Source organism: Nicotiana attenuata, unplaced genomic scaffold (genome assembly GCF_001879085.1).
Source record: "Nicotiana attenuata strain UT unplaced genomic scaffold, NIATTr2, whole genome shotgun sequence".
Lineage (NCBI taxonomy): Eukaryota > Viridiplantae > Streptophyta > Magnoliopsida > Solanales > Solanaceae > Nicotiana > Nicotiana attenuata.
The window spans coordinates 1-72089 of NW_017674029.1; the positions used below are offsets into that span (position 1 = coordinate 1).

The 72089-nt window shown below is 38.4% G+C and overlaps 2 protein-coding genes across 2 annotated transcripts; both read right to left on the reverse strand.

Annotated features, from left to right (window-relative positions):
- Nucleotides 1–10456: 10456 nt before the first annotated feature.
- LOC109217853 (probable carboxylesterase 18) lies at nt 10457–17558 on the reverse strand. Its single transcript, XM_019382136.1, has 2 exons — nt 16801–17558; nt 10457–11201 (listed from the first exon to the last, which is right to left on the reverse strand). The coding sequence occupies exons 1-2, from the start codon at nt 17431–17433 to the stop codon at nt 10776–10778; spliced, it is 1059 nt and encodes a 352-aa protein (XP_019237681.1). The 5' UTR covers nt 17434–17558; the 3' UTR covers nt 10457–10775.
- A 25651-nt stretch (nt 17559–43209) lies between these two features.
- On the reverse strand, nt 43210–46502 carry LOC109217852. The gene is made up of 6 exons (XM_019382135.1): nt 46405–46502; nt 44724–45047; nt 44320–44464; nt 44032–44238; nt 43845–43917; nt 43210–43736 (listed from the first exon to the last, which is right to left on the reverse strand). The coding sequence occupies exons 1-6, from the start codon at nt 46500–46502 to the stop codon at nt 43210–43212; spliced, it is 1374 nt and encodes a 457-aa protein (XP_019237680.1).
- Nucleotides 46503–72089: the final 25587 nt, after the last annotated feature.

The window sequence follows — 72089 nt, forward strand, 5'->3', positions numbered from 1 at the left end:
GGGGAGCGGTTCTCAAGTTGAGGCCAGTGAGCACGGAGTCAGGACCTAGGGCTTGAGTTTACTGAAGGATAAATGCATATCAACCATTGCATGAATCATGTTTAATGGAGGAGGACCCCAGCCCCGGTGTTATTGCTTTGCCAGCCAGCCAAAGGCTGAAGTCTTCAGATGTTGTTTAATTACCAGAGGTACATTACTATTCTGGTCTGTGATAGGGATGCTTCAGTGCTATTTGACCCTGGGTCTACGTATTCATATGTGTCGTCCTATTTTGCACCCCACCTGGCTATGCCTAGTGATGCTTTGGGTATTCCTGTTTATGTATCTACACCAGTGGGTGATTCTATAGTGATCGACCGAGTTCATCGTTCCTGTGTGGTAGTGTTTGAGGGTCTTGAGACCCGTGTTATTTAATAATCTTAGACATGGTGGATTTCGATGTAATATTAGGGTTGGATTGGTTGTCCCCGTATCATGCTATCTTGGCTTGTCACGCCAAGACCGTGACCTTGGCTTTACCAGATTTGCCCCGTTTGGAGTGGTGAGGGACCCCAGGTCATGCCACTCGCAGTGTTATTTCATTTGTGAAGGCTTGACGCATGGTCGAGAAGGGGTGTTTAGCTTATCTGGCGTATGTTCGCGATTCCAGCGCAGAGGTTCCTTCTATTGATTCTGTTCCTATTGTTCGGGAGTTCCCCGAGGTTTTCCCTTCAGACCTGCCGGGTATGCCGCCCGACAGGGATATTGATTTTTGTATTGACCTGGCTCCGGGCACTCAGCCCATTTCCATTTTGCCGTATCGCATGGTCCCGCTAGAGTTGAAGGAGTTACAGGATCAGTTGCAGGATTTGCTTGAGAAGGGATTTATCAGGCCTAGTGTTTCTCCTTGGGGTGCGCCGGTGTTATTTGTGAAGAAAAAGGATGGTTCGATGAGGATGTGCATTGATTACCGGCAATTGAACAAAGTGACGATAAAGAACAAGTATCCACTGCCGAGGATTGATGATTTGTTTGACCAGCTTCAGGGTGCAAAGGTGTTTTCAAAGGTAGACTTGAGATCTGGCTACCATCAGCTAAGGATTAGGGCATCTGATGTCCCTAAGATAGCATTCCGCACTCGGTATGGGCATTATGAGTTCTTGGTCATGTCGTTTGGGTTGACCAATGCCCCAGCCGCATTTATGGAGTTGATGAACCGAGTGTTCAGACCTTATTTGGACCTGTTCGTGATAGTCTTTATTGATGATATTTTGGTGTACTCCCGTAGCCAGGAGGAGCACGAGCAGCACCTCAGAGTGGTTCTTCAGACTCTGAAGGATAGTCACTTATATGCTAAGTTCTCGAAGTGCGAGTTCTGGTTGAGTTCGGTTGCATTTCTGGGTCATGTTGTATCAGCAGAGGGTATTCAGGTGGACCGGAAGAAGATTGAGGCAGTCACGAACTGGCCTCGACCGGCATCAGCTACTGAGATTCGGAGTTTCTTGGGGTTAGCAGGTTATTACCGTCGGTTCGTGGAGGGATTTTCATCTATAGCAGCCCCGATGACCAGATTGACCCAGAAGGGTGCCCAGTTCTGATGGTCAGATGAGTGTGAGGCGAGCTTTCAGAAGCTCAAGACAGCTCTGACTACGGCACCGATATTGGTTTTGCCCACAGGCTCAGGGCCTTATACAGTTTATTGTGATGCTTCCCGTATTGGGCTTGGTGGAGTATTGATGCAGGATGGCAGAGTCATTGCTTATGCTTCGAGGCAGTTGAAGATCCACGAGAAGAATTATCCGTTTCATGATCTAGAGTTGGCGGCCATTGTTCGTGCTCTGAAGATTTGGAGGCATTACCTATATGGTGTGACGTGTGAGGTGTACACTGATCACAAGAGTCTGCAGTACTTGTTCAAGCAAAAGGAGTTGAACTTGAGGCAGAGGAGGTGGTTGAAGCTATTGAAGGATTATGATGTTACTATTTTGTATCACCCGGGGAGAGCCAATGTGGTGGCCGATGCATTGAGTAGGAAGTCCGCCAGCATGGGTAGTCTTGCTTATGTTCCGGTCAGCCAGAGACCGCTTGCTTTGGATATTCAGGCCTTGGCCAATCGGTTTGTGAGGTTGGACATTTCTGAGCCTAGAAGAGTGTTAGCTTGCACGGTCGCTTGTTCTTCATTATTGGAGCGTATCCGTGATCAGCAGTTTGATGATCCCCATTTGTGTGTCCTGAGAGACATGGTGCAGCGTGGAGGTGCCTCGAAGGTGGCTTTAGATGATGATGGTGTTTTGAGATTGCAGGGGCGAGTTTGTGTGCCCAATGTCGATGGGATTCGAGAGTTGATCTTAGCAGAGGCCCATAGTTCTCGGTATTCTATTCACCCGGGCGCCGCGAAGATGTACCAGGACTTGCGGCAGCATTATTGGTGGCGTAGGATGAAGAAAGATATCGTTGCATATGTGGCTCGGTGTTTGAACTGTCAGCAGGTCAAGTATGAGCATCAGAGGCCTGGTGGTTTGTTTCAGAGGATTGAGCTTCCCGAGTGGAAGTGGGAGAGGATTGCCATGGATTTCGTTACTGGACTTCCGATGACTCGGAAGAAGTTTGATGCTATTTGGATCATTGTTGATAGGCTGACCAAGTCGGCGCATTTCATTCCTGTAGCAGTCTCTTATTCATCGGAGAGGTTAGCTGAGATCTACATCCGAGAGATTGTTCGCCTTCATGGGGTGCCGGTATCTATCATTTCGGACCGGGGTACGCAGTTTACCTCGCGTTTCTGGAGAGCAGTTCAGCAGGAGTTGGGCACCCAGGTTCAGTTGAGCACAGCGTTCCACCCTCAGACGGACGGCGAGTCCGAGAGGACTATTCAGATATTGGAGGATATGCTCCGAGCCTATGCCATCGATTTTGGAGGCTCGTGGGACCAGTTTTTGCCCTTAGCAGAGTTCGCCTACAACAACAGCTACCAGTCCAGCATTCAGATGGCTCCATATGAGGCGTTGTATGGTAGGCGATGTCGGTCTCCAGTCGGATGGTTTGAGCCGGGAGAGGCTCGGTTATTGGGTACAGATTTAGTTCAGGAGGCCTTGGATAAGGTCAAGATCATTCAGGACAGGCTTTGTTCGGCTCAGTCGCGGCAAAAGAGTTATGTGGATCGTAAGGTTCGAGATGTAGGATCGTAAGGTTCGAGATGTAGCTTTCATGGTTGGTGAGCGGGTCTTGCTCCGAGTGTCGCCTATGAAGGGCGTGATGAGATTTGGGAAGAAGGGCAAGCTTAGCCCTAGGTTCATTGGCCCATTTGAGATTCTCGATCGTGTGGGAGAGGTGGCTTACAGACTTGCCTTGCCGCCCAGCTTGTCAGCCGTGCATCTAGTATTTCATGTGTCCATGCTTCGGAGGTATCACGGCGATCCAGCCCACGTGTTAGATTTCAGCACTGTCCAGTTGGACAAGGATCTATCTTACGAGGAGGAGCCGGTAGCTATTCTAGACCGGCAGGTTCGACAGTTGAGGTCGAAGAGTTTTCCTTCAGTGCGTGTCCAGTGGAGAGGTCAGCCTCCTGAGGCATCGACCTGGGAGTGTGAGTCTGATATGCGGAGCCGTTATCCTCATCTATTTCCCGACTCAGGTACTTCTTTCTTTTGTCTGTTCGAGGACGAACGGTTGTTTTAGAGGTGGAAAATGTGACGACCCAAAGGGTCATCACCTGTTTTCTCTTTCATCCCGTGCTTCCGACGCTTGAAGACCTCATTTTCACTTGCTTCGATTTGCGTGCGCATTCCGGGCACGTAGCCAGAAAGATTATATGTTAAATTCTGTGAAAAATTTCAAAATGTAGTTTTAAAATGATTAAAGTTGACTTCGGTCAACATTTTTGGTAAACAGACCCGGACCAGTGATTTGACGGTCCCGGAGGGTCCGTAAAAAAATATGGGACTCGGGCATGTGCCCGGAGTCGAAATCCGAGGTCTAGAACCCGAGGAAAAGAATTTTCTTGTGAAATTGTTTTTTTGGAATTATTAAGGAAAATGGAAATGAAAATTTATTAAAAGACTATGGTATCGGACTCGTATTTTGGTTCCGACGCCCGGAACAAGTCTTAAATATGTGTTAAGCGCTTTCTGTAAAGTTTGGTCGAAATCGGACGTTATTTGACGTGTTTCAGACCTAAATATCTAAAATTTGAAGTTTATGAAGTTGGAATGAAAAATGATGATTTTGAGGTTTGATTCCTCATTTATGATTTTAGCGATTTGATCACTCGGTTAAGTTCGTAGGATGTTGTTGGGTTAGCGTGTGTGATGGGTTAGGAGCCCCGAGGGCTCGGGAGTGATCCGGAGGTGGTTCGGGGTGGTTTTGCACTTAGAAATATAGCAGGTTTTCTTTAGCTGTTGCAAGCCAGATTTGTTCTTCGCGTTCGCGACCGGCCTTACGCGATCGCGATGCTGGCCAAGTCCCCTTCTTCGCGTTCGCGGACTGATTCCCGCGTTCGCGTAGCTTTAGTTCCTCCCTCACCGTGTTCGCGAGTCACTCCACGCGTTCGTGTAGAGCATTTCCCTGGACCCCCCCAAGTCTTTCTCTTCGCGTTCGCAGCCTCCTCATCGCGAACGCGATGATCAGTTGAATTAACCCTTCGCGAACGCGGACCCTTTCCCGCGAACGCGAAGGGCATTTTTGCCCAGCGATTTTTAAAGTCTAAAAACAGAATAGTTTCGGGATTTCTTCACTTTTTCTCGCGAGCTCCCTTCTCCTTCAAGCCTTAGGACCCCATTGAAGCCTCCCTTCTTCAAGGTCACTTGGGTAAGTAATTCCCCACCTAATTCCTTCGTTTTTCTTCATTAATTAGTGAATTCCTAGGCCTAAAAACATGAAATCAAAGTAGAAATTAGGGGTTTTGGGTAGAGCTAGGGTTTTGAGAATTTTGGGTGATTCAACCTCAATTTGGGGTCGAATCTTAAAACAAATTGCATATTTGAACTCGTGGGGTTATGGGTGACTAGGTTTTGGTCCGAGCCCCGTATTTGGACCATGTGGGCCCAGTGTCGAATTTTTGTATTTTTGGAAGAATGCTAGGCAATTCATATCTAGGCTATGGGATGTTACCATTGAGTCTTTATTGATATTATTGAATTAATTATGCCTAGATACCATTGTTTCGGAGTCAGATTGTAGAGGAAAGGCGGTATTTGAGGATTGATTGCTATTCTTTGGACCGAGGTAAGTGTTTGATCTAACTTTGGCTTGAGGGAATAGGATTAGGGTGTTGTTTGTTATTTGCTAAATGTTGAGTACGGTGTATAGGTATGGTGACGAGTATCTATACACCGGTGTCTAGCATGACCGTGGGTCCTTGTTTGTACTTATTCTGATATTGTTATGACTCTTCCCCGTTAGTTTATGAATCCTATGAAATGTGAAGAGTATGAGGATTGATTGTGAATTGTAAATTCTTTGGAGCGTTGGCTCGAACAGTAAAAAGACTATTGGGTAAGAAATGAAAGTAATAGAAAGTGATATGATTAATCCCTTGCCGGGATGGTTTGAGTGAATTGATTATCTCCCTTGCCGGGATGTGAAAGTTATTGTGGTTGCTCCCTTGCCGGGATTTAGCTGTTTAATTATGTTCTTTCCTTGTCGGGACATTTCTTATTGTTTGTTTATCCCCGTGCCCCGTTTGGTTGTGATTACTGTTTGGGTGAGGAAGAGGGATAATGCACGAAGGGTCATTCCGTGCCATGTTTGATTTATATTTGCACGAAGGGTCATTCCGTGCCATGTTTTGATTATATTTGCACGAAGGGTTATTCCGTGCCATGTTTTGATTATTTATGCGCGAAGGGACATTACGTGCTCTGATTTGATTAAAATTGCATGAAGGATCATTCCGTGTCATGATATGAGAGCTATGTGAGGGAAAGCACGAAGGGTGATGCCGTGCACTTTATTTGATTGCTTTTGGTGAGAATGAGAGCAAAAGCACGAAGGTTGATACCGTGCAACTGTTGATTTTTTTCCTGCTCTCATTAATTATTGTTATTGCCCTGTTTCTTACTTAAATTGCTGATTTTATATCCGGACTGTGCTTTCCCCCATAGTATGCTCCCTCCCTCTTAACTGTTTAATTTCTGTATTCTTTCCTTGTATTGCATATATATATACATTGATTTGCACAGGTTGATTTGGTAGTCCTGTCTAGCCTCGTCACTACTTCGCCGGGGTTAGGCCAGGCACTTACCAGCACATGGGGTCGGTTGTGCTGATGCTACACTTCTGTGCTCTTTTGCACAGATCACGGTACGGAGCAGCTTTTGGACCACAGCAGTAGGATATTGATCGGGAGCTGACTTCAGTCCAGGGACTTACGAGGTAGCCTAGCTGGCGTTCGCAGGCCGGAGTCCCTTTCTATGTTTTCAGTTTGTTTTCATTGTACCGAGACAGACACTTATGTAATTCTATTCAGATTTGTTTGTAGCACTCTTTAGTAGTTCGTGAGATAGCGACACCAGTCTTGGGTAGAGAAATGTTAAACTTCCGCATTTTGGGTTTTTCAGTTATCTGTGTTTTAGAGACTTCCGCTTTAATTTAAATGACTCGTTATATTTATATTGTTCTTGTTGAGGTGAAATCAGGGAATGTTTAAAAGGCTTGGCTTGCCTAGCTCCGATAGTAGGCGCCATCACGACTCCCGATGGTGGGAAATCCGGGTCGTGACACCCTAATACATCTGCCCAACCTCCTACAACAACTACAAACAATCCCCAGCCCTCAAATCCCACAAACGAAGCCATGAATTACGCAAAAGCTGTGAACCCTACTTCGACGACCACTGCCATGCAGAATTTAGCCGCTACAGTTGAACCAATTGCTCTTCGTCTGTCAAAATCAACGAATTAAACTTACCCTAAGCGATTGTAATGGAGTGATAATGGAGGAGAACTAGAGAATTTGGGTGGGAGAAGAGGTATAAATCGTGGGTTGAGGGAGAAAGAGTAAAGTGTATGCAAAAAGAGAGAGAGAACGTGGTTAGTCAATTTTACAGTGATTATGTGAGAGAAAAGACTAAAAAGGAGAGAGAGAAATATTATTTAGCATATATGGTGCCTTAAATGTAGAATGTAACTATAATTAGATATTTGGCTATAAAGTATAAAATGTATCTATAGGATGTAATATTTTAAATGGTATTTATTTAAAATAAATAGGGTACTAAGGTTTTCTATAGGGTGTAAAAATTCCATAAAACTTCCCGAAATTGGATCGACCAATCTTTATTGTCCTGATCCCAATTAACTCATCTTCCCACCAAAAGGAAAAAAGAAAAAGAAGGGATAATACATAATTATCCTTCGGGGTTGCTTTGTTTTACGAGATGCATCCTTTAATTTTGTGGGGGTCCTATGACCCCCATTGTTGTTTAAAGTAAAATAAATTACCCCTTTTTCATGAACATCGGTTTCACAAAAATACGTGAAACACACGCACCAGTCACGTGATGCCATGCCATTTTCATTTACTAATACTATTTTTTTATTTTCTTTTTAGTCATTATTTATTTTATTTATCTTTTGTTTTTCTTTTCTTTCTTTTCTTCTTCTCCGTCAACATTGCCGCCACTTTAGCACCAATATCACTGCCATGACAACCATATCCACCACCAAAACCATCATACCACCACAAAATTGAAATCAAAAACTAAGTCACCACCAAATTATAATCCCAAAATTTTAAATTCACCACCTAATAATAATCTGAAAATTAAAGTTAGCTTCTAACCAAAATCTGAAAATTAAAATCACCATTAAACTAAAATCTGAAAAGTTAAATCATCACCAAATCGAAATTCTATCGCTACCGATTATGGGTCATTCTTCCACAACAATATTAGGGGTTAAAAAAGAAAAAGAAAAATTAAGAACGAGTAAAAAGAAGGAACAAAAGAAAATTAGTTCCATTTTTAGTTTGCCACAGTATCCGTTACTTTGTGGGCTGAATCCTTCAACTGTAGTTGATGCCATTGGTGCGAGTGAAATTTTAAAATACTAAGATATACAAGTGATAGTTGAAAAATAGTCACAATTTCAAAAGTAATCGAAATTTAGCCATTTTTCATGTAAAGATAAATCTGAGCGAAAACACTGTACAAAATCCGGAAAATATTCTTGTATAATATACTGGAGTTCCAGCATAATATACTGGTCCATCATAATATGCTGGAAGTTCATACACAGGTAATCCAATCTCCAGTATATTATGTTGGAACTTTCCGTGTGTTGGAGTTGCAGCATAATATGCTGGATATTCATACACAGGTGCACCAATCTCTAGTATATAAAGTTGGAACTTTTGGTGTTGTAGCAAAATAATGCTATTTTTCAATGACTTTTCAAACGCTGGCTATTTTTCAATTAACAGTTCAAAAACATACAAGCCCGTGCTATTTTTACCATTGGTGCTTGTTTGGACTTTAGATTATTCAAATCTTCTTCTACCAAAGAGGACCAATTTTTCAATTTCAATTTGAAGAAGAAAAATGTGCTAGTCAATGTCTCTTCAAGATCTTATCCGAGGAAAAAACATATTTAGACAATATTTAAGAAAATTTTACTGAATTCTAGTAGCAGATAGCAATTAACAAATACGGCAGCTAATGAAATACATTTATAGCAGGAACCTATAATGTTGGACCAATCCCATTAAAATAGGGATTAGTAATTAATAATTATTCACATAACTTTTGAAATCTTCCCCACAATTTTCTCTCCCCCATTTAATGACTTGTACTATTACTGTGCCAATGCTAAAATGTCTCTACAGTTAAAAAAATTCTTCACCCTAAATCCTTTCCTTTGGCGCCTATTCAATCCAACTTTTGTCTTCAACTTATTCTTTTACTTCATTCCTCCTTCACCCAACTGATTTTACCTCTAAATTTTATGCATATAGTATATTAAATTTAATAATTCATGGTGTTGTATAATTATTAAATACATGATGAATAATAATGTTATATATGAATATATTACTAGTATATATTCATAGTATATCTTAATGGTATATACATATTATATTATATTATACTTGTGGATTACAATCATATACAACATATTTTAATGGTATACACAAACTATATAATTCTTTGAGAAAAAATTATGAATTATATAATATAATATTATTGGTATAGTATTTATATTATTTAGCTATACGTAGTATATAATTCTTTATACATTTATTTTTTTAATGCATGTACATATACTATGTATATTCAAGATATATTAAATTTAATAAGTCAATTTACTGTATCGTTATTGAATTATTTTATATTCAGTATATAAAATAATATTATTGGTATAGTATTTATTGAAGTATATAATATGATATTATTGTTATAGTATCTATATTATTTGGCTATACATAGTCTATAAGTATTTTAACATATATTTGTTTAATTGATGAACATATACGATGTATATTCAGAATATATTAAATTTAATAAGACAACTTACTGTATATTTGTTGAATTATTTTATATATTCAGTACATATACATCTCATATATAACCTCAAGGCTAAACCACTGCCACCACAAGTCCATCATACACAACCTTCAACAACTACCAATCAATCCTCAAAAAACAACACTCAACACATCTTTTTTCTAAGAGAAGAAACAAGAAGGAAGTAAATGAAGAATAAAAGGGGGAAAAAACGAGAAACATAAAAATCAACTTCAATGGCCACTAATTTTTAAAATAGCTTTCCAAGTGGTCAAACATGTATTGACGAAGAATAAATAAGGTGATCAAGATTTACTAATCCACATTAATAGCACAAAGTGTTTCCATATGCTACCAGAAAAATCATACTGGTTTCTGATTGGTAGTGACATAGCAGGCAAGGGGTGGAGAGATTAATGGAGTTGTGGGGCTTAGGGTTGAAAGAAGAAAGATAAATTACGTTGAGGATAGATAAATATGGTGATAAGAATAAAAATGGATCCCGTGATTTGTGCAGTTAATTTATTACTTTGAAACATAATTTTTTATATTAGGCTAATAATGTGAAAGAATCTGCTATTTATGGAATAAGCTAGAATTGATTCTATTTTTCTAAAATAAATTAAGAAAAGGATCAAGCGTATAAAAAAAGAATTACCGCTCCAATTACCAAGGGCTACATATTTTTCTTTTCCATCCAGATGAAGAGATAACGAGATGAAAACAAAAAAGAGATGGGTGTGAATGGTAAAGTTGCATACGGAGAGATAAGTAGATGAAAAGAAGAGAGAGAAAAACAAAAGAAAAGGAAAAGAATGAAGAGAAAATAGAAAAAAGATTGTCTTGGGGCTTTTCACGCGCTAAACTGAAGTGTAAACCATAACATATGCCACATCAGCTCAAAAGGTGCTATTAATTCCAATTTTAACAAATGCAAGGGGGTCATAGGAACCCCACAAAATTAAAGAGTGCAGCTGGTAAAACGAGACAATCCCAGGGGTAATTATGTATTATTCCGGGAAAAAAAAACAAAAGTAAGTTGAATATAGACATAACATATGAATTTCCAGACCAGGAGGGTAAGGGGGGTAGGGGGTCTGGAGGAAATGAAGTACCAACAATTAACTAGAATGTCATAACAATATGAGTGCCAACAATAAGAGTACCAATAACATGTATATTCTCATATATAATATATATCCCCTTCTTGTTTAGCTCCATGAGAACTCGATAATTACTGCACATGATTTGATATTCAGATTGGTGAAGAAACAATATATCATGGCACATCAATTCTTCACAACTTAGAGCATTGCTTATGAATGAAGTCCTTAATCTCAGAAATTAAGTGTGTAGATTCAGGTAGCTCTGGGAAAATGTAGAAAGCATGCACCATGGTTGGATACTCTAACATGTAGACTTCTTTGCCTGACTTCTTTAACCACTCGTAGTACCTCCTTTGCCAATCTTGAAGGGAATCAAAACCACCCACAACTACCACCGTTGCCGGAAAATCCAGCTTTGATATGTCAGCGGCCCTTGGGCCGCTAACATTGATAGCCTCGTGGTCCCGGTCCATCCCTTCACCTGGTGGCAGGAATGCCTTCCATGTCCAGTCCGTTCGAGTCACTGATATCAATGGGTCAATCTTTGCTAGTCTTGCTTCTGCTTCAGTTCGTTCCTCACCTCCGAAAAATGGTTGTATGGCCACCAGTCCAATTACCTTTTAGAGTCAGATGATCTTTCAATACGTAATTCAAATAATAAGAAATAATATTTGGAAGGCTGGTAATATTCAATAGGGTGGCAAACGAACGGATCGGGTCGGATATGGGGCTGAAAAAAAGGTAATGTAAAAACGGATAAATTATTCGACCCGACCCATATTTAATACTTATAAAAAACGGAGAAGGGTCAAATATGTCCTTATACTATTGAAAAAGGTTTAATATTATCCTCCGTTATACTATCAGTCCAAATATATCCCTAACGTTATACTATCGGTCCAAATATATCCCTGACATCATGAAAGTGGTACAAACCTACCCTTCCTCCGTTTACTGCCTCCCCTATGAACACATTTGATTGCTACCTCACTATTTCACCCTGTTTGCAGCTACCAAGTTCAATTACTTTGAAGTTCTATCATTATTTTGAAGACTTCACTGCCTATACTTCCTCTTGCTTTTCAAAATACTTGTTGCTTCTCCGGCCGACCCTGGAATTGTATGTACCTTTCACTTGACCTTACAATTTTGTGTTTTATTTTGCATTTCCTTGTGTTGTCGCTGAATTTGTAAGACCTATTTAGGAAAAATTTAGTAGCACTTTTATTTTAACATAAAACGTAAAGAGAGAAAAGATGGTAGCCTCCCAGAAATGTGGTTTAAGAGAAAGAAACAAAAAAAATTAACTCTCGTGTCTAGGTTGTTTTTCTATCTCACCATGGTCAATTTTGATACCTTAAACTAGTTTGCCTGTATCTTTGCTTAGTTTTTTATATAAAACAAAATGTATTTTCGTTCATATAAGTATGAATTTTGAATAGCAAAATCAGAATTTTCACGTTTCACATTATTTCATATTATCTTTAGTTGTTAGCATTCCTTTTGATATAGTTTGTTTGTATATCTATGATTTGTGATTTTTCTTCAAATGAATGGGAAAGAAAGGTTGTGCGGAAGGGATGAAAATGGGAGTATAGTGGTGAGGTAGCAATGAAATGTTGTCATATGGAGGTAGTTAACAGAGGAAGGGTAGGTTTGTACCACTTTTATGATGTCAGGGATATATTTGGACCGATAGTATGACGTTAGAGCTATATTTGGACTGCTAGTATAACGGAGGACAATATTAGACCTTTTTCAATAGTATAGGGCTATAAAAAATGGGTTAATCGACACATAATATGGATATCCATATTATCCATGGCTTCTTAAATATGATCACTTTTAGGAGAATTTCTAGTCTCCCAAATTTGAGGAATCCCAATTTGAGTATTTGCAAATGTAAAAGTTAAACTCATTGGTTATGCATTTTTCAAGTGAATAATATGAATCTTTTCCATATTTTACCGATTTCTAAAAAGTTCACTCTGCAACCTATTTTTTAGCGGATAATATGGATGTATAACTTTTTTTTTTATCTATTTCTCCACCACTAATATTCAATTAGAGTGAAGCATTATTATCCATGTGGCTTTAATTAACTTGCCTCTTTATTTAATATTGTTATTCTTTAATATAATATAGATAGATGTGTGATTTTTTAATCTTCAAATAAATATTTATTTTATTTTAAATTAATACTCGAAATTATTAAATTGTTTAAATTTATCGATAATTTTTAAGTATTATATATTTACATTTTAGTTCTAAATTAATTCTTAGTATAAATATCCTCACATCATCTCTAATTTATTTTTATTATTTAATATTTTTAATTCTTTATTTTATGTATTAAACTTCAGTTATGTGGCCTTATCCACATTATGACCTTTCTTATCATGCTTTAAAAACTTCTTCATATCAATTTTAAATAAGTTTTATCTTTCTTTTCTTTACAATAAAGATTTTATTTTTTTCTCTATTTGTTCCTTATTTTGCTATTATATTATTCAATTTTTAATATAATGATATTGTCATGTAGCTTTTTATTAGTTTGTTTGAATTTAATATTCATTTTCAACTCATTCATTTTAATATAATACAACTAACAAATAAAAATTATTTCAATAGTAACTTTGACTCTATAGCTCGTATTCCAAAATATAATTTTTTTTATCATATTTAAAAAAAATCTCATCTCAAATTCAAATATATCTTATTCTTCTATTTGCTAAATTAGATCACATTTTCAAAAAAATCATCTTATGCTTTCAAACTTAACATTACAACACTCAATTCAGATATTAATCATCAAAAAATATAATTGTTGCAATAATGTTTTCAATATCATTTTAAGAAATATTTATTTATGTATAAAATATTCGTTTATCCAATTGGTCAAATTAATATAACCTCATTATTCTTGTTATTGAATATATATTTTAATTACTATATAATTTTTTTCTTACCTTATAAATAATTTTTTCTATTTTATATAAAATAAATTGCTACTTGAAGTCATCAAATCCTTAAATATCTTAAGTAAATTTATTCACTTTATTTATATTTTAACTTGTCCAAAAGCACAATCGTCATTGGTTATCTCAATATACAGCTTTCTATATTTTTTATTATTTTATTATTATGACTTTTAATTATTTTTCACTTCCATATTTTTAGCTAAAATAGAAGAAAAATTGATGATTGGATCTATACGATTACAAAATAGATATATAGATAAGATTTTTCTTTTAGGTTTTGTCTTAAATTCGCCAAGTGATATTTTCTCAATATCACTTGATTTAACCTCATACTTCACTACCCTTCTTTTAATATAATATAGATTAGTTTAAAACATGGTTAGATTTGGGTAAATAGGCCATACAGTTTTTATGGAATACCAGAAGGGCCAAAAATATCCTTATACTATTGAAAATGGAGCAGATATACCCTCCGTTTGAGTTTGGGAGAAAAAATATCCTTACCGTCACACAATAGGATCAATAATACCCCTCACAAACAGAAAAGTAAAAAAACATGATCAGAAAACTTTTAGAATAAGAAAAGATGACTTTTTCTTTTATTCTTTTCCTCCCGTTCTCTCTCCACGCCTCCTCTATTATTATGTCTGCTGCCTATCCAGATTCCCTATCTCTTCTTCTTCTTTGTTTCTTCCTTACGTCTTACTTCAAATCAAGTCAAATGCAGAAAAAATTCTATTAGAAATCCATCTTTCTTCACACAAAATTGAACCCATTTGCTTTATCTACACTCAAGTTTCACCTACGACCACCAGTTGTATCCAAATAAAAAAATCTGCCATTAGTACTATTGCGGAGTGCGCTGATGACATATTAGGTTGTCAAGTAAATAAATCTGTATACAAGTCATTTCTTATTACAAAACGAACTAGCTAGTCTGAACAAATTTTGGTTTTGGCTATCCAATTTTAATGTCCTTCAAGTATTATTCTTCAGCAAGTGGCAACATAGCCATCAAGATAAATTACAACCTTTCAAAAAATTTATCGTATTGCATACAAGTTGCTTAAAATTCAACATGAACTTACATGTGGGATAGTGAGCGGAGAAAACTAGCGTGTATGAGTGATATCAAGAGCAAAAATTTTCCAGCTAGAACAATTAGTACAGTGTATATGTCAAATTGAGTTTGCACCTATTTTGTGCAATAGTGGGTCGAATTAATGAGTAATTGATTTAGACTTTTTGACAAGAGTACTCAAGATTTGTACATATCCGTTGATTCGATACATATTTGCTCTTATCAATAAGATGGCTTAATTTGAGTTTAGCATTTTAGCCTGTCCATGTCAAAATTCTGCAAGTTCTCGATATATTTGCTTTGAGAAAAAAAATAACCTTTTTTATACAACAGGTGGCGCTGGTGGATGGAACTTGTGTGCATATATTAAGAAAAATAGGTTAGATTTTTGTGTGAAGAAAAATGTAATTATGGAGATTTTTTCTTGTATTGATTTGAATTAAGGGGTAAAAAAGAGAAAGAAAGATAGAAAAGAAAAAGGGGAAGCGAGCGGAATGAAAGGCATGGAGAGAGAACTGGGAGGGGAAGAAGAAAGAAAAGTCAACCTTTAAACTTTCTTTACTTTTCTGTTAGCCAGGGGTATTATTCATCCTACGGTGTAACGGTGAGGGTAATTTTACATCCAAATTCAAACGGAGAGTATATTTGCTCCATTTCCAATAGTTGAAGGATATTTTTGACCCTTTTCCGTTTCATAATTCCCAAGTCTTAAGACTGTTAAATTCTGAAAAGAAAAGGGAATGAAAGAAAAATAAAAGGGAAATGAAAGGACAGAGAGAATCTAAAGATCAATACTTAGATTGCGAGATAGTTATTGTACGCGTGGCGAGAAGCCTCTAATTAGAATCAAACACGCTACCAACTGTGACGGAAAGAAGTGAAGGGTACGGTAGGTAAGGTTTAATCATCAAGGAAGAAAATGAAAAATGAAATCATTACGACTAATAATGTACTTCACTTAAGAAACAATAAATAAAGTATATAATTTATCATAATACTTATATTAATTAGTGTATAGTCTTACTGTATTTGAAAAATAATTTGAAATAAGTAATTAATGCTAAGGACAAAACAGGAAAAATAAATTATTTTTTTCTTGATATCCAAAAAGTAATAAGTAAAACTAAAAATTCATTTTTAGAATACTTACAACGTGAACGAAGGGAGTAAAACAATTAATGGAATTCCTGGTTCATAAAATTCCTCTCATTTTATTCAAAGTTGAAAAGGCGGACACTTCGTAGTGCGGGGTTCTCTATTGGTGGACCACAATCTAAATCAAGACTGTTGTTGATTAACAAGTCTAAAGGAAGAGATTCGTACATGTTCAGGAATTGGTTAATCGATTTAGATTTATTAGTACTTCTTTTGGCTACACATATCACTTTCCATCTTGACTTAGCCAATATTGAAAGACTTGTGACAAAATAGGACAGAGGAACATCTTTCCCTGTAATATCAAGGGGTAGGATATATTAGGAAAAATAATATATATATATATATATATATTAGTTATTTTAGTCATTTAAGGACAATCTTTCCTTAGTTACTAGAATTTCACATGAATTTGAGACGTAAAAAAAAGTACATCAAATAAAAAGTTATGTTGCTTTCAATTTATCGTCCTTGTAATTATCAGTTCGATTTTCATATTTTCTTCTTCAATATTCCCATATTTCAGATAAAACGGAAAGCATTCCAAATTGTTTCCTTACCCGCGTTCAATGAAATTTTCGTATTTTTCGTAAATTACTTTTTGCTTCTAGAATATGTTGGGAAGAAAAATCTCGAATTTCTCCTTTTAAAATTCCCCAAGTTATTAGGGCTTGAACGAAAATCACTGAGATTGGCAATATTTGATGTAACTTAAACAAGAAATTTACAAAACCTATTGTTGAAGAATATTTTGATCCAAAAACATTAATGGAAAATACTAAAATATACTTAGAGCCACTTGTGCGTTTAAGCTTTCAATGCAAAAGAAAAAGGAAAAAAATGATAATTGTGGCCAATGAGGCAGTGATAATTTAATATTATACGAAATAAATGGTAATCCATATAATTTTGTAGGAGTAAAATATATACAGAAATGCAGACGTGGCATATGTATGGGTTTGGAAAATGAGAAGGATAATGGAGGGAGAGGGACCGTACCTTGAGTGTTTTGAAGGTGGACGTTGATTCCGACGCTCTTTTAGCCATGTGATGAGCGAGGTTCCCTCCGGCACTATCTCCGGCGACGAAGCAGCATGATAGATTCACGTTTCCCGGTAAGATCCCCCGGTTCTTCTCGTCGTCAAGGAACTTCAGCACATCAAATCCATCGTCGTACTGCGCAGGATACCGGTATTCCGGCGCCAGACGATAGTTAACGGAGACAACGACGGCCGGGATTTTCCTGGCAAAACGGCGGCAAACGGCGTCGTACGCCATCCCATCCGCGCTGAGGTACACAAACCCTCCGCCGTGGAAGAAGACGATGATCGGAAGTGTACTCATTTTCAGGGATTCATCGGTGGTGGGAACGAAGAGACGGAACCAGAGATGGCGGGAAGGATCGACGGTGACGTCGGAGGACTTAACACCGTTAACTGGATCGGGATTGGCCGGAGTTTTGAGGGTGAAGAAACCGAGGAGGCGGCGGTTGACAGTGCCGTTTTGACGGCGAGAATAATCGGTAAAGGTGGAGATGACAGATAGTGCAATACGAGTTCTCCAAGGAAGTGGGGGCGATGAAGCTGACGGTTTCTTCGATTGAGCATTGAGGAATTTTTCTTGCTGCGCCATAGATGCAAACCTCAAGAGCAAGAGAGGAAAACGAAGAGAAATGTACTGTGTGACAAAATACAGTTGAAGCACAAGTTCTCCGTATATAATATGTTGCTCTTTAAGAAATACATAATAAAGTATGATGCTTTTATTAAATTATTCGGTTTCTAGATGAGTTAGTTTCAGTGGCAAGACTTTTCAAACTTGTCTCTTAATGGATAAAAGCTGTGTGGGACCATAAATATTTTTGTTGTTATAAAAGTTTTTCATTAAAGTTAAATGGGTATAATGGAAAGTTTAAATTTAAATTATTTTTAAATTTAAAAGTGTGTCATTTATTTGAAACAAACTAAAATGCAAGTATCTCATCCAATTTAAAACGCACGAAACAATATAGTTGAGCAATTTCCTCAAAGGTTTAAATATCAGTGGGTCCTGAAGCACTATTTTAAAATGTACAATTGCAGTTTGATTTCCTTGCAACTTACATTCCCAGCTAGTATCTGAAAGGAAGACTATAAATGTCGCATGTGGTAGTTGGTAATTTGATCAATAATGCACCATATTCTGTATATGAATTTTTACCTCATATAGCAAAGGTTAATACCTTATTTATTTTAAATAAATATTTTTTTAAAAAATTATATTTCATAGCTACCTTTTGATTTTTATAGCCAAGTGTTTATTTATGGTTACCTCCTACCCTTAAGCCATAAAATACTCTTTGTATTATTTTTCTCTCTCATTCTCTCAGATTTTTCTCCACCCTCTCTCTCTCAACGCCAATCTTTCTCCATAGAAGATAAACTCGTTGAAGAAGAAACTTCTCTCTCTATACTCTCTTCAACATCTTCATCTCCATTTCCTTCAAATTTCAACTCCGATTCCCCTTCCACCTCGTTTAATTCCTTCCGACGAATTCCTCGTTTTCCGAATCTCAAGGTCTTTTTATCGACGCAGCAGCTGTTGGTCGATAATAATGACTCGGCAGAGCAGTTTTTGGGGAATAATTCGATTGCTGATTCCATGAGGTTTAAAAAAGGCACTAAACAGAAGCTGCCATTGAGGGGAGGCTTATGCTTGATGGGTTTGGTAAAAGCTGTTAATGGGGAAGAAAAATAGTGGCACTAAACAGAAGCTGCCATTGAATTTACAAGTAGTTACTGTTAGGTTTGTTCTCGCATAACTTTGCCTTCTATTGCCGGAATAGTATCATAGTAACGGAAACAATGACGAACCGAGTCAGAATCGCAGTCCTCTTGATGAGACGGCATTAGGGTTGATCTTGAACAAAGACGACGGAGTTTGGGGCTGAGCAAATTGAAGATTCTTTTACCTTTTTTTAAGTGTATTTCATTGTATGTCGCTGTATTTCCATGTATTTCATTGTATTCATTGTTTTTTTAATTGTATTTCAGTGTATCTCGCTGTATTCCATGTATTTCATTGCATGCACTGTCTCACTATATTTCATGAATGTATTCATATGTTTTTTTTGTTAATATAATTTATGTATTCAGATGTATTATATAATTTCTCTGAAGATTGCTATATTTTTGGGGTGTTTTTCGGTTGAGAATCTTTTTTATAACTGGAAATACAAAATTTGTGTGTTATAATTGAGTTTGTTGAGTTATATTAGGAGTCCATTATGTTAATTGATTCACTTTCCGTTTAAAAATAGTGTAATCCCCTGTGTTCACGCCGTGAATACAATCGAATGCAATAATCTGTCTAATTGTAATCCCATGTTTCACGCCATAAATACAGTCGAATACACTCGAATACAAGAATCTGTCTAGCTGTAATCCCCTGTTTCATGCCTAGAAATGCTACTGTATTCATGAATACAATAGCTTAAATACATTGAATACACTCTAAAAAAAATCAAAAAATATAGCTATAGGAAGTAATATAGTAAATGGTAGCTACAACTAGCTAATAACCACTAAAACATAGTGGTTTCTGAAAGTTTCTCTTCTGTATAATCAATGTCTCAAATAGAGTCGTCAAAATGGGCTTGGCCCGTGAGGCCAGCACAATCCAGCCCGCTACTTGGGTAGGGCTGGGTTGGGATTTTTTTAGTCCTTTTAAAATTGAGGCTTATAAATTTGGCCTAATTCAGCCCGGTGGCACATGAGGCTTGATCGAGGCTGGGTCTTGGCCAGCCCGTGGGCCAAAAATTAATTATATTCAAATTTAAATATTTAAAAAAAAGTAAAACTAAAAACAAATATTAACTATAATCCCCATTTTTCAACCTTAGATTGCTCATTGACCCTTCCATATCAACTAGAATTTATATTTTTGATATGCATGTAGTATGACAAGATTAGTTTTTCTTTTGCTTAACTAACAACGAACTAGGAAAGTTTTAAGTAGCCAATAATATTTTTTTCAAAAGACAATATTATTTTAAATGGCCAATGATTAGTTTGGTTACTTTAATATATTATTAATTATTAAATTGCTCTTCAGGTATAGAAAAAAGTCAGGTTTTAATACCCATTTTTTTTTACAATACTAGCAAATATCATGAATTTTAAAAATTTCATGGACTATAATGATGAAATCGACAAATAATGTTAAACCTAAATTAAAAAACTTAACATATAAACTTATTGAAGCAATTCCTGAATCTAAGAAAAGTGAAAGAAAAGTACTAAAAAATATTCATGTAACGTTAAAAAAATAAGAGCTAGAGATATAGAGAATTTGCATTTCAATTACGAGATTCCTATTCAAATATCAAGATTCTTGTACACTCTAAATGAACAGAAGTCGTTCATATGATCAAGAGATTATATCACGAAAAAATATCTAAAGGTTTGGAGAAATATTTTGATCTAAAAAAATTGAAGGGCCGACCCGCCCTAGCCCGCGACCCTCTTAGGGTTGGGCTGACCATTTTAAGGCCCATATAGATGGAGGCCCGCCCCGCCCTAGCCCACCAGATTTAAAAGCCCATGAGACTTGGGCGGGGTTGGGCTGGGCTAGCCCGTTTTGACAGCTCTAGTCTCAAAATATGGATATTGAATAATATTAAGAAGATTTGAATCATATGATCATAAACTAAAGATGCGAAAAGCATATTAAAAATATTTTTTGAATCTTTTGATAATAAACGTATCATATCATTTCTATAAACGAGTATTATTAAGGGCAAAATAGTACTTTAAGAATTAAAACCCTAATTGATATAAAGAGTGGTATTTGTTTTAAACAAAATAATTACAAAAAATTAAGATGTACAAATTAATAGCATGTTTGACAATTTGACAACAATAGTACCCCGGATGAAATTTCTTTGAATCCTATCAATTTGATTGCACACCTAAGCAGGTAACTTAATGTACTGTATGACATGACCAGGGATGCATCCCAGAGAGGACTTGGCTAAGGTAGTTCTCCCAGCCATGTTCATAAAGTTAGTTTTCCAGCCAGCTAACTTAGCTTGCATACTATCAATGATGAATCGGAAGTCCCTATTAGTTGGCCTCTTATGGAAGATAGGAAAAATAAATATTTCCCAAAAGAAGTGCCGGCCTTAATGTCCAGTGTCCTAGCTAAGCTATTTATTGTATCTTGTTGGCAGTTCGAGGAGAAGACAACTTTGGACTTTAGGGTATTGACCCTTTGTCCAGATTGACAGCTGAAGTGGTGCAGTGTCTCCATGATGGTGCCATAGTTTTTGGTATTTTTCCTTGCAAACAGGGTTAGGTCATCAGCAAAGAATATGTATGAGATTTTTAGCCCAGTGTGGCTAATTTTGTTAGGGAACCAGCTACCATTATACACTTGGGGCTCAATGCTCATGGAGAGTATTTCCGTGCACATGATGAAAATGTAAGGGGACATAGGGTCCCCTTGTCTGATACCTCTACTAGGATGAAAGAATTCAGTTCTACCCCCCCCCCCCCCCCCATTTACCAAGACAAAGATAGAGCTTGTAGAGATGCAAGACATGATTAACTTGGTTATATTATGGGGAAATCCAAAGGACACCAGAGTGTCTCTAATAAAGGACCATTCTAATCTGTCAAAAGTCTTTTCTAAGTCAATTTTGAGGATCATGTTAGCATCTTTTCCTTTCATCTTAGTGAAATGGCTTATGCATTCCTGCACAATGGTGGCATTTTCGCTGGCCCTCCTATTGGATAAGAAGCTAGCTTGGCTTGGGCCAATGATGGTAGGGAGAACAGGCTTGATTCTGTTGACAATTATTTGGTAAATCAGTTTTTACATAGTGTTGCATAGCTCAATAGGTCTGAAATTCTTAAGGATTATGGCATTGGCACACTTGGGGATCAGACAGAGATAGGTTGTGTTTACTTCAGGCTTCATTTCTAGGGTATGGAAAGTCTGACTATAGAAATGGGTGATCTTGTTCTGTAGGATATTCCAGTATCTTTGGTAGAAGAGAGAGTGGTTACTATTAGGGCCAGGGGCCTTTGAAAGAGAACATGGCCACCTTTATCTCACTACTCCTTAGTGGAGCATTCAGAGTAGATTCCTCTCTAGTGGACAGGGTATGAGCACCATAGGTTGAGCTCTGGCAGGGTGTGGATGAGAATTGGTGTTCAGTGGTGAAAAGATTGGAGTAGAGTGTTTTTTATCTCATGTTGCTCTTCAACCGAGTTCCCTACTTCATCCTGTAGGGTCATGGTTTTGTTTCTTCTTCTCCTATTGAGAGTTTAGGTATGAAAAAACCTAGTTTTAGCATCCCTTTCCACCGGCCAATAAATCCTAGACTTAGTTTTCGAAAAGACTTCCTCACAATTAAGAATAGAGGAATATTCCTCTAGAAGCTGACCCTCAAGATCTTGTAGGAAAGTGCTAAAGGTGTAGGCATTAGATTTCTGAATGCCCCCAAGTCTGGGAAGAATATGCTTCTTCTTATAAAAGATATTGCCAAACACAATTTTGTTCCAAGTCAACATTTGGGCTTGGAACTGAGCAATACCCCTCTGTAGGCTACCACTCCCCTCATAGGCTTGTTGGACAATGTTAGAGAAGGATGGGTGACTACACCATATGGGTTCAAACCTAAAGGGTCTAGAGGAAGTATTGAAGGCATTGAGCCATAAGCTGACCAAACATAGGGTAATGGTCAGAATGGGTTCTAGGGAGGTGGCTCACATTACTATAAGGGTATTCCTGAATCCAATCATCATTGGCAAAGTATCTATCTAGTCAGTGAGCCCAGCTCCTAGATCAGGTGCTTGTGCTCAGTCATCCTGGTTTCCAGGAGCACTAGTACGGCAGGCTTGTGCAATTTTACCATTTCAGCATAGTGTCTCCTAAATTCCCCACTATTAGCTCCCCTAGCCTTCTAGACGATGAAATTCATTAGTAACTTGGGGTTGGTTTGTGACATCTTTTTCAGGCATTTGTCTTTCCCCTTCACTATTGAGCCCTCCTAGTTCTCCATTCCAAGAGAGGTCTGGGTGGTTAACTGTGCCATCACTGGTTTTAGGTTCACAACTGAGTCTCCTAAGTTTGGCTCTAAGGCTAATTTTAGGCTTACTCCGCACATTACCATGTTTCTTGGGCATACTACGGTAAGCATTTCTCCCCTAGGCCCTCTAGACTCTATTGTTTCCTCTTGTTGTAGGAGAATTTCTTTGGTTTTGGGCACTCCCAGCCTTGCTATCATTTTCTCTAGCTCTGTGTTGGTTGCCTCTAGGTGTTCGTTGACATTTTCCGACCTTGTCATTGATGATGGGGTCATTGTCCTCGCTGGTTCCCATGGAGAGAAGGAGGGTCGTGGATCCCCTCCCCTGGGGAGACTAGTGGGAAGAAAGGGAGGGTGTGTCTTATTTGCTCCATGAGTAAGCTCAACTGGTCTGTTGGCATTGTTTGCTGGCTCACTACAAACTGAGCTTGCATGAGTGTTTCTAGCCACAGTTGATGGCCATAATTCAGCAAGGCATGGTTCAGGCTGGCTGTGACTATTTTGGCTAGGTAATGAGGGTTTTGGATGACTACTATGATGGGAACTATCCCTATTGTGAAGGTCAGAGGGGATGTAACACCCTGCAGAGCTATATCCAACCATGAGATTGGGGTGTGATCCATGGGTAAGGGGTAGATGATACCACTATTGGGGTTGGATCCTTCCCCCTGGCTCTGCATATTGTTATTGTTTGTTGGGTTGTTTGGTTTTCTCTCCATTCTTGGTGTCTAGACTGGTAATGGGTTTTTTTCCTTCTATCAAACACCCCTTATCTTTTAAGCAAAATCCTTCACCATTGGGTTTCCGTGCATGAGGATTTCTCATCATTTGAGATCTTTGAGAGGCAAAGACGTAAGCCAAATCAATTGAGGGGAGTGATGATGGGAAACATGGGGGATTGTGGTATAAGTGGGTGAGTGATAATGCATAATTAAATCCCTTTCCCCTGCCTAGTATTAATAATGTTAGTACTGAGGTTAGAATTAGCCCCGTTAGTGGTCCCCGCAAGTTCACCTATATCCGGGTTATGTGTTATAAGATTTGGGGATGTATTTTGGGAATTATACTTACCCGACGTGGGTGCGTGTTTTTTTCCTAGGGTCGAGTGAGAGACTGGAGATACGTGTGTGTTAGGAAGGCACGTGTTTTGCGTGTGCTCATTATTTTCCATAGGCTGTAACGCGTGTTTCTTGCTTGGGTTATGTACTGGTGGCCCAGACATTTGTAACTTGGGCCCATTTGGCTTTAGTTACCTGTCCAGTTAGGGGCTGTTTAGACGATGCCCGTATGATGTCTCCTGGGCTTGTCTAGTTTGGCCCAGTTGCTCCATAGCCCTAGCACCAGCTTGCTCTATAGCCCTTGTGTCACCCTCTTCGATGCTACCAATGACGAAAAACTTACCTGAATCTGGTGGCCGCTTCCCGCTTCCCGCTTTCTGGCCTGCTCTTTGTTGCCTCTGGTTGTTTATGCTTTTTGTTTCCTTTCGTTCTCCCTTGCCATCTTGATCTCCATGGGAATTCCACCACCTCCGTCGAAGTCTCTACAACTCTTTTGTCCCTATTAGCTGTTGATTTGGACATTTTCTGAATAGATAACCCAGTCACCCACACCCTTTGCACAAGATACCCTCCTCTTCATACTCAATTGGTTTATTATGATCCCCAACACCATCGTTTGTATGGGTACTTGGATGTAGATCTGTGCGTATCTGCCTCTTAAAGTGGCAGAGGTACACGTATCAGTTTTCAGCAGTCTACCAACCCTTTTCCTAACCCTTTCCAGGATCTCTATCATTGAACTCTGTAGGCATGGGGAGGTTGGATCCAGATGGCAATGACATGGATTTTTGATTGTACCGGCATGAAATTTGGTTCCCAATTCCTAATAGAGAGGAAATATCCCATGATGAACCATGGGCCTCCGTGTAGTGCAATCTTCATGTTCTCTTCTTTTTTGAACTTCACCACAAAGAAATTCTAGCTCAGATCTATGTGGTTCAGGTGCTCGTTGGGGTTCCATAAGTTTTGCAATTTCAATTTCAATAGGTGGTGAGATACCTTTTTGTAACAACCCGACTGGTCATTTTGAGTTCTAGCATGTCGTGCATTTGAGTCCTTGAGTAGCTTCACTTCATGTTTTATGACTTGTACATATGGTCAGAATTGAATTTCGGGAAGTTCAAATTTGATTTGGAAGGAAAATTCTCAATTCGGAAGCTTTTGCTGGAAGAGTTAACCAAGGTTTGAATTTTAAGTAAACGACCTCGGTATTTGGATTTGAAGGTTCCAATAGGTTCATACGATGATTTCGGACTTGGGCATATGTTAGGGTTGAGTATCGAGTGGTCCGTTAGCATTTCTGCGCTTAATATGAAAAATTGGCAATTTGAAAGTTTAAGAATATCATAAGTGTTATTTGAAGTGGATTTTAGTGTTATCGATGTCTGTTTGGGGTTTTGAGCCTTGGAATAGGTTCGTATTATGATCTGTGACTTGTATGTAAAGTTTGACATCATTCTGGAATATTTAGATATGATTCGGATGCGTTCGTCCAAGTTTAAATGTTAGAAAGATGAAAGAAGGATTTTGATAGTCGATTTGTATTTCTATGTAATTCGTGGCATTTTGAGCCATTGGATAAGTTTGGATAAGGTATTAGGACTTGTTGGTGTGATTGGACGGGACACCGAAGGCCTCGAGGATGATTCAGAGTGGTTTTGGATCATTTTTCGTTGTTTTCCAACTGCTGCTATTGGTGTCTGGTTTTGTTCTTCACGAACACGAAGGGTCTCACACGTTTGCGAAGAAGGATTATTGGCTGTTGGTAATTTTTTTCATCGTGAATGCGACACAGGGGTCGCGAACACAGGGGGAGCCTACCATCTACGATTGGTCACGTGGTTGTGTGACTGTGCAGTTTCTGGTTACCACTACATTGGCGAATTAGTTATGACCAAGAAAAGAAAACATCAAGGGTATTTCGGGCAAGGAATTTGTTGTATATGTGCTATATTTCGCCTTATTGATTTATGTGCAGATTTTGGGATGACTGAGAATTTATGCTTCATGTGGATGTGATGTACCAGGAAAGAATTCATACGGTTGCTTCTTTGGGAGTGTTCATGTGCTAGCGGAGCACTAGAATTTGGTTATATTCAAGACCAGGTAAGAGTGGGTGACTCTCAATAATGGTTCTATTGGGTTCAAGAATTAAAGGGTGATGCCTAAGGATTTTGGGTCCGTTGTGTGGTTAAGGATTGAGTTTTTGCAGCAGATTATGAATGTGAGTGTTTCTGTGTTAGCACCGAGGTCTGCGGTGCGATGTTAGATAGATAGAAGGAAACGGCTTCGGATTCTTTAAAGTTTTTTTTAGAACGGGTGTACCAGTTAGAGATAATATTGAGTGCACTATGAGGGTATAAGATAGATTATGGGTTTTGAGACAATGTGGTCTCATGATTTGGGTCGCTCGGGATAAGCGTTGTTTGATGTTTGTTATGAATTTTAATAGAACTATTGTTTCAAAGGCAAGTCAAGAGTAAATTTGAAGAAGTTGAGTCAGTTAGTAATGGTTGGAATCAACATGGTTATGGAAATAATCAATTCCTTCGGTGTGTCAAGGCTATACAGGTGATTCGTGGCTGAACGTGTGGGTTTGATAGCTACCGCAATTTGATTGATTTGGAGGTATTTGAGTATGATGGCCTTGTTATGTTAAATGGATCTCGAAAGAGTTATAGCGGTCTAGACTTCGACTTGAGGGTTGCATTCCCTGCGGTTATGGAAATTTGGTTGCATGTTGCAATTGTTCTTCTGAAATGAGTTAAGTGAAAGGGGTTCTAGCCGATGAAGTGTTTATTCTATCGGTGGTTCAATGGTTATGATGAAATTCTTGTACTCTTGCGTAGCGACATGATAGGTGAGGATCAAGGTTGCAGTTAAGTGTTGATATGTATGCTGGTACTATTTTTCGGGCAGCCTGAGGGTGGTCTTTTTTGTAGTAGAAGTGTTAGGCATTGAAATGCAGATGCTTGACTAATACTATAGAAATAGTATAGTCGATGGCCATTGATGTTCAGATTTTGCTACCTGGTGCTGAAGGTTGTGGGAGTCCCACAGGAAGATCATATAAGTCTGACGTGTTAGTCATTTGATTGTTAGAGACTGAAATCGGGTATGAAAATTCTGGTACTATCGCTGATTGGAGAGTTTATTTCTGAGGTGCGCTTTATTCCTTTGGTTGTGGACGGTAGAAGTTTGTTTCGGATTGGACGACTGCTTGTATGTGTCATGAATGGGGTCATTGTGGATCATTGAAAGGTTATTGGCCCAGTATGCGATGATTGGAATTGGCTCGAGGTCCATTGGTAAATCTAGTGTGAACGTATGCTCTACATCATGTTGGGTGTGCCCGTGCAGCATAGCATTGCTTATCGATGATTCCTCGGGCATAGTGGATTATATTCCTAGCGTCGTCTATTTCAGGTGCTACTTTTTGTCCCATATGTGTTATGAGGCAACTTGATTATTCGCGCATGTTTTGTGATTCAGCGTAGCTTGTGGTATTATATGAGCGAGATGGATTTCGAGATCTCGGTTGTTTGATGCACCTTAGTCGAGCATAGCTTTGTAGGGTATGGCGCTATCCGTCTCCCCAAGGTTATATTTAAGCACTTGGAGTGCTTGTGGCCGATATTCAGGCATTTTGTAGGTGTGAGCAGTTTGGCTCGGTAGGTACTTCCTTATTGATTGTTATGTATAGATTGGGTGGCACGCCACGGGTATTATGTTTGGGCCGGGTTGCGCCCCCGACGGTATCACATGTGGATCGGGTTGCGCGTCGTAATAGTGAGATATTGATCACGGTTCCTTATACTTATTTTGTGTGTCTTGTTTCTCATCCCTGAGATAGGTTCATAGCATCTATTCGGCCATTTTATTCACTACGCGGGCTGGGTAGTTCCTTTCCAGAATTCGTTCTTCCTTATGGGTCATATTCGAGTTGTAGCTTGTTGGCGTCATACGAAATTTTAGACGATGTTTAAGGTGGCCTACTGCCCGAGTAGCTTGTATTGAGTGAAACGAGGTTATTGGACCTGAGATTAGTGCGATTGGATTTATGTAAGTATATTAAAGAGAAAATGTCACTATTCAGTTCAGAATGAGGTAATGGTTCTTGTCAAGCGGAAATACTCCACGATTTATTGATTTGGCAGGTGGTTATAAGCTTCTTCGGGTCGCTTTCATCGTTTCAGTATCGTGAGGGTTGGATCAGGGCTTATGCGCGTTATGAGGTATACTATGGGCATCAGGTTAGTGAATTGGCAGCTTCTACAGTTGGAGGATGTTATTATGCGCATACAAATTATACGGTGCATTGTGTGGTTTCTGCATGGGTGCATGATCATATTTGGTACAGTGGGTTGAGACTGATACGGTGTTCGTATGTTAGAATCAGGTTTCGTGGAGAATTTCGGATGTTGGAATTTGGTTCTAAGGCTTGTTAGCTAAGGTGAAAAAAAGGAAGGATCTTCAGTCTGGCTCGAGATAATGTGCTCACGTTGGTTGTGGTGGCACGTGTAGGTGCATAAGGTGTTAAACAGTGATTTTGAGCAACTCCGGAACGGTTCTTGGCACGTTCGAGGACGAGGTATATTTAAGTGGGGGAGAATGTAACGACCCGACCGGTCGTTTTGAGGTCTAGCGCGTCGTTCGGCAGTTTGAGGCCTTGAGTAGCTTCACTTCATGTTTTATGACTTGTACGTTTGGTTGGAATTGAATTTCAGGAAGTTCGGAGTTGATTTGGAATGAAAATTCTCAATTCAAAAGCTTTGAGTCGGATGATTTGACTTTTGAGTAAACGACCCCAGAATCGGGAGTTGAAGGTTCCAATAGGTTCGTATGATGATGTGCATGTTCGGCTTGAGTATTGGGTGGTCCGGGAGCATTTCGGTGCTTATTATGGAACGTTGGCATTTTGAAAGTTTAAGAATTTCCTAAGTTTGATTTGAAATTGGTGTTATCGATGTCCGTTTGGGGTTCCGAGCCTTGAAATAGGTTCGTATTATGATTTGTGACTTATATGTAAAGTATGATGTCGTTCCGGGATGTTAAGATATGATTTGGACGCGTTCATCGAACTTTGAATGTTGGAAAGATGAAAGAATGATTTTGATCATCCATTCATGTTTTTATGTAATTCGTGGCGTTTCAAACCTTCGGATAAGGTATTGGGACTTGTTAGTGTGATTGGATGGTGTCCCGAAAGCCTCGGGGGTGATTCGGAGTGGTTTCAGATCATTTTTCCTTGTTTTGCAACTACTGGTACTGGTGTCTGGTTTTGTTCTTCGCGAATGCAAAGGGTCTCACGCATTTGCGAAGAAGGATTTTTGCTGCTGGGAATTGGTTCATCATGAACGCGTCACAGGGGTCACGAACGAGGAGAAGAAGTTGGGGTTCCCTTCGCAAACTCGACAGGGAGTCGCAAACGCGTAGAAGAATGGTGAACTGGGGGCTTAGAGGTGTTAAGCCTTCGCGAATGATCCTAAGTGACCACGACTGTGAGGCCCCGTGAAAGATTCTTACTCTAAACCCGAAAGCTCATAGTGCCAAATTAGGAATACGTGTTAGAAATAATGTTTTCCAGAAAAGTGCGATTCTACGGTCGAGAATGCGGTCGCATAACAGCTATGCGGACCGCATAGTCGCCGCAGAGTGAAACAGTGTGTTGGTCAAATTTGAGGTCAACTATGCGGTCAATTATGCGATCGCATAATCGATATGTGGACCGCATAGTCGTCGCATAATCCCCTTAGGATTTTGTAAGGGGGAGTTCTGCGGTGCATTATGTGACCGCAGAACGGGTATGCGGACCGCATTCCTGTCGCATATCCAAACAGTGTCTTCAAGTTTTGGGGAGCATTTTGCGATCCATTCTGCGGGCCGCATGTCAGCTCTGCGATCGCAAATGCGGTCGCAGATTTGAGTCGGGATCCTATTTTCTAATTTTTAAAACCCGACCCCACCCCATTAAAAACACCCCATTAGACCATTTTCCTGTTATTTCACGACATATAGAGTGAGAGGGGGAGTTCTAGAGTGAGAGAGAGTAATCTTCATAAGTCCTCTCTCAATCCTTGCCCCAAATCCTTGAAGATTGTTAATTGAAGCTACTAGGTCTTCATCCTAAGAGGTAAGAACTGTACGCTCACCGATAATATCAAAATTTCTGTTAAAATAGGTAATTAGCAAGTGGGTACATGGGTATAAGGGCTAGTAATCTTGCATGCACAAGAGATAATGGGGTATGGGGAGGATGAGAACTAAGGAGACAACAATTGGGGTATAATATTGAAGAAATTTCTTTCAAAAAGGGGTCTAAGATCATAATGCACCTTTTATGTTTGATAATATGCTCAAACGAGCTAGAATCTTAATCTCGTCTCTAATTCTTGGTTCAATTGTAATTCTTATACAATTGATTGAAGTGATAAGAGTCCCAAAATTTTATAAGAATTAGGGGAAAGCTTTATTGAGGTATGTATGGCTAAAACCCCCTCCTCCTAGAAATTGAGCTTCCATGGTGCCCGTATAAGTGTTGTAAGTTCGAAACGTGATCGATGCAGTGCTTATATGTTAAGTGAATTGATGTTGTGAAAACGTATGTGGTAAGTACTTCTTTACGTGTTTAATGTGTTATTCTTGTAAATGGAAGATGTGTGGAGAACATGATTTATGTGCTAAATGCCTCACTGTCATGCCAAGGTTACTTTGGGACTAATATACCCAAACTTGACGAATTCCCCTCTATGCTTATGACTTAAATTGCTTTTGTATATGCCTATGACTTTAAGTGGAAAGTTAAATATTGAAAATGGGAACAATGTGAAACGTGAGTTATGGAATGTGGAAATTGTGGCCCCAAGTGCCGGTAAACTAATACATGTGTAACCAAAGATTGGTATGAGATGAATAACGGAAAATGGTAACGTCTCAGGGAGACGGATTAGCCAGTCGGGCCGTGATCGGACGCCATGATATATATACACATGGTGGTAATGTATTGAAGATTGAAACTGCAAAGTGTGAATGAAATAATGGTAACGTCTCGGGGAGACGGCTTAGCCGATCGGGCCATGATCGGACTCCGCTCACGGAAGCAGTGGTAATATGGATAATGATGCAATAGTGTGGGATGCTCCAATCAAAAATTTCAAGAACTATGTGAAATCATGTGAACCTCCTTATATTGTTGGCATGGTGCTTACTTGAAACTTTGTTGTCTTTACGATTTCCTCTTTACTCTTGTATGGTTGTTCTTTCTAACAGGATGGTGTTTAGTTATACATACTAATACTATTCCATGGTACTAACGTACTTTTGCCGGGGGCGCTACATTTTTAAATGAATGTAGGTGTCTCCATAGCGGATAGTGCCGATCGTGTGTAGCAGAGCATTATCTTCTAGAAATCTTGGTGAGCCCCCTTCCTCCTTCAAGGGGTTATGTTGTACACCTTTTGTTATAGATATCCATTTTAAGGTATAGCCGGGGCCTTATTGCCGACGTTGTTCATTGTCTTTTGTATCCTTTGAGGCTCCGTAGACGTTTGTGTGGGTTATGTACGGGTGTCGGATAGGTCAATGAACCATGTTGTAATCTTGTACTCTTGCTTTCTTCTAAACTATAACTGTATGGAATCTTGGAAGCCTAATTACGGATAAGATTGTGTTATAAAATAAGCTATCCATGTAAATGTGCAACCCCTCTTATTGTCTAATTAAAAGGAAACCAGATTCCTTAATCACATTGAGTTGGGTAGAAAGTGTTTGATAAGGCTTGCTCAGTTGGGTTCACTCGATTGAGCACCGGTCGCGCCTCCCGAGGTTGGGGCGTGACAATGACACGAGGCATCAGGATTTGGATGATCGCGAACGCAACGCGGGGGACGCGAACACGCAGAAGGATTTTTGGTCAGACTTCAATTTATTTCGGGTTTTTGGCTCATTTCTTCCACTTCTCACATGGTTTGGGCGATTTATGGAGCGCTTCAAGGGGATATTTTCATTACATATTGCAAGGTAAGTAATTCCGAAATATTGTAAGTTAATTACATGAATTTTATAAGGATTTAACATAGAAAATTGTGGAAAATTGTGGGATTTTTTATGAAAAACCTAAAAATTGTATTTTTGGATTTTGACCATGAAATTGGACAAGGAATTTGGAATAACATAATATATTTCGTGGCGTTATGGGTAAAGTTAGAAAAAATCTCAAAACCCGAACATGTAAGCCTGAGGGTTGACTTTGTTGACTATTAGAGTGGAGTTGGGAATTACTATAAATTAATTACTTATGAGTGTTAGAGTATATTTTTATTGGTTGTCATGTTATTTGACTAGTTTCGAATCATTTGGCTTTGAATTGAGGAGTTAGAGAGGCATTGGAGCCGGTTATTGGAACTTCGGAGTGAGGTAAGTCTCCTGTCTAACCTTGTGAGGGAAAAACTAACCCATAGGTGTGTATTTGTTATGTGCTACTTGTTGTGGGGGCCACGTACGTACCGGGTGATGAGAGTCCGTACATAGCTAATATCATGTTCTATCCGGGTAAACTTAGGGCTTTATCATGCAACACTTTTATTATCTTAATTCAACTTATTAGTTTCATTACCTAAGATTTATAAATGAAATGTAATTGGAGATCATGTTAGATCAAATCTCATTAACGTTGAGAAGTTGGTAAGATATTTGATGGTAGGCTATAATTACGTATTTTAGTCGCTTATTGCACTCTAATTCACTGCACTTTTATTGTGTTTGAGCTTTAATTGCTAGTTTTATGCACTTATTGTGTGTTTTATGCTTGTAGGATTGATTCTGAGTTATGTAGATGTTGTGAAACTAATTCAAGCTATTTGGAGCTTTAAAGTCTGAGTAGAAGCTCACAGGATTAATCTGGGATCCTTTTCGGGGGTCGAGGATCACTTCTGGACGTCAAAAATCAAGGAAGAAGCAACAACTGAAGAAATGCACTAGTGCGACGGACTGGGCGACGCATAGTGCGACGCAGTAGGGTAAATTTATGTCGGGAAAATGACAAAGTTTAGAGGCCTGCAAGAAAAAGCACTAATGCTACACGCCCTGCAACGCACGACGCATGAAAAGCAATAAGTTTGCAAGTTTTCCTATTTTGGCTAGGAAAGGGGGATTTTTTCAGGCCCGACCCTACTTGGTATAAATACATGGGAAAATGTTATTTTCTGGACTTTTGACATACTTTAGACATAAGGTTGCTAAGGAGGAGTTGGAGGAGCAAAAGCACAAGGATTTCAATCATTCCTTCCTCCCTCAAGACCAAGGTTTGGATTGAATTTATGTTTTCCTATCTTTTTATCATATTTGTGATGAATTACTCCATGTCTATGGAGTAGTTACCTTTAGGGTTTGATGAATTAGGTGTATTGATATTTGTTTGTGGATTATAATTCTAGTTTTATATATTGAAGCATTTTTGGATGATTTAAATGTTGCATCTATATTCACTTGTTCATGTAATCGAGAGAGGCATAACTTGTGATTTCTTTGCATTATCTTGCCGGTTGAATTCCTTAGTTCTCGTAGTAATCGAACGAGGCTAGTTGGATCATTAAACCTAGTCAGGAGGATAATCGAGAGGGGTTCTCCTAAAGACCAATCCACTACGCATTCTTGCATATCTTCACCGAGCTTAAATTGGAATATCTTGTGAGGCTGAGACTTAATCAAGAGAGGAGTTTCTACTAAACGTTTGAACTAATAATTAAGTGAATTCGAGAGACTCACTTGAACATTAAAGGTGAATTATCTAGAGTTAGATCCCAAACAATTATCTTGCACTTATCCTATCAAAATCCTATCTTCTCCCATTGATAACCTTCTTTGGTTATTCCTTGTTTCAATTGTCAGCAGTCAATTGTTTAGTTTCTTAGTTAATTTTAGTTAGAAATCATATAATTCTCATTTGTTGATCATCTTGGATAACAATCATACTAGAAACTACGAAAATACTATGTAACTCCAATCCTTGTGGATACAATGTTATACTATACTATATTTGATTAGCGAGCATAATTTTAAGTGGTGTTTTGCGCTCGTCAAATTTTGGTGTCGTTGCCGGGGATCGGCAATCAATAGTGTTTAAAATAGTTTGTAGTGCTAATTCAATAGTTTTTTCTTTTTATTTTATATTATTTTTCCTTTTTACGGCTGGTGTTCTTTGACTGTGCGCAGGTTACAGGTTAAGATTGGTGCATGACTCGATCTTCCGGGAAAGAAGTGCTACCATATGAAGCAAAGATAGAAAAACAACTGCGACAGCTGAGGAAGGAAAGAAATCTCACCGAGACTTTAGAGAAGGTTGGTCAATCCTCAACCAAATATACTATGGCTGGAGAAGATGATGATAACGTAGATTTGGCTGCACGAGAGGCATCCCAACAACGAGAAAAAGCTGCAAGGGATGCTGAGGAAACATCTATTAGAGATGCACAAATTATCTGCGACAAAGAGAGGGGTCGGAGAATGGCTCAAAATCAACCCTTGGCTGCAGACCAGTTTGGAAATATAGCTCCCATACCTGGGAGATCACTTGGCGATTAAGCTAGACCAGTCTACAATCAAGGCTTGTCAAGTGTTAGACCACCTCCATTGCAGCAAGCATCTTCAGGTTGAAGCAAGGGTTGCTTCAAACCCTTCAGAAGTGCTATGTTTTCATTGGGAAGATGAACAAAGATCCAAACACACATCTAATGGATTTCGAGGAGATTATGAACACCTTTCCATACAATGGGGTGTCTCAAGATGCAGTATACTTAAGGGTATTCCCCTTCACACTCAAAGATGATTCAAAGTAGTGGTATTAAAGCTTGCCCAATGGATCTATTAGAACATGGGACAAGATGACCAGAAAATTTCTTGAATAAGATTTCTCATCAGCTAAAATGGTCAAGTTTAGAAGAGAAACCCATAAATTTTGCCAGAAAGAGACAGAAACTGTGTTTGAAGCATGAGACAGGTTTAAGGAGATAGAGCGAAAGTGTCAACATAGCAGAATTGAACTTTGGATGCAACTATGGACTTTTGGGATGGATTGACACCGGCCTCACGTAGAACATTGAGCAATGCAGTTGGAGGCCCGTTGATAAAGAAGACTCCAGAGGAAATAGTTACAATTCTTGATGAGCTATTTGAAGATGCAAATCAGTGGCCCTCTGAGAATGCTGAAAGAAGAAGATCAATTAGTATTCACCAAGTTGATGTTAATACGTCTGTGCAACTACAGCTTGATTCTATGGCCAAAGAAATACGAAAGTTGACCTTAGCTACGATACAGAGTGAACCTCAGGCAGCTTGTGATGTATGTGGAAGAGGACACCCTACTCATGAGTGTCAAGCCTCAATTGAGGAAGTGAATGCTGTGGGGAATTATAATTTCAATGCAATGGGTCAGAAGCATCCTGGTTTTTCATGGAGGTCACTAAGGGGTACCGCAAATGCATGGCAACAAAATAAACCAGGCTCCAGATGCAGGGAGCTCCAAGTTTTATGAATCAGCAGAGGAGCAGTTTCAGCCTCAACAGGCCAATCAGCCTGGTCTAGAAGATCTCATAAAGGCATTTATTGTGAAAAATGCTGAAAGATTTGAAGTACAAGGGGCAGCGATTCCAAATCTAGAGAAGCAAGTGGGGCAGATTGCAACAATATTATCTGAGAGGGTTCCAGGTACTCTCCCCGCTAATACTGAAAGAAACTCCAAAGAAGTAGTGAATATTGTAACCTTGAGAAGTGGGCAAGTGTTGAAAGATCTCAACCCGATCCAAAAAGATGTGAAACTTGAAAAAGAAAGTGGGTGCAGCTGAAAAGTGATGTTGATAAGAACTGAGACAAGGAAGAAGAAAGAAGATTCGATAAGGGAACCCGAAGATAGCAAGCATATTCCTGCTTTACCTTTCCCCCAAAAGCTATATAGAGAAAAGATGGACAAACAGTTTGAGGATTTCTGGATATGTTGAAACGGGTTATGTAAACTTACCATTCACAGAAGTTCTCTCTCAAATGCCAACTTATACCAAATTCTTGAAGGAGATCCTGACAAAGAAGAGGAAGATAGAAGAGACATCAGTGGTAATGCTCACAGAGCATTGCAGCGCAATATTGCAAAATAAACTCCCATAGATGCGTGGAGATCCAGGGAGTTTTACTATACTTTGCTCTTTCGGAACCATTAATTTTGATAAGTCTTTATGTGATTCTGGTGCCTCAATTAATGTAATGCCTTTATCTATTCACAGAAAACTGGAGAAGGAGATTGGAGAGATAAGGCCTACACCAACATCTTTGCAGCTGGCAGACCAAACAACTATAATACCCAAGGGGATAGTGGAAAATGTTTTGGTTCAGGTAGATAAGTTCGTATTTCCTGTAGATTTTATAGTGGTGAAGATGGAAGAAAACAAGGAGGTCCCCCTTATCTTAGGAAGACCATTCTTAGCAATGGGTATAGCGATATTAGATATACACGAGAGAAAACTCATGCTTAAAGTGGGTGACGAGACTGACTTTTGAGATAAATGTAGCAATGGGGGTGAAAAATGAGAAACCAGCTACAAGTGTTGAGTGAAAAGTGAAGAGTTCAAAAGAGAAGGCTGTAGTGAGTGAGAAAGATAAGTGTGTGGTGTACCCCAAAAAGGCTGAGAAGAAGCTTCTACATGGATGTGTGCATTAGTTCGGGCGCGAGGAATGGATCCCGACTTCGACTCAGACCCTGACTAGATATTTAAGGAAGTTTCCATTACCTTATGCTTTTTAATTTGTGTCACGGGGACACGCTACAACTTAAAGTGTATGGTGGTAGATATTTGTATGTTGTATGTATATTAGTTTTAGTTTCTTTTTGTTAGTTGTAGTATTCAGAGATTAGAGATAGAAAAAAGTAAGAATAAAACATAATAAATTTAAAATTTTTTATTTTTCCCGATGATAGATATCATCGACAGGTTTCTTGAGGGATTAAAGTCGAAGTAAAAAAAGATTTCCTTTTGTAGGTAGTTTAATAATTCCCCCTCGGTTTTTTTGTGCCGCTTTTATTTTCCAAAGATTTTGTCTAAACCGAGTGTAGTTTGTTTTTATTTTTGGTAGAGTAGGAAACCTTGTGCTATGATTTGAGATGAAAGCAATATCTCTTAACTCTGTTGTACCTTGAGAGTAGCAAGTGCTTTAGTTATGATGCTTATGTTCAATTTTTGACTCTTGTATAAGTACCTTAAATCGTATGATCTAACTTTGCTTAACTATTTTGACTAGAGTGTCTTGATGAGTCTAATCCTGAGTGAGTTATGTGCCATGTGTGTGTGAGGTTTGTGTTATTCTGCGCATAGCATTTGATGTCTAGAACTTGATCTGTGTGTTTGCAAAGCGAAATAGTAGTTTCATTCAGTCTTGGAAGTGATATAGGCGTTTCTTTGTTGAGCCAAGTTATATGCTTTTACCCACCTAATGGTTATGAATCTTAGTTAACCCCTTTGAGCTCGTAATCCTGTTTCATTGGCAACCATATTACAAGCCTTACCTATTTGTTTGAATTGACCATCTATTTGAACTGTGTACCTCTCTTGAGCACTTGAATTTGTTATGAACTTTGTAAAAGTTGAAGTGTGGGGTGGTTGGTTTGGTTTCTGAGTGGAACTATTGAAATAAGGAGAAATGTGCAATGTTGTGAAAAAGTAAGAGCCACTTGAATTTAACAAGAAAAAAAATTAGTTGTATTGTTCTACAAATTTTCCTTGATAAGTGGTAGCTCTTGATGTAATTGTGCTTAAAGAAGTGGGGAGTTAATGTATATTCATGTTAAGATGGACTAATGGTTTGACATAAGTGTGAGGTTTTGAATTTTTAATTATGTGTATTAAAGTGCTTATGGAGTGTAGTCACTCTTATATCTAAATGTATCCTACCCGTCCCGTAGCCTACATTACAAACAATTAAAGTCCTACTTCATCCGTGACTGAATGAGCTCAATTAGTAGAGTAGTACACTACGGACAAGCCTATGATACATCTTTTGTGGCATATGAATGTTATTTCTGAGAGCGAGCGAATTCTTTCTATTTGAAGTTCCTAATTGTTCTTGAAGTTTATTGTGTGTGGAACTACTCTCTACTATTTTGTGAGGGCACTTGATTTATGAAGGAAAGATAATGTCGTTGACCTCTATGTTAGAGTAAGTGAGCAGGATGCGAAAAAAGCATGGTGCTTTTGAGTCAATTCTTGAGGGGGGATGTTACATTATTGTGCTTAATCTGTTTTAATTATTCTTGGTGCGATGAGTTAGGAGAGTTGTTTAAAAAGGTCGTGTGTATATGAAGTTTAGTTTGATTGCTCGAGGACGAGCAATGGTTTAAGCGTAAGGTGTTGATGGTAGGCTATAATTACGTATTTTAGTCGCTTATTTCACTCTAATTCACTGCACTTTAATTGTGTATGAGCTTTAATTGCTAGTGTTTTGCACTTACTATGTGTTTTATGCCTTGTAGGAGTGATTCCGAGTTATGCAAATGTTGTGGAACTAATTCGAGCTATTTGGAGCTTTGAAGTCTGAGTAGAAGCCCAAAGGATTCAACCGGGATAGTGTTTGGAGATCGAGGATCACTTCTGGACATCAGAAATCAAAGAAGAAGCAACAACTGAAGAAATGCACTAGTGCGACGCTTAGTGCGATGCAGTAGGGTAAATTTATGTCAGAAAATTGAGAAAGTTTAGAGATGTGTTTTTGTAGTCTGACAAGAAAAATCACTAATGCTACGCACCCAGCGACACATAGTGCGACGCATGAAACGCAATAAGTTTGCAAGTTTTCCTATTTTGACTAGGAAAGGGGGATTTCGTCTAGGACCGACCCTACTTGGTATAAATACATGGAAAACGTTATTTTCTGAACTTTGACATACTTTAGATCTAAGGAAGCTAAGGAAGAGTTGGAGGATAAAGCACAAGGATTTCATCATTCCTTCCTCACTCAAGACCCGAGTTTGGATTGAATTTATGTTTTCCTATCTTTTTATCATATTTGTGATGAATTACTCCATGTCTATAGAGTATTTCCCTTTAGGGTTTGATGGATTTGGTGTATTGATATTTGTTTGTGGATTATAACTCTAGTTTTTATGTATTGAAGCATTTTTGGATGATTTAATTGTTGCATCTATATTCACTTGTTCATGTAATCGAGAGAGGCATAACTTGTGATATCTTTGCATTATATTGTTGGTTGAATTCCTTAATTCTTCGTAGTAATCGAAAGAGGCTAGTTGAATCATTGATTAACTAGTTAGGAGGATAACCGAGAGACGTTCTCCAAAAGACCAATCCACTATGCATTCTTGCATATCTTCACCTAGCTTAAATTGGTTCATCTTGTGAGATTGAGACTTAATCGAGAGAGGGGTTTCTACTAAACGTTTGAACTAATAATTGAGTGTATTTGGGAGACTCACTTGAACATTATAAGTGAATTTTCTAGAGTTAGATCCCAAACAATTATCTTGCACCTATCCTATTAAAACTCTATCTTCTCCCAATGATAACCTTCTTTGCTTATTCCTTGTTTCAATTGTCACTAGTCAATACTTTAGATTCTTAGCTAATGTTAGTTAGAAATCATATAATTCTCAACTGTTGATCATCTTGTATAGCAATCATACTAGAAACTAGGAAAATACTATTTAACTCCAATCCATATGGATACGATATGATACTATACTGTATTTGATTAGCAAGCATAATTTTAAGCGGTGTTTTGCGCTCGTCAAATTTTTGCACCGTTGCCGGGGATTGGCAATCAATAGTGTTTGAAATAGTTTGTAGTGCTATTTCAAGAATTTTTTTTCTTTGTATTTTATTTTATTTCCCTTTTTACGGTTGGTCTTTGACTATGCGCAGGTTACAGGTTAAGATTGGTGCATGACTCGATCTTCCGGGAAAGAAGTGCTACCATACGAACCAGAGATAGAAAAACAACTGCGACAGCTGAGGAAGGAAAGATATCTCACTGATACTTCAGAGAAGGTTGGACAATCCTCAACCAAAGAAACTATGGCTGGAGACGATGATGATAATGTAGATTTGGATGCAAGAGAGGTAGCCCAACAACGAGAAAAAGCTACAAGGGATGCTGAGGAAACATCTATTAGAGATGCACAGATTATCTACGAAGAAGATAAGGGTTGGAGAATGGCTCAAAATCAAACCTTGGCTGCAGACCAGATCGGAAATATAGATCCCATGCTTGGGAGATCACTTGGACATTATGCTAGACCGGTCTACAATCAAGGCTTCTCAAGTGTTAGACCACTTCCAATTGCAGCAAACAACTTCGAGTCGAAGCAACGGTTGCTTCAAACCCTTCAGAATTGATGTTCTTTCAGAGGGAAGATGAACGAAGATCCAAACACACATCTAATAGACTTTGAGGAAATTGTGAACACCTTTTTTTTTGGTAACTAAATATTTTTATTCATCACCAAAGTATCTTTACAAACCAGTAGCTAACTAACAAAGTTAGCTATTTCATGTTCTGTTCTAACACTAATGCTATCTAGAATCTAAGTGCTTGTACTATTTCTCTAGCTTTTGCTGGTGCTCTAATACTACAAATACAAGCAATATCTCTATCTATCGATTCATTATTTCTATACATTTTTTAAATAATCTCATGTTTCTCTATATCCAAATACTATTAACAAATTCCGTGTATATCATCTTGAATATCTGCGCTGCTTGAGTTTTCCCTTTTGCTCTGCTGATGATCTTCAATTGATGCTGCTGCCATCCCCTTGTAGTCATTGATTTGACATGTGCCCATTGATTCACTATATGCCATACTTCTTTGGCAAAGCCACATTCCAGAAAGAGATGCTCATGTGTTTCCTCAGCATTTTTGCACATCACACATTGAGTAGCTATTACCAGTCCCCATTTAGCTAACCTATCAGTGGTTAGCAGTCTTCCCTGAAGTTCCAACCATAGTGTAAATCTTGTTTTAGGTCTAGCTGCATTGCCAAACATCATGCTTTTCCATGGTACTCTTGTTTCCTCACAATTCAGTTGGATATATATTTGTCTTGTAATACTCTTACCTTTCTTGAACCTCCATTGTATACCTTCAAATATTGATCTAGCTTCCATGATCTTCCTAAGCATCCAACATGCATGCTGAGGTATTGTCATAGTTTCTATTGCTTGTCCTTTGATATAGTACACATGGATCCATTTGATCCACAACTTGTCTTGCTTATGTGCTAGGTCCCAGTAGTTCTTAGCTATAACAGCCTTATTCCATAACTGTAAGTTAGCCAAACCCAGACCTCTAACACTCTTAGGAGCACAAACTCTTTCCCAGGACACTAGAGCTTTCTTACTGATGGTGTTGTATCCAGACCATATGTAACTTCGACAGTAAGCATCAATAGTTTTTAGTACTTTGAAAGGAAGAAAAAAGAGTTGAGCCCAGTAAGCTTGGATTCCAAATAGGATTGTTTGCACCAGTTGCACTCTTCCAGCATATGATAACGTTTTTGCAGTCCACGATGATATTCTTGTTACTATCCTTTCAATAAGTGGTTGCCATTGAACCAGGGATAGCTTCTTGGTCGATAGAGGAACCCCAAGATATTTAAATGGAAGCTCACCTTCAGACAAACCCAACTCTTGTAGTATTCTGTCTCTATCCTCTCTGCTAACTCCTCCAAAGTATATTGAGCTTTTACCTAATTTGCTTTGAGGTCTAAAGCTTTTGAGAACTGATTAAAGCATTGTTGAAGAGCAACCACTGATGATATGTCACCTCTGGAAAAAAGCAATAAGTCATCAGCAAAGCACAAATGTGTGATTGCTAATTTTGAACATCTCGGATGATAGTGAAAGCCTGTCTTCTTTGTCATTCCTCTTAGGCTCCTACTCAAGTATTCCATTGCTATAGCAAATAGAAAAGGAGACATAGGGTCTCCTTGTCTAGGTCCTTTAGCTGCATTAAAAGGTACTGAAGGCTCCCCATTAATTAGAATAGTGTAGCTGACTGTTTGCATGCATTCTAGGATCCATTTGATAAACTGATTAGGAAATCCCAACTCCTCCATGATTTGTTCCAAGAATATCCATTCTACTGAATCATAAACCTTTTGTAAGTCTATCTTTATCATGCATCTTGGAGACACAAGTTTTCTTGTGTAGGCTTTCACTAATTCATGTGCTAGGATGATGTTGTCTCCAATTTTCCTCCCTGGGATGAAGCTTGCCTGTGATTCACTAATTATGGAAGCAATGACTGTTTGAATTCTTGCTGTTATGACCTTTGAAATCAGTTTGTACAAAGCAGTGCAACAGGCTATTGGTCTATACTCTTTCACTGTTATTGGCTTGTCATTTTTTGGTAGTAATGTAATGGCTGTACAGTTGATGGCCTTGTACATCTTCCCTTTGTTAAAATACTCTTTTACTGCTTCACACACTTCCTCCTTAATGATACCCCATGCTTTTTTGAAGAAAGTAGCATTATACCCATCAATCCTAGGAGCTTTGTCTTCATCTATGGACTCAAGCCCTCTTTGAATTTCTTCCTCACAGACTAGAGCAATTAAGTCTAGCTTTTGCTGATGAGATAATGTTGGTCCACCCTTCATGTTCACTTTGTTAATAGCTGGTAACTCCTTTGCTGAAGACCCCATCAAGGATTTATAAAACTTCACTATCTCCTCTTGGATGTCTTTTGATTCAGTGAGATTCATTCCCTCTAGGGATGTGATCTCCTTAATAAGTTTTTTCTGACTTCTCTCTTTCACCACAACTGAGAAATATTTTGTATTCGAATCCCCTAGTTGGATCCATTTGATTCTTGATTTTTGCTTCATGATGCTCTCTTCTATCATGGACCATTTTTCCAGATTCTGCAATGTAATTCTTTCCTGCTCCATAAGATCATCTGACCATTGTGAATTCAGCTGCTTCTGGATTATCACTAAATCAATTCTTGCTTTGTCTACTCTTTGTGTGATGCTTCTGAACTCCTAATTTATGGTTTAAGAGCCTTCATTTTCAGCCATATGTTTGCCATCTTCCAATTGGTAAATCTCTGTTGCCATACTTTCCCCACTATTTCCAGAAACTTATCATGATCAGCCCAAGAGTTGAAGAATCTGAATGGAACTTTGATATTATTCTGGCTTGCTTGTAATGAGAACATCATTGGGGTATGATCCAAGATTAGAGGCACATCATATTCCATTACAATATGGCCCCATTCCATCATCTAGTAATGGTTTCCAAAAGCCCTGTCAAGTCTGCTACATATTCTATCATTGGTTTGCTGCTTGTTAGTCCATGTGTAGTATTCACCAGTCCACCTTACTTCATTAAGCAATAAATCATGGATACAGTCATTGAAATCTTTGATCTCTCCATACTGCACTGGATTCCCATATAGTCTATCCTGTGGATATAGCATTGCATTAAAGTCTCCAATAATTAACCATGGCATATTTATTCTTTGAGCAAGTACTTTAAGTGTTTCCCACATATTTTTCCTTTGCTCACATGTGTTATATCCATAGATGACAGTTATAACACATGGCTTATCTGATGCTACTATAGTAACTTGACAGTGTAGTAATTGAGCATCCTCTCTCAACTTATCTACTGTATATAAGCTGATATCCCATAATAACCAAATTCTCCCATTAGGTGCACTAAGATAATTGTTGTGAAATCGCCATTTGGGAGCCACAACTGCTGCAACAGTTGCTACTTTATGTTCTTTGACTTTAGTTTCTGTTATTCCTGCTAGTGTAATATGTTTTGCCTATAAATACTTTCTCAGTTCCTTCTGTTTATACTTTTTATTTGCTCCCCTTACATTCCAAAAGAGCTAATTCATTTGCTAACAACTGGCTCCACCTCCTTTGTCAGGAGGTGCTGATTGGGATCCACCATAACCTCTATTCAACACATCAAAACCATTCTTAATTGGCACTGAACAAAAGATAGGGAACTCTTGTAAACTGGTTCTGGCACACTGCTTACTGCTTTCTCTTTATCAGGAGTTGATCTTATTTCCTTCTTTGGGTTGTTGAACCTGCAGTACAACAGTTGCCTGTATCTCTGCAACTTTTGTGTGTTTGTCAATAGTATCTGTATTCCTGGCCTCTTTCCTTTTCCCCTGTTCTGTTCCTGTGCTATTGCTAATTTGTTGTTCTGTTGTTTGTTCTTTTGTTACCCATGTTTGTACAGTCTTCTTGGATCCTCCTTGTTTGGCTGGTTGCTCTTCATTCCTTCTCTGCACCTTTGGGAAAACATGGCCAATGGCTTGTTATTTATCACAGAACATTGGCTTCCAATCGTATGTAACAGCTTGTTGAAAAACTCTGCCACTAGGATCCATTACTTCAATTTCATCTGGCAATGGCTTTGTCACATTGACTTCCACTAGTATTCGAGCAAAGGAAACACACATTTGTTTGGCTGTGCACTCATCAGCATACATTGGTATCCCAATAGCACTTGCTATCCTGCTTAGTGAATTAATTCCCCACCAATTCATTGGTAATTTTGGGAATTTAATCCACAGTGGTATCTCAGTTGGGAACTCCTTATCAAAATCGAAATCCGCTGTCCAGGCTTCAAAATGATAGGTCGATTATTAATAGTGTAAGGACTAGTACATAAAATTTCCTGCATATCATCACTGAAATTTGATGATTGTAATATCCATCATCATGCATAAACAAATTTGGATTTGCTATTTTGTTCCACTTAAGATCTATATACATGCGCATAGCATTATACCCTGGGCAATCCCCAATTACATAAGCAATTAGGGCTCCTTTCCATTTTTCAGTTTCACGATCCACTTCCTCCTTTTCCAGTTGAATCACTACTTTGCCATTTACTAATTGAGGAGCAATATAAGATAGGGTCATATCATTCTCCATTGATCGATTCTTCGCAAACAGATTTGCCCATTGGTGAGCAGGTTGTTGTACTGTAGCATGCAGTACTGTTCCATTGGACTCATGTGATTTCTCCACCTCATCTATGTTGGACTTTGCTTTGGCTGTTGCTTCAACTTCCTTTCCTTCGATTGAGCTAGATCTGGTCTCAATTGAAGTTTCTTAGCAGCTGCTGTTCCTTTCGAAGATGATCCAATATCTATCTGGCTCAACTCACTCATTTGGATTGTGAACACCTTTCAATATAATGGGGTGTCCCAATATGTTGTATACTTAAGGGCATTCCCTTTCACACTCAAAGATGATGCAAAGTAGTGGCTTCGAAGCTTGCCCAATGGATCGATTAGAACATGGGATGAGATGACCAAAAAATTTCTTGATAAATACTTCTCATCAGCTAAAATGGGCAAGTTTAGAAGAGTAATCCATAACTTCCAAGAAAAAGACTAAAACTGTGTTTGAAGCATGAGAGAGGTTTAAGGAGATAGTACGAAAGTATCAACACAGTGTAATTGAACTCTGGATGCAACTCCAGGACTTTTAGGATGGATTGACACCGGCCTCACGTAGAACATTGAGCAATGTAGTTGGAGGCCCGTTGATGAAGAAGACTCCAGAGGAAATAGTTATTATTCTTGATGAGCTATCTGAAGATGCAAATCAGTGGCCCTCTAAGAGTGCTGAAATCGTTAGGAGTTCGATTACCTAGGAGATTACATCTTTATTGAACTTGAAAATTGATATTTCTCTATGACATGAGATCGGACATATAGTTGATGTTTCTTATATTGTTGAGATAGCATGTGGCACCTGGGGATTTTAAACTGATGATATTTTGCTAACGGATTTTGTTATATACTGTTCCGTGCCCTATTGATCTTGTTATATATCATGTCTGCCTATGATTCATGCACTTTATTTATTGGACCACAAGTAAGTGTCGATATCAATCCCTCGTTACTACTCCTCTGGGTTAGGCTAGATACTTACTGGCTACACGTTGATTTATGTACTCATGCTACAATTCTGCACTACACGTACAGGATCTGAAAGGTTCATTTGGTGGTCATCCTGGAGTGTAGGTGCAACAACTGAGGGGTCTTTGTGGTTCTATGCTACGCACTGCAGCCCTCAGAGGCTCCATCTTATTTATTTACTTTATCCTTTTTATTTCATATTCCAGACAGACGTTGTATTATTATTGCACTCTTTAGCAGATGCTCATGAACTTGTGACACCGGGTTTTGGGATATTTTAGTTGATATTTTATGGGATTGGACAACATTGTCACCTTTCATCTTTATAATTTTACTATTTTTTTGTGTATTCATGATTCTAAATGCACAAATTTTTTTATTGAATAAAATTAATGATTTCAAAATTAATGAAATTAATAAATGAGTTGGTAGTTCACCGTTGGCTTGCCTAACAGCGACGTTGGGCGCCATCATGACCTATAGCGGGGTTTGGGTCGTGATATTTTTGCCAAAAATCTTAACGATGATAAAGCAACGCCAAGGGTGGTAGAGATTGATTTTTTGTTCTTGGCTGAGAATGATGGGCCAGTGGCGTCATCAATGGTGGTTGAGTTGGCCATTACCTCTGTTTGGTGGTACTGAGTGTGGTAAACACTTGACTTTGTCAAGTTATTTTCCGATAGTATCTTCTTAAAGGTGTTCATTTTTTTCCTTTTGAGTTGGTTGAACTTCCTTTAGTGTTGAACTAGTGTCCGATGGGTGGGGGAGTTTTGATGGTGGTGGTAGTGTTTGATCCTGTGCGATGGGTGGGGATGGGGCCATCTTAGGGGGGAGGGAATAATTTTAGAGAGATTTTCTCTCTATATTATCTTTTCTCGTGATTTTTAATGTCACAACATTATTTGACAACTATGACGTATTTTTTACGAGATTTATGCCTACATATTAAGTATAGATTTTTATAATTAACATCATTTAAGAATTTAAATTATTTATTTATTTTTTATTAATAACTCAAACATATTTTATACCAATATTTATTTACGTGATTTTAAAATAATTATACTTAATATTTTAAGAATAACTACTAATGTTATATAAATAAACCTAACAACAAATTTAAATATTTAAGGTACCTAACAATATAAAAATTTATGGAATAATTTATATGATGTTAATTGCCACACAGTTAAAGTTGGTCGGGCGTATCCACTTTTGGTTTATAGCTTTAAAAACTAAGCTATTCCTTCAAAAAATAAATTCATGTTAAAATTATATAAGCATCTAAGATTCTATTTATAGAATGTGATTTAAGGATCAAGGTCTGTTTTTAAAATTTTTTCGATATACGAGTCTAATTGTCACGACAGCAATTCCCACCCTCGGGACCGTGATGACGCCTCACATTTTACTTGCTAGGCAAGCCAACATTAGTTATATCTATTAATCATTTTTAACAATTTTAAAATTAAATGATAATAATAAAACTAAATAGTCTGAAATACGGAAATAAACTAATGAGTGACGAAATCCATATACAAATCTCGGAACTGGTATCACGAATACATGAGTGTCTAGAATACTACAGATAATGGTCTAAAATAAACATAACCATCTGAATCAAAACAAACATCTAGAATGAAGTAGAAGGGGACTTTAGGGTTATGGACGCTGTGCAGCTATACCTCAAGTCTCCACTGATAGCTAGATCCGAGCAAGTCTACTGAACGCCTTTGGTACCAACTTTGGTATCTGCACAAGAAGTGCAGATTTTAGTATGAGTACAACCGACCCCATGTACTCTATAAGTGCTGAGCCTAACCTCGACGAAGTAGTGACGAGCCTAAGACTGGTCACTTATAATAAACTGTACGCAATAATAATAATAACATAAGGCAGGAACGAAAATAAAATAGTTACTTTATGAAAACGAATTCAAAATCCAACAACCAGAGAGCCCAGAATAACGAGTCACATAAACTCATCCCAAATACCAAGGCCAATCCAACAGTCACAAACAAATACAATTTTAAAAAAATCCGTTGCGGCGTGCAACCGGATCCCTCAATATCAACTTTAAACAATCCGTTGCGGTGCAGAAACCCGATCCCACCATATCATCATCTGTCAATATCATAATCCGTCCTTATTCCGCCATTTCAATTCATTACCTTCCATTTCCTTTGTGGCATGCAACCCACTCCCCAAACAATTTCACTCAACAATAGCAAATAATCAGCCAAAAGTTACAAGAAATTCTACATCAAGAGATTAAATGTACGAAGCAATGGAGGACTACATGATAATCAACGAATCTCGAATAACTCAAATGTCTCAACCTTACCACTCCACGATATTTACCCATTTAATAACTCATATAAATAAAACTACATAATTAAAGGCAACAAATGTTACGAAACTATAAGACAAGCAAGACATGGGACAATTTAGATATGTCGGAAAACCAATTAGAGACAAGTAGAAAATAAGCATGAAAATTATGGAAGGGACGAACAAGTTAATACAAGAATAGCTAAATGACAAGTAACAATTATGGCATGGAAGTCAAATAAGCATGCAACAATTAAGGCACGTAACAAGATATACTATGAAGCAACGAAAATATGGAAGCAAGTAACACAACGATGCATATACACTCTTCACCTCGCATATACGCCATTTCACACGTAATTCACATAACATGTAGTTCAAGGATTCCTAATTCTCTCAAATCAAGGTTAGACCCAACACTTACCTCTCTCTGCAACTCAAGCAATCAATCAATCACAGCCTTGCCTTTTGAGCAAGCCTCCAAACCAACGAAATCTAGCAAATTATTAACCAAAGGATTCAAACTAAGCTTTAGCAACTACCCACAAATGAAAGAGGTTAAATTTAGGTAATTTTTGAAAAAATCAACAAAAGTCAACCCAGGCCCCCTGGTGAAAATCGAGATTCGGACCAAAACCTAATTACCCATTCACCCCTAGGCCCGGTTATGTGATTTGTTTCAAAATACGACCCTAATTCGAGGTCTAAATCTCAATTTTACAAAAACTCCCAATTCTACCCAAATCCCCAATTTCTTCCATGAAAATCCTAAATTTGATTTTGAAATCTCATGAAATGTAATGGGTAAATAAAAAGAATCGGATTAAAGTCACCTACCAATGAATTTAGTAAGAAAAGTCATTTGGAAAATCGCCTCTAGGGTATTAGAGTTGAGAAATTGTGAGAAATGAGCTAAGTCCCTTTTTCCCCCAGCCGTAGATGTCGCAATTGCAATGTTTTGTTCACAATTGTAAACATCACAAATGCGAGACAAGGTTCGCAAATGTGAACCCTGTCATAAAAGAGCAAAAGTCACAAATGCGACATTGAGGTCGCAAATGAGAACCCTGAACCATCGTAAATGCGACCCATAACTTCGAAAATGCGAAGCAGTACACTGGTGGTCAGTGATCGCAATTGCGACCACTTTCTTCGAAAATGCGAAGGTCCACTGTTCGCAAATGCGCGATTCACCCATCCCAGCCCATGCTCGTAAATGTGATTAATTTTTCTCAAAATCAAGGCTCGCGATTGCGAGATCTGCAATAGAACACCAGAACTGGTATTGCACCAGCAGACTTCTCCTAAGAAGAACTCATCTGAAACACGTCGGAAACTCACCCGAGCCCCTCGACTCCAAACCAAACATGCACACAAGTATAACAACATCATATGAACTTGCTCGCGCAATTAAATCACCAAAATAACATCTAAATATATGAATCTATCCTCAAAACAAATGAACTTTCCAAGTAAAGCTCAAGAACACTAAAATCACGTTTAAGTGTCTGAATCATGTCAAATCAATTCCAAATTGAACCAAATTTTGCAGAAAAGTTTCAAATAGCAATACGGAACTATTCTAAGCTTTAACATCAAAATTCGAACCTGTTAGCTAAGGAGTCAACTTTTGGTCAAACCTTGTAATTCTTCAACTTTCAAAGTTGCTAGTTTTCGGCAAAATGAGTTAAAACAAGTTAGGGACTTTCGAATTTAATTTCGGGCATACCCCCAAGTAAATCACGATACGGACCCACCAAGACTGTTAAATACTAATTCGGGTCCGTATATACAAAATACTGATCGTAGTCAACTCAAGATAAAATTTCATATTTTCTTCAATTTTTTCCAAAAAGATTTTCTGGAATAAGGCATGGATTGCGCACGTAAATCGAGGAATACTAAACTAAGCTAATCGAGTCTCGGAATATGGGAATAGAGGTTAAATCTCAAAATGACCTATCGGGTCATCTCACTAATCTATGTATCTTTACAAATACTATTATAAATGAATAAAAAATCACAGCATGAGTTGTTGACTAACTTTTACCCTTCATAAGTGCAAATCATGTCGGGTAATATCATAATTATAAGTAATAATTTATTTTTTTAGTAGAACAAAATTCTAGGACTTTAAGGACTTTTGTAGGGTAGAGCTTCTTTCTTTATTAAGGCAACTTTAGGATTGACAATCATTTTCATAATTATACACTTTTTTTGTCTAACTTTTATTATATAACTTAAATACAATTTTCAATAAAAATTTATTTATGTGATTTGTTTCTTTTTAAATTGTACTCCTTAAGACGAGGTACACGTGTAAAGCGTGTACTTAAGACTATGCTCATCTCCATGAAATCGTCTCAAAGTTGAGATTCACATTCCTTAAGATGTACTTAATCTATTCCAACAATATCCATTTAAAATAAATTCTAATTTTGAAAACTCAAAATTTTAAATTAAGCTTAAGCAAGCTTTAATGACTGTCTATGACATTTTCAGTTTAATCCTTCGGTCCAATCCAACAAACTAACGTGTAATAGTAATTTAATAATTGTGCTTGAAACCATGTTAAATATATCGTTCAAGTGTGTACGTCATCAAAATAGTGGATGCTTTTAAAAACTAGCATTAGTTGAAAATTATTTGGATTAAAATGACATTTAGGCCTTTTCTGGCAGAGATTTTGCTTTGCTTTGGGTTGGTTTTAGTGGAAATTATTTGTAAACTGACAGTTTGGATAGTTCTCACTACTTTATTCTCATAAGGAAAATTACCATCTATGTCCGCCCATAAGTCAATTATTATAAAAATTGGCCAATTCACAAAATACAGTCAATACTAGCCAATTAGCTATTTGTAGTAAAAAAAGGTCAAATTTTGCTTTTTTTTTTGAGTGGGTGTTGTTGAGATATATTGCATACATCTTAAGGAGTTTGAATCTAATTTTTTTGGATGATTTGGTGGAGTTTTGAGGTAGTTTGAAATTGAAAATCTGAAGTAGAAGATGAATATGGAAAAATGATGATATGTATATCACATTATATATAAGTCACATATGTATTATATATGTATCAAATATGTATAACAAGTATATCCATGTGCACATGTGTGTGGTATACATGCGTGATACGTGTTTAATACATGTGCCACAGAAGATTTTTTTAAACTCGATTTTAACTACAAATATTTGATACCAAACTAGTCCATATCACCTTCAATATTGCTTAAATCTTGTATATTGCCTCATCTATATATTATCAATGCATTCAACTATACCCATTGAAACAAATCCCTATTTGACTAATTTTTTTTTAATATTGTATATCATTGATAATGAATTTTGACTCCAAACTTTTAACGACCCGATCGGCCATTTTATGTAATTGCGTCCCGTTAACCTTTTATTACTTCACAATTGTGTGTTTTTGATTTTATGAATTGCGGTGTTGGTTAGTTTCGTTCTGGGAAACTTTCGGGTTGATTTGGACCCTTGATTTTTTAATTAGAAGTTTAAATTAGAAAATGTTGTCCAAACGCTGAATTTTGTCAAAACAACCTCGGAACTGTGTTTTTATAGATCCAATTGCTTCTTATCATGATTTCGGACTTGGCCGTATGCTCAGAATTGACTTTGGAAGTATGTAGGTTGATTTGCCGAAATTTGGACATTAGAAGTTGAAAAGTTTGACCGTAGGTTGACTTTTAGCTATCGAGCTCGGAATTTGATTTTGGGACTTGGAATAGGTCTGTTGTGCTATTTAGAACTAGTCTAAAAACTTTGGTGTCGTTTGGAGTTGACTTGATAGGATTCAGACGTTTAGAGTTCAATTCATAGTTTTAGATGTTATTTTTATGTTTTGACAGTGCGAGCGAGTTCGTATGATGCATTTAGACTTGTGTGGGTGTTTGGTTTGGAGCCCCGAGGGCTCAGATGAGTTTCGAACATGTTCCGGAATGTTTTGGACTGAAGTTGGCAAAATTTGGTGTCTGGTGCTTTAGTGTCGCAATTGCGAACACTAGAGTTGCATTTGCGAAGGTGACAGAAGGTGGGAGTTGTCGCAAATGCAACCTCCCTTTCGCATTTGCGAAGCCAACAGGAATTCTAGCTAAGTTCGCATTTCTGAACTGTTGTTCGCTTTTGCGATGTCCCTCTAGTTCGCAATTGCGATGAATGCTGAGTCTGCCAGGGTTCGCAAATGCGAGCCTGGTCCACAATTTTGAGGGTTCGCAAATGCGAACCTTGTGTTGCAAATGCGACATCTGCAGTTGGTTAAAGGGCTGGGGGACGGGATTTTTGAACTCCTTATCTCATTTTTGAACACTAGAGTCGGTAGGAGGCGATTTGGAGATGGGATTTTCACCTATAAACCTTGGGTAAGTGATTCTAATCTATTTCAAATTATATTCCATCAACATATCTTAGATTTTAACATAAAAATCATGTGAATCAAAGTGAAAATTTGTGAAACATTGTCAAGTCTTTTAAAAAATAAGAAATGAGTTTTAAGAGTCGATTTGGATTCGGATTTTGAAAATAATCACATATATGAACTTTTAGGGTCATGGGTAGACGGAATCTACCATTGGATCCGGGTTTTGACCGGACGAGCCCCAGTTTAACTTTTGTTGACTTTTTGGGAAAAGTGTAAAGATCTTAGCTTTATCTATTGCAATTGAATTCCCTAGCATTGTTTAATGATATTGAGTCGATTTTGGTTATATTTGAGCCGTGTGGAGGCGGATTTTAAGGAAAAAGCTATTTCCGAGTGTTGAATTGGCCTAGTTGGAGGTAAGTGTCTTGCCTAACTTCGTGTGGGGGAACTACCCTTTAGGATAGGTATTGTTTGATTCAATTATGCTAAGTGAAATCTATGTACGCAAGGTGATGAGTGGGTACACGGGTGGTAACGACCCGACCGGTCGTTTTGAGTGTTTTAGCCCCGATCCCCTATTTACTGCCTCCTTTATGCTATATTTTGATAATGTGACTTGCCGGGGGTGTTTGGTTGTGGTTCGGGTTAGTTTCAAAGTGTAGTGGGACACACATACCCTAAGTTAAAGCTTTAAGTGAGAGTTGCTTGTAGTTTGACTTTTGAGTAGACGACTCCGGAATTGAGTTTTTTGATGGTTCCAATATCTTCGTATGGTGATTTTTGACTTAGGAGCGTGTCTGAATGTTGATTTGGAGGTCCGTAGGTCATTTCGGCATGAATTGGCAAAAGTTGGAAAGTTGAAGGTTGGAAAGTTTGACCGGGAGTTGACTTTATTGATATCGGGGTCGAATCCCGATTCCGGAAGTTGGAATAGGCCCGTAATGTTATTTTTGACTTGTTTGCAAAAATTGAAGTCAATCGGAGTTCTTTCTGTATGCATCGGCATTGGTTTCAGAATTCAGAAGTTCATAGTTTCATAGGTTTGAATTGGGTTGCGATTCGTAGAATCAATGTTTTTTTATGTGATTTTTGATCTCGAGTAGGTCCGTTATGTGTTTTGGACTTGTTGCTATATTCGGACGGGGTCCCGAGGGCCCCGGGTATGATTCAGATCAATTTTTGTACTTGTGCTATTGCTGAAGTTCCAGCCATCTGGTGTCATCGCACCTGCGGAGGGATTGGCCGCAGGTGCTGACTCGCAAAAGCAAGCAGTGGACCGTAGAAGCGAAGCTGGCTTTGCCCAACTGGGATCGCAGGAGCGAGGAGGTTTCCACATCTGCGAGTCCGCAGATGCGGTGAAGTTGTCGTAGATGCGGAAAGGGACAAGCTTGGTTGGCCATCGCAGAAGCGAAGAATTTTCACAGGAACCCCCTCGCAGGTATGAGATTTTATCCGCAGAAGCGGAATTTCCTAAGATTAAGTGGGATCCGCACCTGCGATGATTTTCTCGCAGATGCAATGGAAGGCTCGCAAAAGCGAATTCGCTGGGCAAGAAAAGGGAAATTTCGAGGGTTTGATTCATAATCCATTTTTGGACTTAGAGAGCTCGGTGTGAGGCGAATATTTGGGACATTTTTGAAGATTTTATTGGAGTATTAATTCCTAACTCGGTTTTGGTTAAATTACACGAATCTATTGCTGATCTCATCATTAAATTGGTGTTTTGGAGCTGGAAATTTGGGAAAAATTTGTGAAACTTCTTAGGCTAAACTTTGGGGATTTGAAAGGCGATTTGAGGTCGGATTTGAGTAATTCTCGTATGGTTGGACTCATTATCGAATGGGAGTTTAGATTTTGTAATTTTGGTCGGACTTCGAAACATGGGTCCGGGTTGACTTTTTGAGTTGACTTTTTAATATTTTGCAAAGACCGTAATTTCATTGTTTGAATTAGTTTTCTATAGTTTATATTTGTCGTATGAAGTTGTTTTGGCTAGATTCAAGCCGTTCGGAGTTGGATACTCGAGGGAAGGGCCTTTTAGTGGATTGAGTTAGCGTTAAGGTAAGTGACTTGCCTAACCTTGTGTGAGAAAATTACCCCTTAGGATTTGTGTTGGTTGTGATAATTGTGATATGTGAAACCGTGTACGCAAGGTGACGAGTGTGTACACGGGCTAAATATGGAATTTACCGATTTTAGCTAAGTAGATTCCTTTGATGCCGTAATTGAGTTACCTTAACATGTTATAGTCATCTTTTCTAGTCTATTTTCACATGTCTACTTGTCTTATTCTCTTACATGTTAAATCCCTACATGTTTAATTGAAGTTCGGGTTTCCTTTATTCGGTATTCATTATTTGATTGTTGAACTCTTTACTTGAAGTTGTTAAATCGGGGAATATTTTATTGTTAAAATTGGTATTGAGATATAAAGGCAAAGTGTTAAATTGTGAAATACCATTCTATTGAGTTGTTCATTCTGGTTGTTATTGTTAAGACTCTTGTGTACATTGTGGTTGAGTCATATGCTCTTTACTATGAAAATACTGTTATAGTTTAGTTTCTCTGGGAAGTTGTAATATTGGGCACTTGAGGTGCGATTTGTGATATGTTGTGATATTGATACGCATGTGGTGGTATAAGGTTTGGGGTTGAAACGCATGCGGTGAGATAAGGTGGGCTTGATATGCGTGGCTAGTAGGGGAACTACTAGAAGCTATGTGATGTGATAAGGTAGGCTAAAACACGGGATGCTATTTCGGGAAAATAATCTTCAAAACGAAATGTAAAAGATCCCGCTGTGATATAAGAAAAATTATGATTAATTCTTGTGATTTGTGACCAATAGGCGGTACCTCGGTAGTGACTGTTGTTGGCAATTCTCCATTTTTTGCACTTGTCTTGGTGCTGTTTCCTTAGCATATTATCAATTATCTCTCTCCGTGTTGCACTATTTGCTTTAGTTCCGTATAGCTAACCTTGATATGTTATTTGTTATTTCAATTTCATTACTGTATTATAGTGCCTTACATTTGTTCAGTCTTTTATTTATTCCAGTAGGGCCTTGACCTGACCTCGTCACTACTCTACCGAGGTTTGACTTAGTACTTCTAGGTACCGTTGTGGTGTACTCATGCTACGCTTCTGCACATCTGTTTGTGCATATCCATGTACCTCCTACCAGTCCAGGCATCTGTGATTTAAGTCCGATCATGGAGTCTTCAAGGTATACCTGCCAGCATTTGCAGGCCTCGGAGTCCCCTTCTACCTTGATTTCCTTATTTCATTACCCATTTATAGACATTGATGTATAGGATTATTCAGTATTATTATTACATAGAGCTTGTGACTCGTATTTCGCCGGGTTTTAGGAGTTGTACATGTTGAGTTGCAGATTTTATTTTATATAGTTGTTGAAGTTTTGAGACTTTAAATAATTACTTTTGTCATTTCTGCATGAATGTTAGGCTTACCTAGTCTTAGAGACTAGGTGCCATCTCGACATCCTACGGAGGGGAATTGGGGCCGTGACACGTGTTGTACGTGGTGTTTGACCATTTTAGGCTACTTAAACTATTTCCATGCTTTAATTAAAATGACTTATCATGTTTTAATTCTTCTAGTCAATCAATTCTTGCTTGTGTTAGTCTATCCTTACATGCCTGAAATGATTTCGTTAACACTTGTGCTACCTCCTAATTGATAAATTGCTCCCATGCTTTAGTTGAACTTGTTGCCTCTTTTATTGTTGCACGGTATCTCTTCATTGTTGGTTATCATTATTTGAAATCATTATATATGATATCTCTTTCATTGTTGACTATTATCAGTTGAAGTTATTCTTCATGTTACCCTTTTCATTGTTGTATACCATTATTTGAAGTTATTGTTCATGTTATCTCTTTCATTGTTGATTCAAATCATTTGAAGTCATTGCTACACGTTATCTCTTCCATTGTGAGTTCTTATTTAAAATCGTGGTTACGTATTTTCTCTCATGGTTGAGTTATTGGTGTTGAAGTTATGAAAGTCATTATCACGTTGAGACGAAATTATTATTATTGAAACATCTTCTTTTGAGCATTTTACTTTTATTATTATTGTTGATATTCTTGTACCCGTAGTGGTGGAGCCATGGGCTATTGTTATGGAAATATTGATACTATGGATTGTTGGAAATTTGTAATATATGGGCACATGTGGTGTGAGTTGTTATTGTAATGTGATATTTACGCGCATGCGGCGGTATAAGGCTTGGGGTTGATGTGCATGCTGTGATATAGGGTGGGACTTATGTGCGTGTTGCTTGTAGGGGAACTACGTAAAGCCACACAGAGTCATAAGGTGAGCTAAACTGCGTGTAGCTATTTCGGAAAAACTGTTCCCAAAACCTATTTCAAATGTAAGGCTCACGCGGCGGTATAAGGAAAGACTGTGATTGAAATTGAGAAATATGAATACGAGGCGGTACCTCGATTGTGATTCTTGATTATATGAGATGGTACCTCGGTTGTGATTTCATTTTACTCAAGGCGGTACCTCATTGTGATTCTTGCTGTTTACTTCATGTTGTAAAGAGTTTTGGTGGGAACATTTCTTGTTGTCTCATCCTTTATTGTTCTAGCAGATTGTTGTCCATAGATGATCACCGTAGCCTCTTTAGTTGCTTCTTTTATGCTAGTTCCATGTTTAACTTCCGGTACTAGTTCATGTTACTGTCTTGTTTTGTATCGGTTATTTTCTCACTTTCCATTACATATCCATAATACATTTTCATACTGTTTATTTATATACTAATAGGTGTCTTGACCTAGCCTCGTCACTACTCTACTGAGGTTAGGCTTGATACTTACTAGGTACCATTGTGGTGTACTCATACTATACTTCTGCACATTTATTTGTGCAGATCTAGGCACGTCTACTCGTCCCGGTCGTTAGAGATTGTTTGTATTTTGCTGCTTGTGAGACATCAAGGTATACCTGCTCTATATCCGCAGGCCTCGGATCACCTTCCCCTTTATTCTATTTATTGTTGTAGTACTTTTAGACGTGTAACGACCCGACCGGTCGTTTTGATCTTTAGCGTTCCATTCGATGGTTTGAGAGTTTAAGTAGCTTCATATTATGTATTTTGAGTATTGCTGGTTTCGGTTTTTGAGTGGTTCAAGATTGATTTGGAAGAATGATTCTCGTTTTAGAAGCTTTAAGTTGGAAGAATTGACCAAGGTTTTACTTTTGGATAAGCGGACTCGGGATCGGGTTTTAATTATTCCAATAGGTTTGTATGATATTTTTGACATGTGCATAAAGTTTTGCTAAATTCTGATAAGTTTTAGATAAGTTTGGATTGTATGGTGATTGTTTCCAGTTTCGATGTCGATTTGAGCATAAAGGTTACCATATTGAGCAAATGGCTTCGTGTTTCGACTAAATCATTATATCCATATCATAATTTTGGAACCATAGAAACTAGAATCATTAAGTTTCGACATTGTTTGAGGAATTTATGGTCATTTTACCAAGAATTGGGTTGCCAGATTTTTTAGATTAATTATGAAATTGCCACTGAATTCGTATTTAAAAATCTGCGCTATTTTCAAATATTGAAACCAACATATCTCCTTCATTATAAGGTCAAATGGAGTGATTCAAAAGCCTAACTTGACCGGAATTTCACGAGGAATCCATTAAAGGCATCAAAAGTGATTTTCAGGATCGCTTTACATAAGCAACAAGGTAGAACATCTGGACAGAAACATATAATATCGAGGATTTGTTTGTTTGGTCAGATTTTGAGTTGGGGAGCTCGGATTTGGGCGATTTTCATCACATGGATTGGTATACGTGTTCTTTACTCGATTTTGGTTATATTTCATAATTCCATCTTCATTTTTGGCATTTGATTGATGATTTTAAAGTTAAATTTGGTAGTATTTGTCTAAAATTTCATAAAGTGAATAGCAATCATGTTTAGGCCATATACTTATTATGTTGAGACCCATTGAGGTCATTTCTGTTGTTGAGTTATTTGTTTAAATTGCTTACATACTCAGTCATATTCGTTCATTTGCTATCATATCTCAGTCTCTGTTATCATTCGTTGTCACATCATGTTATCATTCTTTGGGCTGGCCCGAGAGACTAAAGAGATTGTTGACTGAGTGACGCCGAGGGCCTAATTGTGAGTGATATTTATGGGCTCGGGCTGCATGCCGAAGCAGGCTTTAAGTATTCATGATGTGATCGGGCTGCACGCCACATAATGCCTTAATTTGATTATATTAGCGTTTGGAAAGGATCCGCCCCTCCGGAGTCTAATATACCAGCAGTGAGCGCAGGTACCAATGAGTGCGACTGCCGAGTGATTGAGAGTGCTGAGTGATTGGGATGTGCTGAGTGATTGAGAGTGTTGAGTGATTGGGAGGTGTTAAGTGATTGAGCGTGCTGAGTGAGGTTGAATACTCCGAGAGCATGAGCACATGAGTGTATTACATTTGACATGCATACTTGGCATGTAGGCATAAAGATGCATTTCCTCATGTTATACGGTGTTGTGACATTTATGATCTCTCATACACATTGACATGTAGGCATAGAGATGTAGTTTCCTCATGCTATTTGATAATGGAGCATCTTGTCTGTTGTTGAAAGTTTTTGGAAAAAATCATATTTTTTCTGACATACTCACATTTTGGTGACTTCGGTGAAAGATTTGGGTTTTACCGTTATAGCTGAAAATCATGCCTATTTTCTGTAACTATGAACGAGCTAAGCTTCATATCTTTGAGTATTATTTGTATTGTTTTCATTATATTGTTACAAGTTGTTCTTGGCTGTTGGTGTTGGACTCTGGCCGTTTTCCAAGCTCGTCACTGCTTTTCAACCTAAGGTTAGGTTTGTTACTTATTGAGTACATGGGATCAGTTGTGCTCATACTACACTTCTTCACCTAGCGTGCAGATTTGGAGCTGATATTGCTGTGTATGGCGGGAGCTGGCATTAAAGATGTGCTTGTGTTCTGGTTATAGTTTCCTCTTGTTCTTGGTGCCTTAGATTTATAAATCTGCTTATGTATTTTCCGAACAGATGATGTATTTATTTCATACCAGCTTTGTAAACTGTAAGTCTTAGAAGCTCATGATTTGTACTACCAGTCCTTGGGGAGTTGTATAAAATTCAATTATTTTATTCTTGACTCTTATCATTATAATTATATTATGGTTTATTGTTAATTGGCTTACTGCGGGTTGGGTTAGGTACTATCACGACTAGTTGGATTTGGGGTCGTGACATGTTGGTATCAAAGCTTTAGGTTCACAGGTTCTAAGAGTCATGAGAAAGTCTAGTAGAGTCTTGCGGATCGGTATGATGACATCCATACCTATCTTCGAGAGGCTACATGTCATCTAGGATAACTTCCCATCTTTCTTTCCTTATCATGCATCATTGATTCAGCTAGAAGCGTAACTCTTTGAATTCCATCCACTCATTTGTATACGTATTTGATCTCTCGGTATCAGTTGTGTATCGACGACTTCTAATTCTACGGATGAGGTAAGAGATGTGTTTTATGCGTTTTGGTGATGGGCCAATTTGGAGGACTTGAGGCCCAGTTTGGACGCAACCTAGGCTCGGTAGTTTCAGCTATGTGAGCATGTGCTTTAGGACTTCTATGTTTGGTGGTGTCCCTATGAGTGAGACTGGTGGCTCGGTGAGTGGTTGGATGGCTATATGATGAGCAGGATGTGACTGCGGGATGTGTTCAGATGGTTTGAATGTGACGAGAAGATTTTGCTTGAGATGTGAAAAGGACTATTGGGTGCTCGATTTCTCTGGATGTGTTATACAGTCTGGAATTATGAGAGTTTTGAGGGATTCTTTCATGTTATTTCATTTGTGGAATGAAGTAGATTTTCATGACTTGTTGATGAGTTCACACTCAGGAAGATTAAGTGATTGCGTAGTAGTTGTGACTGTGAAAGGGTATCGAGAGATGTAAGTTTAAGGCTAAGCAGGTGGGTTATCACCTGCAGGGTAATCTACGGATGTGTGATCTTATGATGTTGTGTGGAGGATTTCTTTATAACTAATGGGCATAGGTGTTGCGTTTGAGTTTGGATTGGTTGAGAATGTTGACCTGACCGTCACGAGGATGAATGCGAGCTTAGCAGATAATTTGAGGTATTATATGATTTGTGTTACATGAGATTATGAAGGGTTTAGTTGAATCCCAGCGCGGGATTATGGCAGCAATAGAGTATGGGTATTGTTAGTTATCGATGTTTTATTCTATGGCTTTGAGCCAAGTGGGAGAGTTTTCCATCGGCAATTTGATTTCTTGGTTATGTGTTGTAATGGTTTCGGTTTGAGGCATACTTGGGAATCGGCTATGACTTGTAGAGGCAGGTTTTGAGGATGACTTAAGCGAGGATTTCTGGATGCATGATGTAATACACCTTATGGATATATGTAAGTCTTGGAAATGGTCTAGGGTTGCTGTTCGTGATAGATGCAATGTACCAAGAAAAAGGATTCACTCAATTTCTTAGAGGTGTGGATTACTTCTTGGGGTGTTATTATGCTAATGGGGCACAGGCCGTTCGACCCATTTGGGGCGGTTCAATTGATATTTGAGCTGGGTGGATGACTCTCGAGAGGGCTCTAATGGATTCAATATTTATATGTGGCAAATGGGAATTTCTTGGATTTTTATATGGCTAGAACATGAGATTTACATTGGATGGTGTCAAAACTCGCAGTATTTCTATATAATTATGGATTCTAAATTTTAGTATCAAGAAGGTAAAGGAAACGACTTTAGATTCATAGAAGGTCTCTTCAGAGTGGGTGTCTCGGTTGTGGTGCTTTTGGGGTGCTTAAGAGGGAATACAATGGCTTATGGGCCTTAGGGCGGTGTGGTTTTGTGGTATGATCTCTTGTGCTGAGCTTTGGGTAAGGATCGTGGTGGTCTGGCAAGGAAAAGTGTCAACTTAAGGGTAATTCGGAAGGAACTCGGAGAAATATGACAACTTGGTAGTTGGCTGGATCAGCACAGTAATGGATATGATCAGTTCTTTGGGTACTTATGATATGGTGAGTCTCTACAGGTATTTTGTGGCAATAATTTTGGGTTTGGCGACCTACGTGGCTTGGTTGAGTAAAAGAGATTCGGTTCTGATGGCTTGGTTATGTGCAAATGGGCTTCGAAGTGTTCTCGATGATTTCTGCCACAATTTGAAATGGATATTATCTACATGTATGAGGGGTATGTTGCGTGTTGTAATTTTCTCCCGGATGGGATCAAGTGGAAGGTTTCTGACTGGTCGGGTATGTATTCTCCTTGTGACTCAGAGGTATTAATGAGATTCTTGTGCTTTTCACATGATGGCAAGAAAGATGTTGCGCATCGCATGGGATTGAGATTTGCATGTGCAAGGTCACAGTTCAATTTTAAAGGGAAGGTCATGAATTCTTTGACAACATGGATGGTTTTTGATGTTTCGATGAATGCTATAACTACTTGGTAATGCCAAAGAAAGGTGCACATTTCAGAAGGTGCACTGTGTTTTAACTTACAGATGCTTCATTGGTATTGCGGTACTCACCTAGTTGATTGACTGCTGATGTTCAGCTTTTGCTATGTGGAATGGAAGAATGATAGAAGTATTTCTCATGGGGATGATTATGTATGAGAGATGTGTTAGTCATTCGAGTGGTGGAGTTGGGATCGACTATGGTTATTCATGTGTTCTATGGATTTGGTGACTAGGATTTCTTAGAAGCAGATTGTTTTGGGGTTGCGAACTATGAAGATGTGGCCAAAGATAGCTAGATGGTGGTATGTGTTATGGTTAGATCATTTTGGACTTTTAGAGGGCTATTTACCCATTTGGGGATGATCAGAGTTAATTTGGGGGCCCATTGGTAGGCCCAATGACGATGTGTATTCTTCATCGGGTCGGATTTGTTGACTGAAAACTATTTGTGCTGAGGGGTGTGGCATTCGGTTCGAGTTGAGCTTGTTAGTGTTCGAATATGTTTTATGAGTTGCTCTTCTATGCTACGAGGGGTTATGATTTATTGGTTATGTGCACACACGATGCAGTTCTATTTGGGCCTTGCAGCGAGTTCGAGCGAGATGGTTATTGGGGTGTTGAATGGTTGATTGCGCCTTGGTTATGTTATTTTTGGGCTGTGGTATATTGTGTTAGTTCTTCTCCATGGTTATGGTCATGCACTTTGTGTACTTGACATCGTATTGCGTGTAGTTGTTGATTTTAAGCATTGTGGCTTGAGGTATTTCATAGGACCGGCATTTGGATGGGGTCACGTGTTGTAGCAGAGTTATGTTGAGATATGATCTTTTAAGTTAGATTCGTGTGTTTCGGTTCTACTGTGTGTGATGGGTTCTTAGCATTGCATTTGTGGTGGCACTTGTTGAGCTTGCAGGACGGTTCTCTCATTTGAGCCATTTTTCATGTTAGAGTACATTTGAATTGTTGCTTATTGGTGCACAGATTGCATGGTTTGTGGATTTAGGTTGTATTGGTGTGGCATGTGAATAGAAAGGTTGTGTTTGATGAGATGAGGTCATTGGACCTAGGATGGGTACTATCGGATTTGATTACCGTATGTATGGAGGAATAATATCGGATGTTGGCTTAGGGTTTGGCTTTGGTTCTTGCCGGACGAGAGAGGGCTCCATGACTTGTTGATCTGATAAGTGGTTATGAGTTTCTACGTGTTTCTTTCATCATCGACAATGTTTTTGGAATGAGGTTTTGTTTGATATGAGGTTTATTACCGGTACCGGGTTTGTTTTGAGCAGTTACTGTGGTCGGAAATTATTGCTACGAGTATGCGAGTTATGTGGTATATCATGTGATTTCACCTTGGGTATGGTTATGGCGTGATACAGCTTGATCAGATTTATACAGTGTGTAGATGCGAGATTCGGGTCTTGTAAGGAATTTCGGATGTTGGAAATTGGGTTCTAAAGTTTACGGACTAAGGTTAAAGTAATGATCTTCAGTTATATTGTGTTGTCAGCTTACATGGATTGGGTGACGTGGGATCATCCCCGGGTATGTGCATGGTAAGGTTACACAGTGATTTGACAGCTTTGGAACAACTCTTGGCATGTTTGAGGATAAATGTATGTTTAAGTGGGGGAGAATGTAAGGACCCGACCGGTCGTTTTGAGCTTTAGCAATACTGTTACAACCCGCGAGGTCATCTTGAGTATTATAGCCCCGTTCCCCCATTTATCGTTTATTTTATGCTCATTTGTTGTGATAGGACTTGCTAGGGGTATTTGGTTTGGTTCCGGGGATGTTTCAGAATGGGTTGGGACACTTAGTCCCGATATTGGAAGCCTAAGTTGAAAGAGTTGACCGGATGTTGACTTATGTGTAATTGACCCCAGAACGGAGTTTTGTTGAATTTGATAGCTCCATAGGGTGATTTTTGACTTAGAAGTGTGTCTGGATATTGATTTGAAGGTTCGCAAATGATTTTTGGCTTGAATTGGCGAAAATTAGAAAAGTTGAAGTTTGGAGAGTTGAGAGGTTTGACCGAGAGTTGACTTTGTGGTTGCCAGGCTCGGGTTTTGGGTCCGGAAGTTGGAATGGGTCCGTTGTGTCATATATGACTTGTGTGCAAAATTTGAGGTCAATTGGAGTTGGTTTGGCATGTTTCAGCATTAGTTTTAGAAGTTAGAAGTTCATAAGTTCATTAGGCTTGAATTGATGTGCAATTCGTGGTTTTAGTGTTGTTTGATGTGAGTTGAGGCTTTGAGCGAGTTTTTATAATGTTTATACTTGTTGGTATATTTGGTTGAGGTCCCGGGGGCCTCAGATGAGTTTTGGATTGATTTTGGCCTTGTATTCTAGTGTCTGGTTTCCTTGTACACGTTCACGAGAGGGGTCTCGCGGTCGCGAAGGGTATCTGGGAGGCTGGAGAAGTTTTCCCTTTGCGTTTGCGAGTAGAGGGATGCATTCGCGAAGGCTCGGAGAGGTTGTGCATCGCGACCGCGAGCAGGGAGTCGCGTTTACGAAGAAGAGAGGCAGGCTGGGGGACTTCATGCATTAGACCTACGCGTTCGTGATTGAGGTTCTGCGTTCGCGAAGTATGGGGTCGTTTGTTCATCGCGTTCGCGACTGGGCACTCACATTTGCGTAAGAGAAACTTTTGGCTGTTGAGGATTTGTGCTTCGCGAACGCGAGGAACTTTCCGCGTTCGCGAAGAATGGCATCTGGGCAGTAGTGTTAAATATCAAAATCGAGGGTTTGAAACTAGTTTTCATATTTTGAGCTAGAGACCTCGGATTTGGGCGCTTCTTGAAGGTCTTTTCAAGGAGTTGATTAGGGTAAGTGATTCTAACTCGGATTTGGTTGTTATACATGAATCTATCATTGTTTTTACCATTTAATTAGTTCTTTGGGTTGGAAAAAATGGGGAAATTGTAGAAACTTCATAGGCTTTAATTTGAGGATTTGAAGGTCGAGTTATGATCGGAATTGAGTAATTTTTATATGGTTAGACTCGTGGTTGAATGAGTGTTCAGATTTTGGTAATTTTGTCAGATTTCGAGATGTGGGCCCGGGGTTGAGTTTTTTAGTTGACTTTTGTTAAAGAACTTTGCTTTATCATATGGAAGTGATTCCTATAGCTTGTTTTGATTGTATTGAGTTGTTTGTGGCTAGATTAACTCACTCGGAGGCGGATTTGCAAGGCAAAGGCTTGTTGGAGTAGAGATTTGCATGGCTTGAGGTAGTAACACTTCTAAACTTGGTTCTGACGGTATGAATCCCTGAATTACGTGTTATGTGACTGGTATTGAGGTGACACACATTCTAGGTGATGGGCTTGTGGGTGTGCACCGTAGAAAGTTTGACTCGGTCAATTTTGTGGAACTGTTTAGTCATCTAATCTAAGTATTACTCGTGCACTCTTCATGTGTTAGAGGAATTTGAGTTGTGATTAATGTTAGAAATTATGCTTAGGCTATATGATAGTATTGTTGGGACACATAGAGGTTGTGTTGTTGTTGAAGTACTTGCTTAATTTGAAATTATGTACTCAGTCACATCTATCATTTTCATATCATATCTCAGCCTCTGTTGCCATTTATTGATACATCATATCATCATTGTTTGGGCTGATTGTCATGATATTTGTGAGCCCGAGAGACTGGAGAGATTGATGACTGGGTGAGGTCGAGGGCCTGATTGTGAGTGATGTTTATGGGATCAGGTTGCACGCCGCAGCAGGATTTATTGATTCATGCTATGATTGGCTTATTTTAGCGCTTGGGCAGGATTCGCCCTTTTGAAGTCCGACTTACCAGAAGAGAGCGCAGGTACCTACTAAGTGCGAGCATGGGGTCGTTTGGTAATCGCATTCACGACTGGGCACTCACGTTTGCGTAAGAGAAACTTATGGTAGTGGAGGATTTTTGATTCACGAACGCAAGTCACTTTCTGCGCTCGCGAAGAAGGGTATCTGGGCAGCAGTGTTAAATATCAAAATCGAAGGTTTGAACCCATTCTTCATAGTTTGAGCTAGAGACCTCGGATTTGGGCGACTTTTGAAGGTATTTTCAAGGAGTTGATTGGGTAAGTGATTCTAACTCGGATTTGTTGTTATACATGAATCTATCATTGTTTTTACCATTTAATTAGTGCTTTGGGTTGAAAAAACTGGGGGAAAGTGTAGAAACTTCATAGGCTTTAATTTGAGGATTTGAAGGTCGAGTTGTGATCGAAATTGAGTAATTTTGGTATGGTTGGACTCGTGGTTGAATGGGTGTTCGGATTTTGTTAATTTATCGGATTCCGAGATGTGGCCCGGGGTTGAGTTTTTGAGTTGACTTTTTGACGTTTGTTTAGGAACTTAGCTATATCACATGGAATTGATTCCTATAGCTTGTGTTGATTGTATCGAGTTGTTTGTGTCTAGATTCAAGTCACCCCCGATTCGCAAGGCAAAGGCTTGTTGGAGTAGATATTTGCATGGCTTGAGGTAAGTAACACTTCTAAACTTGGTTCTGAGGGTATGAATCCCTAAATTACGTGTTATGTGACTGGTATTGAGGTGAAGCACATGCTAGGTGACGGGCATCTAATCTGAGTATTACTTGTGTACTCTTCATGTTTTAGAGGAAATTGAGTTGTGATTCATGTTAGAAATTATGCTTAGGCTATATACTGACATTGTTGGGACCCATAGAGGTCGTGTTGCTGTTGAAGTACTTGCTTAATTTGAAATTATATACTCAATCACATATATCATTTTCATATCATATCTCAGTCTCTGTTGCCATTTATTGATACATCATATCATCATTGTTTGGGCTGATTTTCATGATATTGTGAGCCCGAGAGACTGGAGAGATTGATGACTAGGTGAGGCTGAGGGCCTAATTGTGAGTGATGTTTATGGGATCGGGCTGCACGCCACATCACGTTTTATTGATTCATGCCATGATTGACTTATTTTAGCGCTTGGGCAGGATCTGCCCTTCCGGGGTCCGACTTACTAGTAGTGGGCGCATGTATCTACTGATGCGAGTGCCGAGTGATTGTGACAACTGAGTGACTGTGAGAACTGAGTTACTAGGAGGACTGAGTGATTGAGCGTGCTGAGTGAGATTGAAAACTCCGAGAGCATGATGACTTTTTCACTGTGTTTCATTACAGCTGGAATGTATAATAGACATGTAGATATAGTGATGTATCATTCCTCAAATCAGTCGCACTTGGCATATTTTATCCGTGTTGAACTTAAACTGTTAAACTCGAAGGCATGTCTACATTCCTGTATTGTTTAAATCTATATTTGGATTGTACCTGTGGAGCTCGTCACTGCTTTCATCCCAAGGTTAGTCTTGTCACTTATTGATTACATTGGGTTGGTTGTACTTATACTACACTCTGCACTTCGTGTGCAAATCCAGGTATTTCCGGGTACGACGATTGCTAGCTTTGGAGCTTTATCTGTTGGAGACTATCGAGGTAGTTGCCTTGGCTTCTACAGACCTTGACTCTCCTTCTTTTCAGTTATATGTATTGTTCTATCTTTCTAGATAGTGTTTATAGTAGTTAGACTATGTTGTCATTTAGATGCTCATATACTCAGAGACACCCGGATTTTGGGGGATTTTGTATTGAGTTGCGGTGTTTTCTTATCAGTTATTATGAGATTTTTACTATTTAAGCTTATTTCAGTATGTTTTAAATTGAGGATGTGTGGTATTTGTGAGTGGTTGTCTTGCTTAGTATTGCGATAAGCGCCATCACAACATGTGAGATTTTGGATTGTGACCGTTCCATTCGGTGGTTTGAGACTTTGAGTAGCTTCATATTATGTATTATGTCTTACATGTATGTTTGGTTTCTGTTTTCGAGTGCTTCGGGATTTATTTGGAAGAATGATTCTCGTTTTAGAAGAAGCTGGAAGAGTTGACCAATATTTGACTTTTGGGTAAATGGACTCTGAATCGGGTTTTAACTATTGCAATAGGTTTGTACGATGATTTTGGACATGACCATAAAGATTGGCTAAATTTCGATGAGTTTTGGATAAGTTTGAGTTGTATGGTTATTGTTTTCGGTTTCGACGTCGATTTGAGCGTAAAGGTTACCATATCGAATAAACGGGCTATGATTCATGTTTCGACTAAACCATTATATCCATATCGTAATTTTGGAATCATAGCAACTAGAATCACCAAGTTTCGACATCATATGAGAAATTTATGGCCAATTTACTAAGAATTGGGTTGCCAGATTTTTCAGATTAATTATGAAATTGCCATTGAATTCAATATTTAAAAATCTGCACTATTTCCAAATATTGAAACCAATATCTCCTTCATTATGAGGTCAAATGGAGTGTTTCAAAAGCCTAACTTGACATGAATTTCACGAAAAATCCATTGGAGGCATCAAAAGTGAGTTTTGGGATTGTTTGGCACAAGAAACGAGGCAGAACAGCTGGGCAGAAGCATATAATATCGAGAGTTTGTTCATTTGGTCCTATTTTGAGTTGGGGAGCTCGAATTTTGGCAATTTTGGAGGCGATTTTCATTATATGGATTGGGGTAAGAATTTTGGTTATATTTCATGAATCCATCTTCAGCTTTGGTATTTGATTGATGATTTCAAAGTGAAATTTTGGGACTTTTGTCTAAAATTTCATAAAGTGAATTTTTGAGTTTTGAACATCGATTCTGAGTCGGATTTGAGTGAAACTAGTATGGTTGGACTCGTAATTTAATGGGTTGTTAGATTTTTTTGAGTTTCGTCGGATACCGAGGTGCGGGCCCGGATTTGACTTTTTGGTTGACTTTGGGTTTTGACTAAAGATTCGACCTTTATCGATTGGGTTTGTTACCTTTGCATTATTGATGTTATTGAGTTGGTTTTGGCTAGTTTCGAGCCGTTTGAAAGTTGGTACACGCGGGATGGTATTTCTAGAGTATTGTTTGGCTTGCTCGGTATTTGATTTGGCTTGTTTGAGGTAAGTAACACTTCTAAACTTGATGCTGAGGTTATGGACACTGAATATACATGTTATATGTTTGGTGTTGATGTGATGTACATGATAGATGACGGGTGTGTAGGCTGCACTGTGTGAATTATGACTCATTTGATTATATGGTACTGTGTAGTTATCTATCTTGTTTCTATCCATGAAGTTCCTACGTGTTAGAGTAATTGAGCTGTGACCCCTGTTAGAAATCATGTTTAGGCCATATAATTATTTTGTTGGGACCCACTGAGGTCATTTCTACTGTTGAGTTATTTGCTTAAATTGCAATTACATACTTAGTCATATTCATTCATTTGCGTATCATATCTCTGTCTCTGTTATCACTCGTTGTCACATCATGTTATCATTCTTTGGGCTGATTGCCATGAGATTTGTGAGCCCCAGAGGCTAGAGAGATTGATGACTGAGTGACCTCGAGGTCCTGATTGCGAGTGATATTTATGGGATTGGGATGCACGCTGCAGCATGCTTTATTGATTCATGATAGGATCGGGCTGCACTCTGCAGCATGCCATGATTGGCTTATATTAGCGCTTGGGTAGGATCCGCCCCTCCGGATTTGACATACCAGCAGTGAGCGCAGGTACAAATGAGTGCGAGTGCCGAGAGATTGAGAGTGCTGAGTGATTGGGAGGTGCTGAGTGATTGAGAGTATTGAGTGATTGGGAGGTGCTAAGTGATTGAGCGTGCTGAGTGAGGTTGAACACCACAAGAGCATGAGCACATGAGTGAATTACATTGAAATGCGTACTTGGCATGTAGGCATAGAGATGCATTTCCTCATTCTATACGGTATTGTGACATTTATGACTTCTCATACACATTGACATGTAGGCATAGAGATGTAATTTCCTCATGCTATCTGATAATGGAGCATCTTATCTGTTATTGAAAGTTTTTGGAAAAAATCACAGTTTTTCTGACTTTGGTTAAAAATTTGGATTTTACTATTATACCTGAAAAGCATACCTATTTTTTGTAACTATGAACGAGCTGAGCTTCATATCTTTAACTACTTTGATTATATTTTTACGAGTTTTTCTTGGCTGTTGGTGTTGGACTCAGATCGTTGTCCAATCTTGTCACTACTTTCAACTTAAGGTTAGGTTTGTTATTTATTTAGTACTTGGTTCGGTTTTACTCATACTACACTTCTGCACCTTGTGTGCAGATTTTGGATCTAAGATTGCTCTGTATGGCGGGAGCTGGCGTTGAAGATGTGTCTTCGTTCCGGTTATAGCTACCTCTTGTTCTTGGTAGTCATAGATTTATATATCTCTTTGTGTACATTTCGAATAGATGATGTATTTATTTCATACCAACTTTGTAAACTATAAGCCTTAGAAAGCTCATGATTTGTTCTACCAGTCCTTGGGGAATTGTATAAAATTCAGTTATTTCATTGTTGACTCTTATCATTATATTATATTGTAGTTTATTGTTAATTGGCTTACCTAGCGGTTGGGTTAGGTTCCATCACGTGTTGGCCCAAGTTCAGATGAAGTTTTGAAGATTGACAAAATGAACTCAGTCATGGACCAGGTCCATCATGTGAGACACAATGTTAATATACTTATACATGTGAGAGGCATGTGGAGAAGATAAGTATCAAGTATCAGCAACAATATCTTCTGAGTTGATCGAAAAGGTTGCATAGGATAAGGAGATGAAGTCTCCTTGTATGAAGAGAACTAAATCCGGATCAAGAATAAGGATTGGAGTTTGAATTGTTCTAGGACTCGAATTTGATAAAGGATCAGCAATTGAGTCTCAATCAAACTCTGATTACTAACTCTATAAATAATAATGATTGTTCTCTTTTACAGGTGAGCACATACGCAGAAGTTAAACTAAATTGAGAGAAAAAGAGCTAGGCGATTTTGCAAGCAATTTATGTGTGATTCAAGTGTGCATTCTTGAAGCTACATGAACTAGATTGAAGAACCAGCTCCATAAAGAGTTTTATGTGTCTTTCTTTATTTCTAGTTCAATTGTAGTAGGTGTTTTCATATTGTACCTTTCAGCTTTCATAGAAGCAATTGTATTAGGTACTTTGAGTATTCAAGTTAGAGTTAACTTGAAAGTGTCGCAGCAGTTGAGGCTGTGTGCCACACTGGGATTAGAGTTTAATCCTTAGGTTTACAAGAGTTTTGTAAATGCAGTTTTGGCTCAGTAATTTTAGTGGAAGTTTGGGAAAATCCTACTGAGTAGTAGGTCGTGGTTTTTTCACCTTTTGAGCCAGGTGTTTTCCACGTAAAAATCTCTGTGTTCTTTATTTTATGCACTCTTAATTCCGCAAACATTAATAGTTATTATACCTAGAAGAACCAGGTTCTTCTAGAGCGAAAATTAGGTACCACACAAATCACCCCCCTTGTGTGGTATTTACATGTAGAACATCAATTGGTATCAGAGCAGGTTATCCTTGAAGAGGCTAACACCTTAGGAGAAGATCAACAATGAGTGCACCACCTGGGAACTGGGAAGGGCAATCCACTGCCAGGTCTCCACTTTTCAATGGTCAGTATTCTTGGTGGAAGAACAGAATGAGAGATCACATTATAGGGAAGATTATGAACTTTGGGACATAGTCACTGATGGTCCCCTAGCAACCACAAAGAAGAATGCTGAAGGAATTGATGTGCTAAAGACAAGGGCTGATTGCACTGCTGAGGACCTGAGGAAGTGGGAGAAAAATGCTAAGGCCAAGAAGTGGCTTGTCTGTGGACTAGGACCAGACGAGTAAAGTAGGATCCAAAGCTGTACAACGGCTAACGAAATATGGGACACTCTGCAAGTGGCTCATGAAGGAACACCTCAAGTGAAAAGATCAAGAGGAACACTTCTATATTCTCAATATGATAATTTTACTATGAAGGAAGGAGAAACTATCCAGGAGATGTATACTAGATTCACCACTTTGACAAATGAACTTGAATCTCTTGG

Excerpts from the sequence above, each read along its gene's own strand:
- LOC109217853 (XM_019382136.1), bottom strand. The coding sequence starts at position 17,433 with ATGGCGCAGCAAGAAAAATTCCTCAATGCTCAATCGAAGAAACCGTCA. Across the intron at positions 11,202-16,800 it reads CCACCTTCAAAACACTCAAG|GTAATTGGACTGGTGGCCAT; the intron begins GTACGGTCCCTC and ends TGACTCTAAAAG.
- LOC109217852 (XM_019382135.1), bottom strand. The coding sequence starts at position 46,502 with ATGGCCAACTCAACCACCATTGATGACGCCACTGGCCCATCATTCTCA. Across the intron at positions 45,048-46,404 it reads CTTGGCGTTGCTTTATCATC|ATCTAGCTCAATCGAAGGAA; the intron begins GTTAAGATTTTT and ends AATTGAGACCAG. Across the intron at positions 44,465-44,723 it reads GGGTATAATGCTATGCGCAT|GATAGCAAGTGCTATTGGGA; the intron begins GTATATAGATCT and ends TTCACTAAGCAG.